Raw genomic sequence first — 72,089 nt, forward strand, 5'->3', positions numbered from 1 at the left:
GCGAACTTGTGCTTGTGGGAACACATCATCAATGTGCCTCATCCAGTACTTCACCACATTCAAAAATATATTGTGTCAAGGTTGTGATAAAAGTTTTATTTTTTTGATACTACATGTAAATTAAAATACAGCCATATACCAGGCAAAATTTTACATCTACATTTTACTCATCCTAGTTTCTTATGCTTAAGCTTTCTGTGTCTTTCTTCAAGTACCAAGTGTACTTCCAGAGAAAAAGATGTTAGATATTATCATTTTTTAAAAGATTTTTACTAGCATTCAGAGTATCTCAGGACCACACAAGGAGGTCTTTGGCAAACGTGAAACACAGTGTTCCACAATGCTGGGTGACTACCTTTTTGAGAATCTTTAGCTTCAGTTATGATCAACTGGTAGCGAAAACGCTTTAATATGTAAGAACTGAAGTGCTGTGCTTTTCTGTCTCAAGTTATTAATTCATTCTTAGCTCAGACTCCACATCTAGATAAGAGCTCCATTCCTAACATGCAGCTACCTCTCCCTGCCTGAATTCTTTCCATCAGAGAACTAGGTATAAATTTACCTTCTTTTTTATCACTGTGGGTGTGACAGCAATCTGCAGATTCAGTAATAGATAGGAAGAAATTATTCCTCTCTGACAGTTTGGTGGCCAAGTGATTTCATCCCTTGTGTAATATTAAAAAAAAAAAAAAAAAGGGTTTAAGAGGCTGATAGCATTTATTTTCTCTTTCTACTTACATGTAATAACAGAGAGATGCAGGCTTTAAATTTATATTTAAATTATATCAGCATTTTGAGCTGATAAGGTTTAATGTTTTAAATATGTGGATTAAATGTGAAATCAGTAGGAATTCTGCAGAAATGAATAGACAAATAGCCTGAATTACTTCAACTCTCTGAAAGTCAGGTGTCTAGTCTAAGCTAAAGAACTACCATCAAGAGAGAGTGAGGAGAGGAACATGTGGGTAGAGTTCAGCCCATTCAGAAATAAATGTCTAAAATAGAATCACCCTCTGAGGGTGCTCACCTCCTGTCATTAATAACAGGCTGAGCTTTGACAATTAGCTTCAGTTTGACAGCTTACTTTTAAATGGCTAAAATAAGGTGATGTGAACCTTATCATGTCATTGTCTATTTCCACCCAAATCAGCAAAGCATTTAATAGCAAGCTTATACTTGTTATTAAGACAAGTATAATAATGTATGACAAGAGCCATAAGTCTTTCTAAGTGTTTTGTTGGAGCATGTTCAGAGTGTTCATCAGTTTGCAGGATCAAACACTGTATCTTTAATGGTGTTTAGCACTTGAAATTCCTATTGATATCATTGCTCTAATGTGCAGTTACAGCTTCAAAATGTGAAGGCCAGACTTGAAAGGATTTCTTTATCACTTGTTCATGCTGCTATTTTTACTAGATGGAAGTGAAGGTGTAAAAAAAGAGCTTGCACATCTCACATCTGGCTGAATACTGAGCATCTGAAAGTTGTTTTCATTAGGGATCTTCTTAAAAAATGCAGGAATGTTTAGAGAACAGACACTGAAGTGGGAATAGATTTCACATACAATTATTAAATTTACTTAATGATCTACTAAGCTTACTTTGGGCATCTACCGTAGGTGCAATTCAGGACATACAAGTTTAGGAACCAGGTTTCCTTTACAGTCCACGGAAAGAGACGCTCAGAGGGCCAGTGGGAACATCAGAGTTAGCTGCCCATAATCTCCAGTGTTACCCATTTTGCTATTTAATTGCAACATTGATGCCTGGTTGTTTCCTGGCAAGGTATAAAGTACACATGGAAAAATAAGATCTTGAAAGAACACAGAGCACCTTTCTGAGTCCATTTAACTTCCCTGTAAATTGGCAAGCAAATCATGCTTTCACTGAAGTCTTGTGTCTAAGCAGCACTAAAGTGTTTTTCACACAGTATTTATGATATTTTACAGTACTATTTCACAGCAATCTAGATAAGTGGCCTGCAAAAACTTTGTTGTAGTTTGAGAGGCTAAACTCTATTTGCGTACAAATCACAAAGATAAAATAAAAGCGACTTAACAATGTTGTGTCTTGACTTTGAACGTGGTGAGTATAGCACGTTATCATCCTGCCAAAATAAACATGTTGAATTTGTGACAAATTTCCAGAAAAAATAGATTTTGACTCATTTGGCCACCCAGTTTAGTTTCCAAAATGACCTGAAAGAGTGAAATACTTCTCTTGCCTACATTACTGTTGTTTTAGGCCAAGGAGAGGATTGGCTTAAGCAGCTCTGCTCTGACTTTCATTATACTGTTTGACTTATTACAAATCTAGTCAAAACAAAGGCAACAAAACATTTCAGGTTTTGAAGACTATTACATACAGACTTATTTACAGATTATACAAAACAGGACTTTGCATGTGCTTCTCTGACTCCAGTTGCCACAATAGGTGTTTGGCATCATCCAAGATGACTCATATTTTTTGTGAGGCTCCACTGCAAATAGCTTCATTCTGAGAAAAGTCTTGTCTAAGATAGTGGCCTAAATCTTTACTCTCCCACCCATGGTGGGAAGTGAAATATCTGCTAAAGTTGGCAGATGTTGCCTGGTCAGTGTGCTAGAGAATTGCACAAGCAAAAAAGAAATTTTATGTGGGATGGACCAGTTTCTACACTTGTATCACTTCCCTACACAAAGAGGAAGGGAAATTATCACCTTGATCTATTTGTTGATGTGAAGCATTGTTTATTAGTTTAAAGAAGAGACCTTATCCTGACATGCTTATTAAAGTAAAATGTCAGTATTTCTGGTAACTCTCAGACTTGCCACTGTTACAGACCACTCCAGTATTGAGAGCTGAGCTCTGAAATCAAACAGATGTCTAACAAAAAGCCACCTCCACTATTCTGAATGAAAGAGTGGGAACAAGGGAGACTTACTGCAGTTATCTGCAGGACCCTTCCAGCATTTCAGATATGGCATTAGTAGCAAAAATACAATAAAGGACATGTCAAAGATGGCCTGTTTGTGATATGCTGTTCTTAATGAGCCCTGTATACAGCTCTGTCCTTGCAGAGGTGCACAGGATGATACGCAAGAGAGTTCTTGCTGTGGTGGGAGGGTTACAGTCCAGTCTCAAAACTGGAATTCAGTTGTTTGGATTTTCACATCCCTTCTGATGCCAGAGCCATCAGACTCCAGCATCACATAAATCTGAGCCCTTGAATCAGAGTAAAACACAGATCTTTAGTTGTTTGCTTCTGTGCCTACATATCAGAACAGATGATATAAAGTATAACATCAGAAATTTGCAGAAAGGTTCAGAGATTTCCTCTTCACTAGCCCATCGTCTGTATCTGATTGTGCTGACATTGGTGAGGGGCTATAAAGTCAATCTAATCTCAGGTCATGTCTAGGCTGATAAATAAAAAAGACCAGAGTCAAAAGTAAAGCACTTGCCTCCTCATCATCCACACTGTTCAACAGTTCTGTCCTTGCTCTGCTTTGGCCAATCTTCTAATACCTCCACCTAAGTCAGCACCTAGTGCAGTCTGGCGGACTAAGAGTTCATTTTGGGGACCCAAAAGTAACATTTTCTAAAGGAAACCACTTTTGATTTCTTCCCAGAACAGTTTTCTACTATTATTCACCAGACTTTGCATCATCATTTATCTCCAATTGGTCTCATGTTACTTTTCCAGTCGTACAGTGCATACAGCCTCAATGTCTAAGTAAGTTGCTGTACAGTCCTGATAGTAAGAGCATCTAGCAAGCTTTGTTTTAACACAAGAGAAACTGTCAGCTGCATGCAGATGTTCTGGACAACGGGATTTTTGGCCTTTTGTCCTTAGTGGAGCAAATTCTTCCCCCATGACATATTCTGATTTAAACCCTGAAGTAAGAAGTCCCTCCTAGACCTGAGAATCGTCAGGCAGCTAAATTGGCTGTAGACTGGTACATGTGTGCAACTGGCCAGGTCTCATTTCTGTGTCTTCCCTTCTAACAGTTGTTCTTGTAGGGCTCATTATTAGCAATAGCAGAGGTGATGGCACTGGCTTGGCATAAAAGAGCAATGGTTGGACTGGATGATGTTCAAGGTCTTTTCCAACCTAGACAATTCTGTGATTCTGTGATATTTCTTGTCCACTTTATGTGAAGTGGAGAATCCTGTGAAAATAATTTGCTAAATTAGATTAATCAGATCTCCTGTTGCTTCATTTATGGATGACAGTCCCACCCCTATGAACATGAAGTGAAGGATATGGGGTAGCTAATGGGGTGGGGCCTTGACATTCCTCAGAGGCTTCTAATTCCTGTCCTGTTGCAGGAGTCTCTAGGGGACCTTTCCTGCAGAGCTCTCTTCTTGTCACCTCCGCTAATGGGACTGAGACCCGTGTACCACAACGTATGATGAATGCTGACAGGCTTCTTTGAGATGGGAGTCTTAAATTCCACATCCTATTCCCTTTGCACAGATTTCTGTCAGTGGGAACCAGTTCTTATTAATTTGAAAGATGAAGAACTTGCAGGTACAATGTTTTCCTGCACTAACGCCATCCCACCCCATAGATGTTCTCTGAATGATTAGCAGTAACAGTGCTGCCATAGCAAACAATACCTAGAATCAGGCATGAGACCATTTTGGATTATTTTGGATTAAAGATGGTTTTGTTTTGTTTTGTTTTTTTAAAAAAATTATTTTATTTTTTATTTATTTAAAATGTTGTCTTATGGTAAGTAAATAAATAGCTGGACATAACTTAGTGTACAAGTTCAATTGGCTGAACTAAGTAGTGAAAGTTACCTGCAGTAACAGACTCAGGGTATATTTCTGAAATACAAGAAATTGCACCTTGAGCCGAGATTCAGAGCATGGGAACTGAGAGGCAGGATACAATGAGAGCTTCAAGGCCCATGTGTAATAACCAGGTAATACTGGCCAACAAAACCTCTAACCTGAGTTTGGTGAAACTGGAATGTGGAGAACACAGGCAATTACCTGGAGTGGAACATTTACCACCTTCCACCTTCACATTATTTTAAGTTATTAGTTGGCTCCAGAAGATTCCAGAAACATTAGTGCTACCATTTTAATTTAAAAAATGAGACCACAGAATTAGAAAAGGTAATGGCTTTCTATAAGTTGTTAGCAGTGAAAGGAAGAAAAGCCAGCCCCAAAATGATACTTCAAGAGTTCTAATTCTAATGAAACTAATTAATTAATGAACTGATTAACTAACACAAGCATGCTTGAAATTCAGAATTTCCTATGCTCTGTAGACTTCACATTTTATATTACAAAATTGCTTTTCTGAAATAATCAAAGCTGGCAAAAAGGTTACTGAATTTGATCCTACAATTTTGTTTTTTCCTCTACATCTTCCACTGTAAGTAGTTTACAGTAAAAAAAATAGTATTTCCTTCAAACTGCTCACAATACAGCTGATATTGCACCTTTTCTTGCTAAGTAGGAACAAATCCTCTGTTTAGGGTATCAAATTTGGGTCAGGTTTGGATGCAGCACAGCCCTGTTCTGCTCTGGAACAGCGTGTGCTTTCCAACTCTGGTCAGATGCACGTTGTACAACTGCGCCTGAAGGCAAGTGGCAGCGGTTTACATTAAGAGCAGAACTGGGCTTGGGACAGTGAGTTCAACAAGCACGAGAATAATGCTTCTTTCTTTAGCCATCTCCAGGCTCCACCCCCTTTCTCAAAATTGCTGAACTATTTACAAATGTTTAAGAGAACTTCTGTGTTATTAGAAGAATGTTTACACTGCCATGTATTTCAGATGCAGGCAGAGCTATGCAGTCAAGGCCCACCCCAAAGACAAGAGCTGTGCTGTATTGTCAAAATATGTACTGGTTCTACCCTCCACTACCATACAAGGCAGTTCTGCATTCCTGCTGGTAACCTTTTATTACCTCCTAAGTTTTCCAGAGCACTGCCAGATTTCTTGAACTTCATGGAATGATTACAGGCTTCATAAATATAAACCTCAGATTCTGTTTGGCAGTTTTGTGTTGGAATGCCAAAGCGAAGAAAAAAAGTGGTTCAGAGAAGACTATTAAGACCACTTGTGTGTGGTAATGGCTGCAGTTATACAATTTACAGTTTCAATAAACTTCACCAGTTAGAGTGAACCAAGCCCCAAAACATCACCATGATGTTGCTATTACACCCATCTTACATAGTATGTTAGCTGAGGAACAGAATGCCCAAGGAATTTAGACAATGTCCTGTTGCGTTCAGCAGAGGACTGGAATTAGATGTCAGATGTTTCTGCTTTGCAGTCAGTCTGCAGTCTACTAAACTATGTTGATTCCTTATGCCTTTAGACACCAAGGAAGTATTACATAAAAAGTATTCCAAACAGCTTATATCGATACTCTCAATGCATTATGATTAAATTAAGAGGGGCCAAGAGTCCATTTGTTTGCTGTAAATAAGAAGTTTGTAGAAGAATATTCAGTTTTAGACATAATCCTCCCAACATATTAAGAAAAAAAGAATAAGAAAAAAGAAAGAAGAAATGGTATAGATGCAAATCCACAAAAGCAGCCTGAAAAGCTGCTGAATGCATATCATATAGACAGTTTTCAAATTGAAGAATGTGCACTGAATCTGTGGAATGAGAGAGATGCTGTTTGTATTCTGCCCACAATGTTCTGGCTTCCTATTCTAGAAGGTCATTAAAATGTTTTCTAAGAACTGATGAACTGTTTACTGATTTTGTTCTTACTGATTATTCCTGATTTCTGTCCTGAATACACTTTCAAAGTTATTTATTAAAAATGCCTCCCAGCTTGTTTCAACTGGAACTTTAAGCTATGTTTTTGGTTTTTTTTCCATATTTTCTTTGAAGATCTGTGTCCAACTGAGACAAGTTAAGCCCCAATAGCTTCCATCGAATCAAATTCCTACACAATTGAATTCTTTTCTTTGAACCTGAACACCATATAAAGAAAGGTGTCAGTACCTAAAACTTAGCTGTCAGAACATGTCATTTTCAGGTCCAGAATTTGAAATGTGGAAAAGGTTAGTGCCAAAGTAACCAGCATGCTGAACAGAGAGTCACTCCACCAAAACACACCAGTAAGAAATGCTGAAAATGCTCAACATGCTTCAGCCTGTTTTCAAGCTTACTAGTGTCACATAGAAATGGGTACAGACCACACCAAAGTGCTAGTAAAGGTACTTTTGGAAAGACCTTTCAGACTGAGTCATGTGCGGATGCATTTTCTGTGTAGGGGGTGCGTACGTGAGAGGGACAGAGGAGTCTCTTCTGTAACCTCAGCCAAACTTGGCAAATGGATGGAGAGCTAACATGCATTAAGTTCTTGCAAGTTTTGGGAAACTTGCAAAACAAGTTTTATCTGTTAATGCTGAGCCTCAGCCTCTGAAAGACCAGAGAAATTTCACATAGGCAAATGAGATTTAATGAATTCCCTAACCATGGGAAATGCTTTAGTCAGAGTTTATGTATTAAACAGCAAAAAAACTTCAGACTGGAGTTCTTGCCTGTATGGAGTCTCTGCTGTCTAGTAAAACATAGCCAAGGATACGAGTCATAAGTACATTTATAATCCCAATTAGATTCTCTGAAGTCTGTAAGGGATAAACTCCTGCTGCAGCTTAATATAATACAATTAGATTGTCAATCACAAAACCTCTGGGGGATAAACAGCTTTGGTTCAAGTACTCAGGAATGCTTGTTCCCTGTCCCAGGATCCAGCTGCATCTCTTTACTGGGGGTTTTAGGCTTAATTAGGGAAGACACCAGGGAGCAGTGATCTCAGCTAGAGGGAGAAATAGCACCAGGTGTGCACCTTTTTGTGATGTGTGATAGTGAAAACCAGAGCAGGCCATGAGATACAAAGAATAAAATTGCACCCATTGTTGGAATAAGCAGGTCAATGACTATAACTTGGCTGGACAAGGCCCTGAGTAACTTGATATACCTACAAAGCTTGCCCTGCTTTCAGCAGGTGGAGTAGATGACACCCAGAGGTTTATTCAGCTTAAATCTTTCTGTGATGTTATGAGCCCTCGAACTCTGAATTCACAGTTAAAAGAAAGGTAATTGTTTTGCTCTTATTTTGCTTAACTGTTACCAGTGCATGAACATTTGGTCTGGATGCCCTTAGCTTTTGGAAAATTTAAGCGGACATTAGTGTCCAACTTGTTTGGGAACATAAGGATCGACTCAGACTTTTCCAAATGTCTTCTCTCACTATGCCTGTGTTTCACTCCTGGTCTGATTCAGATCTGCTTCCTAGGAAGTATCATAAAGTTAATCTCAGACAGCAGACTTCAGCATAGAACATCAGCCCATCATCACACAAAACACATTTTGCCTTTTTTTTATTTAAATGGGGTGCATCTATTAATCAATGTACAGTTGTAACTGATTAGATTTTAGACATATATCATAAGCATGCAGCATTAGGAGTGTGAATTACTGCTGCAGAACATCCTTTTCTCACCACCTGTCCTCTTGATTTCCTCTTCTCCTTATCTCACAACCTTGATTATTGCAGGCTGTTCCCTAAGCTCACGGTCTGTTTTCTACCCATAGCAATTAAACAGCATCATCAACTTTTCTTGTTTAGAGCAATTGCCCTTCACCACCTTAAGTTTTCTACCTTTTCATGGTAAGTCAAAATTATTCCAGAGTGCCTCCATGATTCAGCATTATCTCCTCTGGCTTATTCACTTTTTTGCACACTTTTTCCACTCTACTCATGTTCATCCTAAAATACCTCCCTCCCCTGTGCCTCCTCCTCCTATCCAAATTCATGATCATGCTGTTTTCCACTCCTGCACAGCCTTCTGGACTTACAGCCCTCTCCTCAGCTCATTCCTGTCTTAAAACCTTCAGAACACTTCTTCTATTTCAGTTCTAAACTTATTTTTTTCTGCACAGTATTTCCCAGGGTCTTGCCTTGTGGGTGCAGCACATGTGCTCAGCGTAGCACAGACGGCATCTGCTGGGTAACTGAAGAACATCATGTGGCTGCTCTGAATATTTCAATTACTGCAAAAAAAAAAAAAAAAAAAAATCAAGTCTTAATTCATGTGAACAACTTGTCCAGGGCAACCAATAAATACTCTTGATATTTTATTGTAATGCTCCATTTTTTTAACAAAGTTAACAAATATATGAAGCTTGACTAGTTTCTCATAAACTGGGTGCAAAAGTTTTCTACAACAATGTTAGGCTTGAAGCCAAATCTGAACAATGCTGGGCTTAATCTGTAGCAGAAACATCCTCTTATTTGGGTCATTTTTCACTTGTTTAGGGGGAAGGCAATGGGGGAAACTCTGATCTGTTACATTTTGTTGTGATTGTTCATAACAACCACAAACCAGCATTGCTGCTCTGGTGGTGGCACAGCAAAGCAGATACTGCTTAGGTGCTTGACAGAGTGCAAGGTAAACAATTATCTGTCTCATTTTTTGTGATTTAAGCAGTGAACACAGCATTGCAATCTACAATCTGAGCCTAGTCCTAGTTATTAACTACTCAGTTATTAAGTACCATTCTTAAGCCTTATACTTAATTAATAAACTCAATTCATTTATTTGCTGAAGGATTAAGTAAAGGCAGACTCAGAAGGTCCTGGGCTGTAGACTTTTTTGGCCTTAGCACTTTGAAGCAATAGGGTAGTAGATGTAATACATGAACGTGGATGATCAGTTACAGCCTTTGTAAATGTGGAGAGTCTCCAACTTTATACTGTTAGCAAGCAGCTATTTGCAAGACAAAAATCACCAAATCTACTTCTGTGTGATCCTACTCACTGCTGACTGCTAACGGCACAGGCATATTTCAGCTAACATTCAAAATCAGATATTGGCTGCCTCGTGTAGTTTAGGTTAACTATGACATTCTTAATTGCCATGGCCTACCTCCAACAGCTGGCATAAAGAGTGCCTGCCCAGAGGTGACACTACAGCTTGATGGTTGGGACATTCTCCCAGAAGGTGTGAGGCAGAATTTGTACCTGAAATGCTTGAGGATAACCTTGAATCCAGACTTCCCACTTCTGGAAGCAAATGCTTCACTCATCCAGAGATACAAAGGAAGGTGAACACATGCTCCTTGTGTTCTACACAGAAAACTGTAATGAAAATAATCTTTGTAGTCAATGGAGTATGGGGGGTATATGGGCAGCATGCCTTACACCACCAGTTGGACTGGGTTCCTGTCAGTTCTGGGATAAAATGGGGCACTCTACAGTCCTGACACATGAAGAGGTGTGGAGGCCTAGCAAAAGATTTTCTATTGGCCTGTGACATCCTTTTCCACCATACACAAAAGCATTCATATATACTGATGTTAGTCACACTGGAATCTTCTCTTATTGTGTTTTGCTTGGGCTGGGAAAGGACACCCCATTGGCCCCAGTGGACTGATCTTGAGGAGGTGATTTTTATGACTTTCCACTGAGATGTCACGAGGTATGGGGCTTTGCTGTGCTGGGAAAGCACACCCAGGACCCAAGGATATCATACAGGAATTCTCAAATTTTTGAACTGCTGCATCCTCATACTAGCTCCCTTCATCTGTTCTTACAGGACAGCCATTGTGCCCCTATTCCCTTGGAGAGCCTGCTGCTAGTTGAACTGTTAATCCTTTCCTGGACTGCCAGCCTCCTCTTTGCCACCCATTGCTAGGTCTAGCATCCCAAACCCATGCTAAACTTGGCAGAGGTTGTTAAACCAAGGATTACCATCCTGCTACCCCTATCTCACCAGTTCTGGGAATGTATAGTCTAGAGCTTCCAAGCACCTCAACTTATGTAAATAGTTTTGTGGTAATGGTCATTACTTCAACAAAGGCAGATAATTTTACTTCACATCAACGGTGTTCTTTAACACTCAAAACCTAGGATTCTGCAGGAAAAGGGGAAGTTGCAGTGTTGATTGCTCATTAGCATGTATTTTCAGACACAGACATTAGATTTCCAGAGGTAAAAACAGAAATAAAAAGCTGCTTAAAGTATGTTTTTCTTTTTTTTTTAGGATATGTATAACCATAGTAAATTTGAGATGCAATCCTAATCTCAATAAAAGTTACAGGTTATTCCTACCATGTATAAATACCTGTTACTAATTCAAAGATGCATTTATTTAGCTTCATTCTTCTAAAGTTTTTGCAAAGCCTTTGCCAGTCTGGACTTTACAGACCCGCAGGATAATTCTTCCTTAAATAAAAGGCAATATTGGATATTTTGACTATATAATGGTAGTTAGTAGTGGTCTCATGAAATCTAAAACTAACAGCGTCTGTATGCTAAGGTGTCCTCCAAAATACCATCCTATATAGAACTGAGTTGGCCTTGACTTTATCTCTTCCCAGAGAAAGGAAATATTTTGCCTGGAGTTCACATAAAATGTGTTTTTGTAGCAGTAAGTCATGAATAAATAGTAAATAAATCCTTTTGCTTTGTACCGTAAGAGCTACAATGGCATTACCACTTTTTCTTCATCTAGACTGTAAAGACTCCAATTAATACACTAATATTTGGAATGACATACACAAGTAAGTTTTACTACATGAAGGGATTAAAAAAAAAGATAAAAACATAAGTGTGCTAAAAGCCTCTCATGTGCATAAACATCCATATCTCCTGGAAAGCACTGGGAGATATGCATACTCAGAGTGCCACAGACCTTCTTTGCTTTCGGGTGTGGAAGAGGCTGTGTTGCAATGCTTGTGCAATGGGCCTCCTGGGTGCCTGAGCTATGCGGTCAACCAGCAGGTAACACCTAGATGCTCCAGTTAAGGTTATCAACAAGTTAAGTGAAACAAGATTTATCAATAATCTCAATATTTTCTGTAATTTTGGGGCACTAGGCAAATTTCAGAATTTCAGGGAATGTTAGATCCATGAATGGACAGAAACCTGGTAATTTTAAGGGTTCTTTGAAAAGGCTGACTGCTACTGCCATATGGAAAAGAAAAATCAAGTTCCCAGATGTCCCAATTAGGTCAGTGACAGGATGGTCTCTGGTGCCCTCAGTTGCACCTTTGGTGCTTAAGCTGCATCCCACTTTTGTTTAACCCCTATTGTTAAGTTGTTCTACTGTATAACCCTACTTGTTCTTCACGCCCAGTTGCTAAAAGCACAACTCTGCTCTAAAAACCTTAAACTTTGAGTCACGATACCCTACATTGTCACAGTAGCCATGTAAAATGCAACACAGATCATAGAGGTAACACAGGCAGAAAGCTACATCCCAAAGGTAAATTTGGGCTTTTCCTTCTCACACACGCTAATAGTGACAAGGCCAAACTTGTCTTCTTCTGTTAATCTTTGTCTTCATTTGGTGCTTAACATATGAAGAGTTAAAATCAAGTATGTCACTCTGGCAGTAACACGATAAATACAGCTGGCTAAGTGCCTCTTCAGGCTGTTTCTTACAGCCCATTAACTATTTCTGAAGAGTATGTTGTTATAATGAGTGCTTATAAGGCTTTCTTACCAACAAAATTCTACTCTTAAGCATAGAACTTCAACTTCCATGCTTTTGAGTTCAAAATTTCATCTGCAAAGTTTGTACTTTTATGACTGAAGTATGCAAAAGCTTCCAGCTTCTATTCTTAGCTTACTAAGATAAATAGATCCAAAGGGACCTCCATGGTAAAACAGCAAAAAAATACAAGAGGAAAAAAACCCAACACTTAACTGCCAATATATTTATTAAGGCAGTGACAAAATAGAAGCTCCTTAATACTTGTTTTCAAGCTCCAGTATGTTGACATATCTTTCAGCTAACACAAAATGCGTTATCTTCAGGAACATTAATTCCTTCCTAGATCATTACAAGAACTGTTTAGCAGTCCTAATCATCTCCTGATCTATTGTGTAGTCACACAGCAGTATCTGTGTCTCCTCTGTATCTTCTGCACATTACACTTGACCTTCCTATGACATGATCCTTTCCAGTTACTGCATGGGCATAGATTAAAATTTGGCTGCCCTGTAGCGGAAACACATAGATATATCAGGTTCCAGGGAAGAGAGCCAGAAATGATCAAGCAGGCAAGGGAGGATTCTCAAGAAGGGAGCTAGGTAAAGGACAGCAAGTCAGCATGCTTGAGAATAGGCATGGAAAAAGACAGTCCCAGATGATGATGGACTATTGAGATGTTTGGTGTGATATGAATTTCCTTGGCAACTCTGTCTTGATGGAATAAGTAATGTCCTGAGGTAGTACCTGCTCATCCTTTTAAATGAAGGTTACACAATAATAGTTTAATAAACAAAACTGTACAGAACAAGATTTAAAGTGAAAAGTAAGACTGCCATCAGTACAACTAAGGAGAAATAGAGCTCTTGCATGCGGTGGCAAGGGAGGTGCAGGAGAAGTTGTACAACAACTTTTCAGAAAGAGTTCTTCATAAAGATCAGCTGCATCTTCTAGAACACATGTTAGTGAGTGGGTGAGAACAGGCGCACTCAAGACAAATAAAACTCAGACACTATTAAGCCATCTTACAGTCATTAAATAAGTCCTCATCCCACCCCCCAAATGGCATTCTCACAGCGTGTCCTGCTACAGATGAAAGAGCACTTAAATGGAAAAATCTTATCCTACTGAGGCATCCTGGTTTTCCTTGGTTTAAAACTGCAAATCTGGCAAGAATACAGCCCCATTGGTATGAGCTGAAGGACATACATTATTTTGTATATCCTGAGGATCCCTGAGAAAAGCTGTACAGGCTTCCAGAACATGGACCTATAGTTTGCATCTCGATTCAGACAACATATAAACTATGTATCTCACACCAGTGTCTTATTTTTGCAGTACTCACTTTATTTTCTCAGCACATTAGCTCACCTGTGTGAATTCAAAACTTCCTATGCTATGTCCTAAAATATACTTAAGGCCACAGTTTATGTGAACAAAAAGTAAATTCACACAAAGTTCTGAAGTTGTGTATTTGTTGGAACAGTACTCATTGTTTAAAACCTATAAGCACATCTCAATATTATACAAGACAGTAAGCACTTTACAGTAATACAGGTCCTAAATTTTTCTGGAAATAAAGTCAAAGCTGGAGAGAAGAATGGAAACATTTCCCCTCCTCTCTGCCTCCCCTAAAGGGGATTCATCAAGACCAGAATTAGTACACAACTCAAGTGAACAACACTAATTTTTATTTGTAAGTGTTACAACACAGCCACCATAAAACTTGAAAGAGCTGAACAAAAGAATTGCATAGATTTTTAAAATTCTTTTTTTTAGGCCAAAGACTCTCCATTCACTGTTTGGCACAAAGATAACTAATAAGTTTCACTGTAGATCTGTAATTCTTAAGAAAGAGAACGACACATTTGGTTTATCTAGTAAGCAAAGCTAATACACAGCTGTGATTTTGTTCACTCAAATACTGGAAGTCTTCTGGGAAAGACTTCTTTGTGCTTTGGTTAAGAACTTACAACTCAAAAGCCTAAGTATGATCCTTTTGCAGAATTACATTCTTGGAAATGCATACAGTATTGTGTGCCACATCCCTCTGATAGAAGGCACAATTTATGAAAAGAACATTCATGAAAAAACAGAAGCCAGTTCTGACAGGATAAGAGTGACACCCACTAATGTTGGTGGATTTTTTAATTATTTTTTTTTAAATCTGGGCAAGACCCCCTCTTATAATTTCTCCACTTCCCCCCCCAAAAAAAAATCTGTAAAGTAACTTCAATATTCATAAAATGAAAACTTTTTCAGGCACGAACAGTTGTAAGGAAGAGAAACATGAGCCAATACAGTTTTCTACGGGTGCAGAGTTACTTTACAAATGAATGTGAGAGTAATCACTATCCCTCAAGAACCCGTGTGTCAGCAAGCAGCAAGTGATTACAGGCAACTTTTTTTTTAAGCTTCATTCTCCCTGCATACTTGAGGTCTAGCCAACAAAACTGTATGTGGCAGTAAAGCTGATCATTTTGTCTAAAGTGCTTGATGAAAGCAAGGAAACTATAAAAATGATAAATTAGTGAAACCAAAAGTGAAAGAGTTACATTTATCATACAAAACAAGAAAAATTGGAGCATCTTCACATTTTCTTCTTCCATTAGACAAGATACAGCAAAAAGATCCTTCACAATGAACAGCTCCCTTAAAGTGTATATAGTTCATAACACATTTTCTCTTGCATTTCTGGATACAAAGTAATTTAACATAAGACTCAGGAACAATATTCCAAAAAGGAAAGTATTATTATGGCTAAGAAATGAAGATTACATAGCAAGTTTTAGTTGTTAAAAAAAAATCTTTGGGAAAATGCTATTTAATACTTCCAATAACTTTAAATGCCCCGATACTATATATTTTACAGTAGAAATGCAAGAGCCTTTGGAACGCAGCAATGCTTGGTTCTGTGCATGTCTTCTCTTAAGACATCATCTTTTTCTTACATTCCACTGAGCAAAAGACCATCCCTTCCACTGGCATGAACTTCTGACCAATTAGACACTTGCTGCAACAGGAACACAAGAAGCATTCCTGCGTAGCATGCCAGTTGAAGTTGTTGTATGTCACACGCTGAACTTCTGGATCTATAGCATTATGACAGCCTTGGCAGATCTGTTTAGAAACAAAATGACACTGAAATGAAGCATACACATCCTCTCTACAAGTCCAATAAAAGCTGGAATTCTTAAATGTTTTTGGAAAAGAGAGGCAGGTGTTAAAAGAAGCCTTTGAAATAAGTCTCCAGTTTTTGATTTTCCTTTATTTTAAAGAAGAGTTTCCAATCAGAATGCAGCCGAGGACACAAAACAAAATAATAAAATGCACAGAAGTTAGTTGCTGCTGGGACTAAACTTAGACAGTTATGATGGTTAGGATTTCCCAATGCCCAAATAATGATAAAAACTTGTGTCAAAAGCACGGATCTCCATATATTAACTCATACATTTCAAAAGATTAGTTACAAATCTTCCTGTGCATTGGCAGCTGTAAAGCAATACCAAAGAATTAAAGATTACTACAAAGTCTTGGATGTAATTAATCTTAAAATCTGGTTGCCAAAATTTATCATTTGAATCTCAAGGGAGTTAATGTTTTAAGAGGAAAAAAGGCTCTCCAAAAGATAATTCCTCACATCTACCTCAGAAGATTATTAACTGCCAGCTGGAGATAATAGTTTTTCTCTCCATTAACTATACAAAACAGTCTAGATGCACATTAAACTGAACTCCCAACTAACAGCTAGTTCATTGGCAGATATGAATGGGACCATCATCTCAAATCAGACTTCCTAGGAATCAAGAACTATCATCTTTTCTCAAACTTCTAGCTTTATCCTGTCAGTCACTCTCCTTTATAACTCATGGGGTTAGAAATACAAAGAAACAAAGTACCTAGATTGAAGTTGCAACTACAGGCTTTTAGCAGAACAGCTGAAGCTGAATCCCACTGGTCACAATGAACTATGACTGACACAAAATAAATGTTTAGCAGCATTGCTCATCTTCACCTACCTTCCTCCTCTTGCTACAAAATCCTGCTTCACCACTGGCAAAGTTAAAGGTATTTTCAGAACAGCCTCCCCTCTCTCCAGTGGCATTTGTTCAAGTTTATGAATTGACAAAATACCTGTCTGCTTTTAAGTTTGGTTGTTGCGTTTTTTTTCAAAGGGGAAAAAATGATGATCGACTTGAGCCTAAACTTGCATTCAGTTTATACTCCGATACTCCCACACTGGGAGAAAGTAAGAGTTTCAAGCTCTGTAAGTGTACGTGCCCTTCTTTCACAGCACCAACACGTCTGTAAGGAACTTACTGCAGCATGGTTCTTCACGTAGCAGGGTTTGCAGACTGGCTTGTCATTCACCATTACATAGATTTCCCCAGCCAAAACACAATCACAGTCAAAACAGCAGAAGTGTTTCAGGTGCCAGTTTTGACCTTCTGCTTGAGTATATTCATTGCTGAATATCAGCTATTAGGAAGATAGAAACAAATATTAATATATGCATTTGAATAGTATTTTTTTTAATAAAGCTAGCCTCAGGATGTTTTATAATTTCCAAGGAACTCCTGATGATTCCACAGTCTCAAATTATTTCAACAACAAAATGAATGCATTCACTTGTTTGATTGTTTCCCAAAAGCTTCCATTTCATTTATTAGGAGCCAATAGATGCCAAAGACACCAGGCAGGCTGCTCTCTGTATGCTGCACAAGTGTAATTTAGTAAGGCGCTCCCCCTAGTGACCTTCATGGGGAAACAACTGCGTAACTGGGACTTTGTACAAGAATTTGCACTCATGTATTACATCCTATGTCCCTGTAGACTGCACAAAATCCCCATCAAATCCAAAGCAAACTATGGATCTTACTGAATGTGGAGTGTTCATATCAGTTTCTGTTCCTTGCAACTACGAGCAGCTAAAACTGGTGAAGGCACATCATCTCCCTGCACTTATGTGATTACTAAAAATCTTCTCAGGGGAGCAAACCTGTGTGTCAAAACAAAGGACTAGGATATTTCCTACCTCATCACATCCAGCACAGCGGGGTTTTTCGCTATCACAATAATGTCTTCCACAGTACAGGTTACCATTCTTCCAGAAATAGATCATATCTACTAGAAGTTCACTGCAGGTGCAACAGACAAAACAAGCTGGGTGCCACAATTTGTCATATCCAGCACGTTCTGCATAGACAGCTGGGTCACCTTCTTTCATGTTCAGTTTGCAGCGATAGCAGGACTGAAAAGAGGTTATTACGGAGTTAAATATGTTTTTGAAGAGGTACATTTATAGCAATTACATATTACTGACATTTAATAAATACCACCTTCCCAGACTGAAATGAAAGCATTAGTTTACTCCCATGATCAGATACTAGTGTGACATGATGCCACAGTACAGGTTTAACTAAACAATTCAAGGTGATGCACATTCTACTAACATAGCACTAGGGCTACTTAAATGCATTATTATTTTTTGCCATATTCACATTCTTGCAACTACAGTCCGGTTCTTAAAAAAAAACCAACAGGCAATTAGGATTAATTTACAAGCCTTACATACTCACAAATAAGGAGAGAATAAGGAGCCTCCAAAACTAACTAACTAGACTATGACTAGAACACACTAGAAAATGGCTGTACTTATAGGTCATGACAAGGTCAAGACATATCTTCATCACTGGTAAGAAAAAAAAAATTGTGAATATTTCAAACTCATCCTGTTTAAAGCTGTGTTCTAGGGATGCTAGTCACTAATGGCTGTTGTCCAACAGTCTGTGATTAATCTTAGGATGGGGAGAGTGATTACCGAAACGGAGCTACAAAGTTTATGAACGCAGCTACACTACAAATAGTTCCAGAAAGTTCATAGTCAGTCTTCTGCCCTATACCTGCTTACAGAGGCGGCTTTGTCATCCAGTCAAAAAACACAGGTGGTTTATGTTACTGAAACAAAAATTTTTATCTACAGTTTAATCATCAGTTTGGCATTTCCTGTACTCCAGTTGGTCTGTGGACTGGGCTGAACAGCCTGGGAAGGTTTTCTCTATGATTCACATCACTACAAGCCCAGCCACAAATGGCTTTTTTACTTGTGTATGTGCATATGTATAAAAAACCCCAAACATATAAAGTGTCTCGGCTGTAAAGCACATTGATCAGATCTCCACACTTGTTTCAGACAAGCAATTTCAAAATATACATAGAAAGACATCAAAAGGGGAGAAAGAACAGTTTGGAACAGAATGAAAGAGGAATTAATGAAAGGGAAAGTGTAAATATATATGCATATAAAGCCTTTTGTCTCTTCTTTCTACTTCAGACCTCATATTCCATGAGGAGTCAAACTGGAAGGTTTAGTAGTTGTGTGGACCCAGATGAGGGCAAGACATTTACCTACCATATGCAGCATCCCTAGCCTAGGTGGTTAAAAGGTGCATAAAGAGATTTGCTTCTTTTACAAGATGAAAATACGCTGAATATCCATTTTTCTGTTTTTCAGCTTTCAGTCATGGTGAAATAAATTTTTTTTTTTTAAACATAGAGGCAATTATTATAGGTATATTTACATTAACAGTGAAGACCTCATTGTTTGTGTTTTGTTGTTTTTTAATAAGGTTTAAAAGAATTGCAATCCATTCCTATAATGAAAATCAGTTTTTCAAGAGATTCTGTTTACCACAGCTACAGGAATACATGCTTTCAGACTTAGTCTGAAAGACAACACACATGAAAATTTGGAGAGCAAAGATGCAGAACTAATGGACAGAAAAAAGTGTAGACAAGGATGGCAATTCTTCTGCAAGGTATTTAAGAGCTCTTCTCTGTATTGGTTTATTATGAACTGTTAAAAAAAAAGAAGTTGAGATAATGCTACAGCACGTAGCTGAGTCACACTGCAGAAATCAGGAAAAAAAAATTTAAGATAAATATATATTTAAATCCTGACTATTTAGCCCAGGGTAAACTCAGTACCTACCAATAGATAAGCAACTCAAATGTTCACTTACACTATGAAACACTTCTAAGTCTCTTTCTAAATCACTGCCCACAGTGTTGAGACATGCCTGGCCCAAACTGTAGGAGGTATACTCAGGTGCTTGAGTAAGAAAGTTTGGAAGTGATCAATAGATGTAACGTAAAAACGAAGCACCTTTAGATACAATTATTCAAGATGACAGAGTGCTTCCTGCCCTTGACTGATGTAGTCCAAACCAGTTAACCAGCAGGGTACAATGGAAGGTGTGTATTTCTGTAGGTCTCTCTCAAGGAGACAGGCAAAGAATTGCTCTGGTGAAACTAGAGTAACTCAGCAGAAGAGGCTGAGTTTAGACAAAATGACAGCAACCCAATCAAGCCATGATAAATTAACTTCTTAGTATCTTAGAATCTCCATGACAAGATAATGGCAAAAATAACTGAATAATTAATTTTAGAAAGTAGCTACAGGTAACCAAATGGCACAGCATATGACTGATAAAAGCAAGTGGCCATGTTCAAAGCTAAAATTTAAGTGTTGGTTTTATGTTCCATATGAATTACACCAGAAGTAATACACTGTCAGTTTAAAACACAAACAACAACAAAAACACACAAAAAAGCGCACCGCAACCCCTGATAACACTGAAAGCCATATTCTGCAACCATGTTAACAAACTTTTATCTCCATCTGGAACTTGTATATTCATTTCCTGTAAGTGACCTGGAGACAACTAAATTTTGGTATTCATACATATAATAGCAACATTTCCGGAAAACAAGTTACAGGAGCTTTTGCCACTCTGAAATGAAGGTCTACCTTCACTAAACTAACTTAATGTTACTTCAGTAATCCTACCCCTATTTTGTTTTCATGGTTGGTAGCAGAGACATGCACAGCAGAGATTAGCAAGTCATGTCAGAAATACTTTATTAAGGCCATAGTTTTAGAAATATCAATCAAAACTGGGTAACTTTATACAGCTTACTTTTTATTGTGCTATTACAAGGCAGAAATCAGATGCCAAATTCAAAAATAAATCAAAAAAGTAGATTTGAATAAGAAAAGAAGGCTAGTCAAAACAGCCATTATACAGCTTGGCTTGTTGAACATGGGAGGGAGAGGTGTTACTTTATTATTTCTTAGTTTCATTTAATTTTAAACAGAATTTGCTAAGTGGATAATTTTGGTGCTCTTCCAAGAAAGAGGAGGAGACAGGCTTCTAAAATTAAACTAAACTCTTCAAGAGGAGAAAAGTGTAGCAATTAGTTTGTAAGACTACACAAGTTTCTTGATTATTGTTCTGTGAAAGCCACCCTGCTATACTAGATCTCCAAACTAACATGTTTTTGCAACAAGGATGAAAAGGTCCCCTAGGAAGTTATTTGCTGCAATGCACTAAATACGGTCAGAAACCAGGGTTCTGTGCAGACAATCACAATGTCTTCCAGTTCCCCTTCTTTCTTTCCCTCCCCAGATTTTCCCTATTCCAAGTTAACAAACAAGTTAATTGGGTTAAAACGACCAAAGAGAGCACTCGGATGGTAATATACCTTCTTGTTTTATCTTTCCTTTCTTTTACTTACATACTGAGATGCTTTCCGATCTGGGGACTTGTCCTCCATCGCTCCTACAGCAGCTGAAGTGCCTCTGTCACCATTGTTCAAGTTATTCTTGTCAGTAGCTCTCGTTTCCACCTCACCAGGGAGCTTGACATCTCCTACGCCAAGCGCCTCGTTTTTGTACTTCTTCACAAATTGTTCCATCTGCTTAACCTCATTGGGGGAGAGCTCGTGGCATTTTGAAGGATCCTGATCGTGAGCAGGCAGCTGCTTAGCCAACTGCTTCTTCCTGTACTGCGCGCCTTCCGAGCCAGCGACAGGCTGCTTCTCCTTTGGTAGCATCTGCATATACTGTCTAGCCTGAACCAGGAGGAATTAAGATATCAGATGTCACTTCAAATATAGACCCATCCTTTTAAGCAAACACACAACTAAAATCATCTCTACTGTTGTTAGTGACAGTCAAATTTGTCAAAACCAAGGTTCTTTCCATAAACATTAAGCTCCTGAAACACAGTAGATGGAGATAAAATACAGCAGATGCATTAACTGGCTTCTTCCCAGAGTAAGAGACAGGCTTCCTTTTAAGTCTTTTACAATATGCAGAATAGAGTTACTACTTTTCAGAGTAAATAATAACATTTATAGAGCACTTTGTCTCTTCAAAGCTATCTAAAACTACTGATCATCGGTATAGCTTTAAAAAAGTAGAAACTGAAATAGTCTGCCTGGGGCACAAAGCCCATTGCAGAAATAATTCCAGCTAAATAAAGCAAAAAAGCTCTAGTTTTAATAATGCAAGGACAAGCCTAAAAATCAAAGTAGTAGCTGAATGTTAAGTAACAGTTACTTTAGATGCACAAGGTTTGATAAATTCATTGAAAACGGTATTTTGAAAAGTAGGTCACAGATAATGTAATTCCAGCATGGATCACACAACACTGCAGTACAGTAAATTAGCAACCAGAGTTTGAAAACTGAAGCAAAATCCTCAGAAGGCTATCTACCATCTCATCTACTTCAGCTGAAAACGTACTGGAAGAGAGTTGCTCTTTCAGATGTCGACACCAACCTTGTTCTTACCATATACAGTAAAAGCTATATGCAAGACTGAGTGTTCCCCTTAACTTTAAACCATGACATAAATTCTTGTGGGGTTGTTTTTTCTTTTTCTTTTTTTGCTTTTAAGCCCACACTCTGTGGCAGGTGCACCTGCCCGATGAAAATGGGGCTTCCTGGCTGCTGAAATGTAGCGCCCATTGATTTCCTTTTCCTGTTCTCTTGTTCTCAGGGCTTTACGGTAATTGGAGCCCTCAGGGCTGACCACAGATCAGGTTTGGCTTGGGTATAAATGGAGTCCCCTGCGGGAGCCGTTTTAAGCTAGTCTCCCCCTGGAGCACTGAGGCTGTGGTTGAGGGCTCTCCCCTTGGGTCAGGATATCACCCAAGGAAACTCCTTGAGGTTTCCTCTATGAGTTGGGATGCTACTCTAAAAAATTCTCTGAGGTTGAGAGCCCTCTTTTTTTTAGGGGAGTGACTGAGTGTTTTGGGTTGTTGCTAAACCCTAGGAGTTTGTGCGGTGATAGTTTCATTCTCCTCTCACGGACATCTGAACCTGCCGTCTGTATATTTGCAGAGTGCTGGTCAGTTGTGTTGAAAATAAATTTTATTTCAATTATTATTTGCTTATTTGAGAGCTTCCGCAACATTTCAATTGGTGTAGTTGGCAGGATGTTGATAGAGGAGTTATTACGGAGGCATAGTTATGTATCCTCTTCCCAGAGTAAGAGACAGGCTTCCTTTTAAGTCTTTTACAATATGCAGAATAGAGTTACTACTTCTCAGAGTAAGTAACATTTATGTAGTTACGTATTCTGTGAAATCTTCTCCCCCACATGTACAATGGGTGAAGGAGAAGTGGTTTGATTTGGTAGCAGTTGTGAGAAAGTTAGAACAGAGGCCCAAAAATTTTGGGGATGGGAGAAGTAAAGGAAACACATGCATCTTCTTAGGTACCTGTTTGATTTAGGTGCAAGATTACTTTGCAGTAGTGAAGAAAGATGATTTAGAGAAATGATTGGAAATTGATTGTTTAAGGACAGAATTCTTATGAGAAAGAAAGAAAGAAAGTGGTTATTGGAACAAAAAATTGAAATTATGTTGGTATGAGCAAAAAAATGTGCCAGTATTGTCCAGATTAAAAAGTTAATTACAAGTGTAGACCTTGAGGAGTGGAATGAGGACATCTGGGGAGGGTCTGATGAAAATAGTTTGGATGAAATAGAGAAATTGGAGAAAATAAATGTGCAACCACTCATTAAAACAGAAAGGCATACGGGTCCACAAGGCAGGAACCCCCGAACCACTGTCTGTACGAACTCCTGGACAGGACCTAAGCTTAGCAAACTTCGGGCTAAGTTTTTGTGTAAGCCAGGTGAAACTGAAACAGAGTATTTGTGGAGGGTTTCTTTAAGGGGGGGGTGGGGGGGTGGGGATCAAATTCTATTGAGTAACAATGAGATGGGAGGGTTCTGGAGTGTTTTTAAGTGACAGGCCAACAGGTAACCAGTTGATAACACCTCCAGTGGCTTACTTGGCTGGGGGTATAGACCCTAAGAAGGGGGGAACCTGTTACTATCAAGGTGAAGGGACTATCAGAATTGGCAGAGGGAGCACAAAAGGCTGCTTGTATTTAGACAACGTATGAGAGGGAGCAGTATGGAATACTGATTGCTGCACTGGTGGGCCCCAGCCACCTTAGACCTCTTATTAGAGGGCTCCCAGATGCTTTAAAGATACATGTCCAGTGCCTTAGAGAAAGGGTGCAAAGGGCCACTGAATACAATCAGTGGAACTCTCCAAACCCTTTTCTGCTTGTGTTAACGTGGGTGGAAGTGTTACATGACCTGGTTTCTTGTGGGCTTGAGATGGGGTGGACTGACCCAGGTGGTGGCGTGAACAGAAATCGGAAGGTTCAGCAAGTCAGTCAGAAACTCCAGCCTGAGCAGCCTCCTTGTAGAGAGTTTGAACTGCCTGGGGATAGGTCAAGTTGACCTTATGATCTAGGAAGAAATGATCTCTGGTGGAAGGCTTGGTACTGGGGGCACAACTGCTGGAGGGGAAAACCTGAGAACAAAGGGAAATGCAGGCTCCCTCAGGAAGAGGAATTTAACCCTTCTGTGACATCAAGAGGGGAATCGAGAGAGTCAAAAAACTAGATGCTGTGGTTTAGGGGTTGGGCCACCTACTCTGCATGGTGAATTGCTACCAATGGTCCATTGACAAGGAGCCTTATCCCTGTGAGTCCCAGATGGGTAAGTTTAGAATTTTTAATTGATACAGGGGTCCAAATTAGTGTCTTAGACAACAAGCCACTGAGTTAAGATTTAAACCATGGAGGAAGATAATAAATGTGTGACATGTCCTATAGTGTGAATGCAGTTTTGGTTACCAAGGGAAAAGAGGATGACAGCTGTGGAGGCAGCTTTAAGTCCTTATAAGGGAAATATATTAGCATTTGATGTTTTGACAGGTAAACAGTGGTGTTTACTAGATAGCAGAATGTGGAGTTTTGGAGGTAGAGGGACAAGGGTGACTCATGTAAGGATTTTGTATGTTGCTCCTTTATTACTGCAATCTAAAGTAACCCCTGTCTCTCAGTATCTATTGCCAACTGCTGTCAAACAGGATATTTTACAGATACTTATGATCTCTTTTTTTCTCAAGATCATTTAGTCATATACATTCCCCTTATTCTCCAGTTTGGCCAGTCCATAAACCAGATGGGTGGTGGTGGCTAACAATTGATTATCAGAGACTGAATAGTAACACCCCACTTTTAACAGCGGCTGTCCCAAATATAACATCAATAGTAACAGCAACACAGGCAGCTGCTCATCCATGGATGACTCTTTAGATGTTAAAGATACTTTTTTTTTTTTAATGATTCCCTGAAAGGACAAGGATAAGTCTCAGTTTATCTTTACTTGGGAATAGACACAATATACCTTTGACTCCCACAATATAAACATTCCCCCACTATTGCTCATAATGCTTTCGCCAAACTTCAACACGGTGGAAGTGCTGTCAGGTGTCCATATGTATCAGTATATAGATGATAGTTTGGTTGGTGGAGATCCTAAAGAACAGGTAGGGCAAGCAGTTGAAACCATTTGGGACATGTTAACTAAGAATACGCCCTCTAAATGTCAAGATCCTGGGAAAGAAATTAATTTTTTAGGAGCCTCGTGGGTGGCTTGAGCAGTTGCAGTACCTGATGATACTCTATCAGTTATTGAAAAGGGGCAAATTGTATAAGGCAGATTTACAGCAGCTGCTAGGTATGTCGGGTTACTGGAGAAAGCATGTACCAAGGTTTTTGGTGATTGCTCATCCTTTGTGATCTGCTTTGAAAAAAACCCAGTGAGGTTAGACTTTACAGCCAACAGAGACCCCAAATATTTTAAAGGACAAACTTAAGACCTATTGGAGATTGGGGTCCTTACTCCCACAGGATGCGTTGGGGGAATGGAGATTTGCAGAATATGCCTCCACCTATTGAAGTATGTTTCAGAAGGGACTGTGGGGACCAGCTAGGTCTTTGCTATTCTGCTTCATTTAAGGAAACTGAACAGCAATATTCAGAGTGGGAAAAGGGGCTCCTCTCACTTAGTAGGGCAATTAAGGAAGCAGAGAGGTTATACACCACACAGGATACTGTTGTACAAGGCCCCTTCCTTCTTCTAAATTTGATTCTTAAGGGATCACCTCCCTGTGAAGGGGTAGCCCAGAAGGCCACAGTATATAAGTGGTATGCTTATTTAGAGAGAGTTAGTTACTGCAATTAAGAGAGGGTCCAGTTAAAAATCTCCAAGCTCCCACAGGCTATAAGTCCAGATTTTGTTTTGTTAGGCCACCCCTATAAACCTTCCCCCATCAAGGAGGCACCCAAATTGATTACAGATTCAGATACACAAGGATTGTGGTTTACTGATGCATCTGCCTGCTGAGTGGGATTAAAATTGCAATATAAAGCAGTAGGTTTGGAAATTGGTACCGGTAAAACAATTATAGAGGAGGGAGAAGGTAGTGCACAGGTGGGAGAGTTGCATGCTCTTTTGCTGGCAGCAGAGAATGGTGCCACTGATTTATACTGACTCCCATGCAACTTATAAAGGTGCTACAGACTGGATCTGCCAATGGGAATCTAATCAGTGGGAAGTGGGCTGTACAATTTTTGGAGAGCCAAGGACTGGCAACACTTGCTAGAAATAGGTAGATCACAACCCCTAAAGGTGGGGTGGGTAAAGGACCATGCAAGAAATGGGACCCCTACTACAAGATGAAACCAAAAGGTAGACTGTTTGGCCCAAATTAAGGTAGTTGATAGTGATAAAGAAGATTGGGATCAGTTGGCTAAGTGGCTACAGATTAAGCAAGGTTACTCAGAGAAAAAAAGATCTGTTTTGAATGTTGGTCCTGGGGATGGCCCATGTCAATGAAGATGTGTGAAGCAGTTCTTATTGCTTGTCCACAATGTCAAGTGAGGCTTAAGGCTAATAATCCAAATCAAGCCATGGCCCAGCATATTGAACAAGGTAAGGTGCTCTGGAGCACCTAGCAAATTGATTATATTGATCCTTTGAAGCCATCTCATGGAAGAAGATATATCTTGGTAGGAGTAGAGGTGGCATCAGGATTAACTATGGCTACAGCTGTTGGCACAGCTACCGGACACCAAGCAGTCCAAGTTTTGCAAGGATGGTTTAGTGTCTTGCCCATCCCTGATGGTATTCAAAGTGACAACAGATCACGTTTCACAGCCACAGTGGTGCAAGACTGGGCACGAGGAAAAGTATCAAATGGGTATTTCATACACTATTATCCTCAGGCTAATGGCATAGTTGAGTGGACTGAAGGTTTGATTAAGAGACATGTCAATGTCTCACAACATAACTGGAACAGAATTATCACAAGTGGTTTTTTTTATTGTTAATAACTGCTGTGGAAGTTATGGGAACCCACAGATATGAGCATTTTTCCCCTATGGGGTTATTGGTTGGTGATACTCCTATATTTAACAATCACAAGGGCCAGTTCCCATTGAAAATATATGTAGGCTAACCTGTTATGGTAAAGTTACCTTTGACTGGCATTGTGCCTATGACCTTAGTAAAACCTAGGGGTTTACATGCCTGGGAGGCCTTAGATAAAGTTGGAAGAACTCACCATATCCATTGGGCACTAATAATTCCTGACTTTTACCTTGATGCCCAGGTTTTAATCAGAGGCCTAGTTCTGTTTTCTTTTAGGATCTTGGAAAAACAGATGGTTTTGGCATCCCTACTAGCAAGTGATCCATATGGACAATCAAGACTTGGATAACACAGTGATGAGCAAATTTTGTGAACTTGGCATTTTAGAAAAATGTGATTGAACTTAGTGCTATTAAGGGAAGAAAGTGTATTTATGTCCTAACTGCTAATGTCACTTTAGGTCAACAAATGAAGAAAGCGGCAAGAGACTCAGTGATTGCTGCTGTATTAAGCATTAATTGGTTGACCTGGATATATTTGAATTTTCCTTGTTAGAATGATTAGTTTCCTTCAATTTTGTTTATAATAGATTAGTGTTTAAGTAGTGAAGTCCATGTTAGTACATTTTTTGAGATTTGTTTATGTAACCATCTAGGAATGATGATCCACAAGAAGCACTGAAACTCACTGGGACTGCACTCCCTTTTAACCTTGGAGGGAAGAGGTGACTGTGTTACCACTTCAAGGAAGCCAGCCGAATCATGACTGTGGTCACAGGGTGGACTGCATGCATGCAAATTTTTCAAGTTCACTAAAAACAGGCAGATTAGAGAAATTGGACTCCAGGGATTTAGCAGATAATGCTTAATCCTATCTATTAAAAATCACCTCATCTCCCCACTTCTCAAGAAGTTTTAGACAAGCATCTGTATATGCAAGATGACAGGGGCAAGACTCATTAAACAGACACCATATTTTCAGTTTTGAGGAGAAAGAAGACTACAAGAGGCAAATTTATCCTTCTGGTAAGCTTTACTTTTCAATCTCCCATCAAGCCCTGCCTTGAACATGAAGAAAAAGTGAGTTGGACTTACAAGTGTCTGATTCTGAACAGGAGGAGCCCACTCATAAGTCACAGTATTGATGGATATGTTCTTCTTGGCTGGCACAGGATTAGTCAGTATCATTACATTGCGTTTATACATGGGAATGCCATCATTCTTCAGCTTTGCAATAAGGGTTGTGTATTTTGTATCTTCAAAGAGTTTCCCCACTTTCCGATCTTCCTCATTGCTTGTGAGGACATCATGCTCTTCCTGGCCACATTTGCAGTTGCGGCATATTTTTCTGAAATTTATGGAAACAGCAACCAAGTTAGTCTCAGCTGAAAATTACATATCACACCTGCTGCATGCATTGCAATAACATCACTGGGAACCCAAACCCATGTTTTCAGTGCTTTGATTAGGGAATATATAAGTTATTCTGCAATATGTCAAACACCTCTTAAGGATATTCTTTATTTCTCCTGTTGTCTTATTTACATTCTTTGTTCGTGGAGACTGGGATCAGATAGATATCAGTCAACTACACTAATGCATTTTGAATATGATGCTCTATCATTCCTTCTGGTACTGAGATGTAACTATCACACACACACATGGCTATTATCACCCATCTACCCGATTTATTACGGGTAATCACCCATGAGTTAACTTAAATGCATCAACATGATCCCCCCCAGTAATCATTTACTTGGGCTTTTAGTTTTTCAGGTTCTCTTTACACACTCAAAATTACACACACTATACTATTTTCTTCATATGGATTTCACTGTATCCACGATATTTGGTTATCAGAGGGTTGCTATGAAGTGGAAACAAATATTTCCTAGAAAGGAAAAAAATGCATACAGCCATATATACAGTGTAGTTGCAGCAAGTTCTGTTCAAAGTTCACCATTTAAAAGAGAAGATGAAAGAAAAGTAAAAGGCTTATATGGACAAAGCCTTTCTAACAGCTGTGAACCAAGTCAGAAGTATTCTGGCACATGCTGTTCAGAGAATTTTCACAGATAACATCCTTAAAAGGTAGAAGGCTTTACTTAGATATAAACGGTATTCTTTCACATACAACACATTTGAACTCCTTTGATTAAGGGATATTAGATAGCAGTGTATTACCTTAAGCATAATTAAGCAATTCACATATAATAAACAGAACCGTGGCTTAGACAAGCTAGTTTACTGTTTTATTAATTGCTTCCCCAGAACTTCAGTATACGGAAATCAGTGAAGTTGGATGTTAACTAAAGGTTCTTATTACAGCCTGAGAAAACAGATCAACCTTCTGGATCTCTAGAGTTTGAAGAAGAATGAGTAATATTTTACCCTGTTATTTATTCTTCACATAGCAAATAGCATAAAACTACTCCATATAAAATGCTTCTCAACCCTGCTTGCCAAAACCCATTTAACTCTTGCATTGTTCTGTATCTTGCTTTCTAAAGTCCTGAAGGCAAGATGCATACCTTAAGGCACCTAACAGGTACATAACAAGAACATGCCATGACTACAACAGGCCCTTAGGTGATGGGAAAGGAAGGAAGAAGAAAGACCTGCATATAACTGGTCATGTGAAGTCATGAATAGCCAGCTCCCAAAGATATGCCCTACATATGTACACCAGTTTATGACATGGGGTACTACCATTTCAGTGGGATGGATGCTGCTCTGGGCATGTGATTATATAGCAACCATAAGTTATGGTAAACTAATTTATGAAGTTCACTCCAAATAAAAATAGCTAACTGCAATAGAAATGAGCCACTCCACTCTAAAGTTAATAAGCAAAATAAGGTCATTAAGCAGAACAGACTCTGCTTTGCAACACATAAAAACCTAAAGATATTTGAAGTGTAGGCTGTCTCACAGCTTGCATGACTTCCAACTCATTTCCACAACAGGAAAGATGCACAGAATTTCAAAGCTGATACTTACCTGGATACCTAGTAAACACTGAGAACTTTGCAATCTCAACAGTTTACCAAAACATTCAAGCATGAACTAGCATTGCCCATTAAGCCTAAATGCTGTACTATGCAGCTGAAACACTTGCAACATAAAATTTTGCAAGGTCTTCAGCATCAGTCTACACAAGTCCTTTACCTAGCTAATTACTTAGAAACTATTTATATACTAATAAAGCAGTTTATATTCACTTTGCTCATCTTTTAAAGTGTGAACATGATTATACCTTATTACCAACTCTGTCATGTCTTCTGAGATCCACTATGAGGTGACAGAATCAGACCTTACTTTTTGCAGGTTTAGTTCATTACATCACCATAACCATCATGCAGCTATATGCCTCACAGCACACATGCAACTTGAATTCAAGCAGTTCATCCATTTGAACAATTTTCTTCTCTTTTTCAAATTAAGTCTTTAGCAACATTTAGCAAAAACCCCTAGTCTTGCCTCTTGACAGGATGTGATCTAATAACATTGGTGAATGAACAGACATTCTCAGGTAACCTGCACAGACTCATGCAAGTATAGTCTTACTGTCCAGAACTGCTCTGCTTGTGAAACAGAACTCAGTAAGAACAATTCATATTGTTGTACTGCCTGTGTGGTCACAACAGCAGCATGACAGTTTGTGCAGCTCTCCCCACTCTATACAGCATCCAGCTACAGCAAAGCAGCATCAACAGCCTGCAGAGACCTGACCATCCCCAACAGCTGTGGTGGAAGTCTTCCCCTGAGACTGTCACACTTACTGGAAAAACCACAAGGGCACCTTATTTTTGCTCATGCTACATCATGAAATTGCACATCTATTTTCTAGTAGTATTCTCTCAGAAGGCAGAACAGCTTTGAAATCCCCTTTCTGTTTCCAACTAGAACACCCTGACTCAATTGCTTTTATCCTCCTCAGTCCCACCCTGAGCGCTTAACATGTTTCACAAACCAGTACGTGTGAGAGATTTTCTGTTGTCCTGATAACTAGATGAATAGATAGTTGCAAAGAAGTGAAAGCCTACAACTTGTCCTCAGGTCCTTCCTGGGTCCCACTGTGAAAACCAGCATAGAACTACTGTGCTTTATACTTGCATTGAAAAGAATGGGATACTCACAAATCACCCTCTACCCCAGACTTAAAGAATGTGACTATGTACATTTTCATGCAGTGTTATCTCCTTACTTTTTCAAGATTCAATGAATGACTCTTTGCCTACACAGAGTTTGCAAGAAGGTGTTAGAGGGGCTATGTTACAAAATTACAAGTGTAGTGTGGTCCTGGCACTAGAGCCTGTGGATAATTAAGTCTCCAAATGCAGGAGAAAGCAATCCAGGGAGAATGTGAAGAATGCTGAGTCACAAATGATGTCAGTATTTCTCAGTAAACCGAAGGAAAGTCCCCGAAGCTGTTGCCATTTCCCCTCTGCGCCCTAAGGCTCCCCTGGATCTCAGCCACATGAAGATGTCTGTATGCTGCTAAAAGCCAAAATAAGATTTCCTGTCCTGATTTAAGATCCCTCTCCTTGAATAATTTTCAGTCCTAAGAGATATCCGGGTGACATTACACACATAACTCTTCCTGCATAGTACTGTTTACAATTTAGTCATACCTTCTTCCACTAAGTTGCCACATCAGAGGTCTGTTCATTAGTCACTGTCCCTTCTGCAGGAGGGATATGGCCAATTACTTCTACTTAGAATAGATGGGCTGGTCATTTCTTTGACTACAATACAGCTATCTTACTGAAACTACCCCATCCCATTACCTCAAACTTACACTTCACAAGTCTGATTACTGATACTTGATTTTTATTTTTGGTGTTAAAGCAAACACCTCACATGTGCCACAAAACGCAGCTGCTGATACACACACAGACATATAGATATATAAACACATGTATATGTATAGATTTAACTATCTCCTTTGGCTCTATCAAGACAACAGGCAGTGAGAATTTCTTGTTCTCTCCACCTGCATTGTCAAAGAGATTTTCCCTTCACTTGAGGGCATTCAGCAAGGTCTCTACTGAAGAGAGCATAAAGGACTCCTGATTATGTGTTCATAGCTCTCAGGACTTCAGCAAAGGAGAGGAATGTTCCTCCAGTCAAATCTCAGCAATCTGGAAAGTTTTTCCCATTCAAAACATAGAAGATAGGGAGAAAACTTCAAAATATGCAGAATGAAAAGTTGCATATCACTGTAAAATGTATTAGACTGTGCCTTGATTCCAGGCCTTGGGTGAGTAGAAGGAAGAAGGAAGGTAAACAGATTACACACTCTCCCCCAAGCTAGTGAGTTCCTGTGTCCTGGATGTCTACTAACAGTAAGGATCAAAGTCTTCCAGTTCCTTCTCCAAAACCAAGTGTCAGCCATCCTCCTACTTTGCTGTGTTTTGGTGTATGGAGAAGAAAAGTAAGTTGGATCATTATTCTTCCTATACTGGCTTTGCAGTGGCTCACAGTGACAGGAGGCAGCAGCTGCAAGCACAGAGAAGCTCTCAACAAATACATGGTAAGTCCTGAGGCTTGTCTCCTCCACACAGAAAGACTAATCTCTTCCTGTGATTCCTTCTGTTATGTTTTCTTTCTATTAATGCAGATTTAGTAATTGCAAATATTTTGAACTGTGCCTCAGTACTTGCCTGTCAGCTGTAATATCAGAAAATGTTAAAGCCAACTTAAAGCTCTCCATGCCTTCCAGTGATTGTATCTGTGCAGAGATACAGATGCTGAAAAAGGTAATTTCCAAGCTTAAGATTCTTGTCTCCAGAAGCTTTTTAATAGCTTGGCAAGCTGCACTGGAGACAATTATCACCTTCTGATATATACACGACCAAGATAAATCAGAACTTTCCCTCCTGCTTTTAGCAACTTCTGACTCTTGTCCCACCCCCTTCCCTCTAGTGAGAAACATATTCCCAAAAAGCAAACACTATCTGAGCAGAAGTCTTACTGCCAGCCTGGCCTGCTAATTTTGTGGGGGCCATTTTGCAGTCTGAAAGAAGTCTTAAGACCTGAACTGAGAAGACACTGCCTACTGCTGCTGCTGCTATACTTGGACACACGATTCTGAGGACAATTTTAAAAGCAACACCAAGATAAAGTAGGTAGTTGTTCACTGTTCAGCTACCATTGTAGACCACGGCTCTCACTGTATTTATTTTGTGTTCAGCTCACAACACTGAGGCTTTCAGAACTTCAAAGTTTAGAAACAGATTTTACTAAGGGCTTTGTTTACCATCATTTCTATACTAGCCTAAATTAACAGTTCTGCACCTATATAACCATCCCACACACTGTGCCAAAAATTACAGCACAAAGTACTTTAAGATTACTTTCCACCCCAGAAAAGGTATTTTCCAAATGCTTCCAGTATAAAGAACAGTATAGCAACTCAGTGTAAAACCCTGCTACTAGATAGGTATAACTCGGATTTTTTTTTGGTGCACTTTCCAATCTCACTCCCCAAAGGCAGAATTGAGGCTCTTTTGTACAGAAATACAGAAAGAAATTACATCTTAGCTCTCTGAGGTACACCAGATATTTCACATATCAGACCAAGAGTTACACGATCTGCTGGAGCCCCTCAGCTCCACCCAGGAGAGGGCACTGTCTACCTTACACAGAACACAGCAAGGACTGCTGCCTGCAAACGCAACTGCTGCCTCACTCCCTGTGATGGGACCTGGCTGGCATGGAGGTAACTTTCTTCATAATGCCCATATGGTGCTGCACTTTGGATTTGTGGCTAAAACAGCGTTGATAGCACTTGCAGTTCTGGCACAGTGTCAAGGCTTCCTCTTTTTCAGACTCTGCCTCCACCTCAGCAAGCAAGCTGTGGGTGGGCAAGAAGCTGGGGGTGAGGGTGGGGTGTGTGTGTGTGTGCGTGCACAGCTGACTCAAATTGGCCAGAGGGGTACTCCATACTATATAATGTCATGCTCAGCAATAAGACAGGGGCAGAAAATGAAGGCAGCAGCGGACACTGCTTGAAGACTGGCTGGGCATCGGTCTGCTCGTGGGAGATGGTGAGTGACTGCCTTTGCATCGCTTGCCCTGCCCCCAACTTCCTTCACCTATTAAACGGACTTTACTTCAACCCACAACTTCTCAGTGTTGTTCTTCCTTTTCACTCCCCCACCCTACTGTGAGGGGACAGGGAGTGAGGAACTGTGTGGGTGCTTGGCTGCTGGCTGGGCTCAACACACCACAGCTATTCTTCCACCCAGGGTGTAACAATATCTAACTACAATCTCTACTTCAACACCTACCTGTTACAGATGAGTAATAGTGAAATTAGTGAATGTTCAAGATCAGTTCAAGTTCAATCATGTTATAAAGACAATATTCTGTCCACTTGTGCTACAGTTTGCTTATACGTTTCAGGTTAAGGCTAACATGACAGGTATTTGGAATCCATCCCTTTCTGTTCAAGTGGTAGACCCCCAAAAATCTCTGTACTGTGCAAAGGATAGTATTTTTTTCCTTTGAAAATTCTTTACACAAAATGATTTCAGACTTCAGATTCCTACCCTTACTGTCTCCAGTAGCAGCTCTGCTAGAGAAACAGCTATTTTCTAACCCATTCTTGAATTGCCTTAATGACTAACTTTTCAGCTGTTTCAGACATGTGCCACATTTGTTTGACACCTAGATGATGCTTCTCAGACTTTCAACCACCTTATTTACCTGGTCTATCCTATATAGATTCCATTTCCCAATTAGATCTTAATCTTAACTAAACAGTCCCTGGTTTTATTTGTTTTTCTTATGTGCTCTTTAATCCACTGCTGTCTACAAGCTCTTGCTTTCTAGGAGAGACAGTGCTCTGACAAGCTATGTATTCAGTACCTGGCACAATGAGCCCTAACCACAGGAGCACAGTAAAATGTGTATAAAAAAATGCACACACAGAAGCAGACACATTCTAACTTGGTAATCATGCTATTATGTGACTAAATCACTTTAGATGTTTTATTTCTTTTTATCCCAAACTCTTCCCTGTTAAAGAATAAGCTAGGAATTGCAAGGTCTAATAATGGGAACTAAAAAAAGAGAACAAAAAGGAAGAGTTGAGAAAAAGTTAAGTTTGACTGATTTTTTTTTTCTTCACCCACTTGTGATTTCCCAGTCACACTGACTATGAACAAGGAGCTTTCTCTCAAGTAGAAAGTGACATAGTTTCTCATCTAACCATGGATAAAGAATACTATTTCCTCGTACAATTTATTTTATTGTTTTATTGAATTACCTACACACATTAACTGTGCTCTATTTTATTTTACTAGTATACGAATACCCTCAGTGACTGTGTATTGAAAAAGAGTCTTTCCATAAATTAATAATTTTTTATCTTTAGATGATCACATTTGTGTATTACCACTTCTTGCTCCATGTCATTATTTGTAAGTTGCTTCTATAGCTACATATTACAGATATGTAACCAGGAAGCTGTATCCTCATCAATTTATAGCAAGTTTTTGCTGTGGTCTGTTTCTCTGGTTATTTTCTAAACTGAGTCTCAGCTGCAGTCAAATACTTCAGCCAAGATGTAAAAACTCCAAGGCCTTATCTGCACCTGATGCCACTATGGCTGTAGATGTAAAGACTACCTTAAAAAAAAACCAAAAATAAAACCCCACTGCACATACAGTTATGACTGTAGCTAAATAGCATTGGTGAAATGTAATCATTTTCACTGCTAGCATGTGCTAGTGCTACTAACAATTATTTATTTTTATGTCCTTTTCCAGGCTGTTTGGGTTGAAGTTTTGGGGTTTTTTTTTGTTGTTGTTGTTTGGTTTTTTAAATCAGAATCAGTAAGCTACATCTTAAAGCACACCCAGTATAATCAGTGAAGTGGGCTAGCTAGATATATACATTAATATACATATATACATCTTGTTTCAGTAAAACAAGAAAGGTCTTAATGGAATACAAAGTTTCTGCAGAAGTAGTGGCATAGACTGCAGCATAGACTATCTACTGCTACTATTATCAACTCTCATTGGTTTAAGAACAGTGCATCAAAGGCCAAGTACTATCTAACTTACTTGAATTATGACACCTCTTTTCCCTCTAAGTCATTTGTAGACATATACAAAGTTTCAACATGTTTTCAACATTGATCTGAGATTTTAGGTAAAATTATCTAAACTTACATATTTGCTCAGGAGCTCAGAAAGCATTTTATTACTGAGATAAAGCATACTTCTTCCCTGTCATCTCTCTTACTATAGGGATAGAGATGTTTTTACAAACTTACTTCAAACTTACTTTACTAAGCTAAAGCATATGCTTCAGTAGAAGTACTACTGTTGACTTCAGTGCAGATGAAATATTCATAAGTGATTACATACTTAAACACTCTGTTGTAATGCAGCTGAGGAGCCCTGGCCCTGAACCTAGACATAGTTTCTTTAAAGCATCTGAATAGCTTAATTGAAAGAGAACAAAAGCCGTTACTTACATATTTGCATACATGTGCTGAAATCTGCAGTGCTGAGTCACAGCTTAAGAGACATCTGGTGTCACTTACCTCCAGAAATGAAGCTCAAATCCTTCACACTTATCCTTGCATTTTAAGCAGGGGGCACCAAATCCTTGCTCATGGCCCAAGCCCATCTGTATACAGAGTAAGATGACTACAGTCAGCTTCAAGAAATATGCTGCATGAATGATCTTACTGCTACCTTTATAATCTGCAACCCGTGTCTAAAACAACAGATTAAGTATTTGACAAAGATGACATCAGGACAGTATTTTGGGGCCCACTCACCTTTCTATTGTACCTTCATAAGTGACAGTGTTCTCACAAGCATTCACAGGGTTGAGCTAGCAGACAGAAAGTTAGCCTTAGCCAAACCCAAGCATTTTTCTGATGACTTTTCTCACCAGCCCATTTTGCTCTGGAAGCTTCACACAAGGGAACAAGCAGATTCTTTGCAGCCCTTACTTAGGTCTGTGGCTGTGAAACCACGGCAAGAGGCCATAAAACTTAAAGTCAAAGGACATTTAACCCAGCTGTGAGGACAAAGTGATTTGCAGTATACAACTTGGCAAAATACAGGAGATCGAGAAATAAACAGACCCCACATTTATATGCACTAACCTAGGCATCTGATAGATGTTTCCTTTATTTCTAAGTGCCTAGTCTAATATTCCTGAGTATATTTGAGACTGCTCTGATAGCGATCAAGAGCAGAACACACCCTTCACAATTACGTTTCAGCTGGACTAATACCAGCTTAGTTTCTGAGAAGAAACAGCACAGTTAGCAAAAGCAAAGACCATTATTATATGCAAACTGTTTCACTGAAAAGATTAAAAGGACAGATGACCAATGCAGGGGAAATATGAGAGAATATGAAAAACAGTGTAAAGGCTATGTATTCACACAATATATCAACAGATCAGCAAATTTAAATGAGTAACAGCCACTGGAAGTTCGAGGTGAAAAAACAGATACTAAGCACCATAACTTATACATTCATATAATACAGTAAATTTAAAATGCCTCACTCCAATTCTTTAAACCTTTGGGGAACGTTGCTCTTAAATCAGACAGATGAAGGACCGTGGAACTGTGGCCACAGTTGGGTGTGCACACTTATGGCCAACAAGCAGAGGGGAACCCATCCCCACACTCCCACCCTTCACTCCAGCACCATGAGGAACGCTCAGTTAGCTGTGGGTAGACACAGTGGGAGGGATGGTCATTGCAAAGGAGACATCTCACCTGCAGTTTGGCTTTTACCATGAATGAAAAGTGAGCTAGAGCTGACAAGTCTTGCTACTAATCTTAGTTCTGGCAACAATAATACAATGCCAGGGTTAATTAGATGCTGTGATACAGTTTTATTGCTAATTAGTTTGCATTTTACTCTGAGAAGTCGTACTACTATTGTTGTATGTACCAGGATATAAACAGCTCAACTTTCAACTTGTTTCTGTGCAAAGTGAACAGATTATTCACAAATCACTTGCTGAACACATGAGAAGATGCAGGGAAGACCATGTTTTCAGTTATTTTATAATTTGAAGGACCACTGCCTCCACAGTAATTAGACATCCCACAGGAAATTACAAAACTTCCCTGCAGATTATGGTCTATTTAGAGAGAAGAGATACTTTGGCTGCTATTAAGCTACCACTTGCAACTGCAGGGATGGACAGAAGAACATGGAAATATTTCTTCCTTTCTAATCTGCAAAAAGAAATACAAGCCTGCTGTGAACATGGCAACATCTTTATCAGCCTAAGGACTCAAGAAGTTCACATGCTATAGGCACTAACATGAAGCCAGACCAGTAGACATCAAAAATAAACATAACTTTAAAGATTAAGCTCTCTTTCATCAATTACATTTTTGTTTATGTTGGATATTTAAAGCTAATGGGTTAATAAAAGTTTGTCTCCACTGAAGATGGGTGTTTACAGGGGTCTTCTGATCTGGAATCCAGAGCCCCACCATACACACACACACCATACATCAGAAAACAACTGACCACTCTTGTCAAGTCACACACAAAGAAAACAAAGTGTTGGCCAGGACATTGTTGGCAATGTCTTGTCATTATGGTGACCAGAGGTTTAGCTTGAAACTAAGGGGCACATTGAGAACCAAATTAGACATGATTCCAAATGCATGAACAGTCTCTGCCTTTGCTCTGACAGGGAAACTATGCGGCTCGTTGCCAAAAATAAAGACATAAACCAACAACACAGTGCTTTTGAGTTTGACATCTAAAAGTCAGTGCAAGTCAAATATTCCTCCACAGTCCTGTAACAGGACCTCCTTCAGTGGTAAGGAAGCAGTCACCTCAGAAGTGACTCCTTCAGCAGCCAATTCTGCTATAATTTGGGAAATTTGGAGAGCCTAAAGCTGCAGTATGCTTCTTCATTGCCCCTGCCTATGTCTATTCCCCATGCCTTCTGAAGGACATGGTCAGTCCATGCTGAAGCACCAAGATACAGACCAGGCTGAGCATGCACTGGAGCAGGAACACATGCATGAGAACAGGAGGGAATCCATTTTCCCCATAAATGGAGTTATGGGAGAAATGGCACAGACAGGTCAGCTGAAATACTGCCAGAAGGTTCCTGCCTATTGCCATTAATTTTCATTTTACAGCAAAAGCTATCCAAAGCCATCTGGTATTACTAACATACCCAATACAGATTTAAATAGTCTGAGTACAGAAGAAGATATAAATATGATTGAGATCATCCACTGCATACTGCTTTCAAGATTAAATAGTCCTCAAGGGCAAAGAATTTTAAATGGTTACAGCTAAGTGAAAATCAGTGAAAGACTGCCCTGTTTGTTTAGACTGAAATCCAGTGTCAAAAGTTGGCTGTCTTTACAGGAGCCATGTGTAGAAGCTTACTGTCATCTTAAAAACCCAAGTGATCCTATTCAAGTGCCTAATAGTTTGTTTAGATGTGTAAGAGAAACACAGCAGTTGCTATGAAATAGTTTAAACCTGACTTATCAGAAGGGTTTATTGTTAAGTTTATTGAACATGACCAAGAATGGAAGTTCAACAAATCCTGTTTCTCCCTCCTATTAACTTAAACCTGCCAGCAAATATTGAAGTACTGCTTTGCTGCAATTTCAGAATACTCATTTCAGAATTTGTATTCCTGTAAATACAGCAGATTCCAGAGACCATCAGACAACAACACATCTCCCCACATGGGATGCCATGAAAAAATAAATCATGGACACAAATAGATGTAGAGATAGATGGCCAGTTCAGTCTGCAGGACAATACAAATACAATTATATTTTGTCAGCTACTGTTTCTCTTATGTGGTAAACTTTGGATAAGTTTGTTAACAAGTTTGTTCCTATGTGGAATGAACTGTGCCACAGCTCACAGCACTGAATGTGTTGAATGATTAGCTTTTTAATAGTTAAAAAAGTATAATGTCACAGAATTCAAGATTAATGTTGACAGTTACAGGAAAAACAAAGATAAGCCCTAAGAAACCTTAGATGAATTAAAACATAGACAGAGCAGTAGTTTTTAAAGCTTGCCTATACTTGCTTTTAATAAGCATAGATTATTTTAAGTTGAAAGGGCTCTTTAGAGGTCACCCAATTGTACACAAACAGCAGGTGCAACGAAATCTTATTTGCCCAGGGCATTGTCCAGATGCAGATTCAACAGTCTATTACAACACTAGACCACAAAGGAATGAAAGTCTGTATGTTTAGTCAGAATTTCTCACGTTGCAACTTCTGCCCACTGTCTCTCAATATTATCATTGTACAGTGACTAGAGTCTGATTCTGGTTTTTCTATTTCCTCCCACTAAACAGCTGGACACAAATGATACAAAGAGTGTCCTGACGGAGTTCCACTGGAAGTCTTTAATTATTTTAATAGTTACCATTTAATAGTCATCACACCCAGAACAAATATAGCCCTTAAAGCTGGTTGCTCTGACCTTCCTGCCCCTTTACAAAGAAGCGCCTGGGGTGCTGCGGTAAGAAGGTAAAAGAGGAATCCATAAAAAAATGCAGAAACTCCACTTGGCATTTCTAGGTCTCCCTCCCACAAGATTTTTTATCTCCTCAGTCCCACCAAAAGACCAGAGCTGAGTCAGGTGTTGGCTGATTGTCCTTCCTCTGCCTGAAGGGACTCCTGTACCACCAGACAGGTGAGCTGTATTAATCTTTCACTTTGCCACAGACAGTAAGACACAATACCAGTACTTAGCTGCTGCAGAAGATCAGAAGTCCTTCCACTGTTCAAAACCTCTCCAGAAATTGAAAGGTTGTGGCTATACAGTGAGAAAATTGTCATTAGTGGACTACAATAATTAACAGTGAGCCCCAGAATAGACTTAAATCCTCTTCATGGTCCTTTTCGCAGAGGTTTCTCTTGTGCCCTTGAGTGCTCTAAGGGCAGAAGTGATCTGTGCTAAAGCTATTCTTGGATTTACCATAAAATACCAGGAAACTTCTGGTTTGAAGATTACTTAACTGTTGATCCATTTGGATATTTGAGGGGCCACATCAAGTAATATTGTTTCCCACTTCCAATGTAAGCTTGAGGAAAAACACCTGTATAGCCCAACAGAATGGATTTCTACCATATCCTAATGTACTTTAGGAACTTCCAAAGAAGTGTAGGTAAAGCCAAGCATGCAAAAAAAGAAAAAGACCACGAGAAAAAAACACATTAGAAATCTTATGTGCTGTTCATGCTTTATTGCAGAGACCTGATCTTGTATCACTATATTCTGAACCAGCAGAAGTCTTCTCCAGTAGAGAAACACAACAAACTGGAAATTAAAATATGTTACAGCATTTAAAACTTTAAAAACAGAAGAGCTATGTTATTTCTTATTATTCTGGAGTGAAAAAACTCAAGACATGTTTGTATCTAGACAGTGCTCTTATAAGACTTCTATAGACACTTTATGAGAAGAGAGAAAAAAGTTTCATCTGTAGTAAAGAGCAGTATCCCACAAACCACTCTTATTTAACATAGCTACTGAAATTGATGGCAAGTCTGTCCTAGCTTTTTTTAAATATGCATTTCAATTTAGGGAAAAGTTGACTGGAATTAAGATGTAGAACCTTGGATAAGGAAGTCCATTTGTGTAGAAAGAAGGATGCCAAAAAGCGATTGCACGAAAAAAAATATTTGGAAGATGATCTGGGCAGGCAGAAGAATAAATCAAGGAGCTGCAGCAGCCTATGATAGTACACAAGTACTAAGAATTTATTTTATTGTGATGTCTTCAACTAAATATCAAGCAGCTCAGAATATAAATGTTTAAGACACTGCTACACAGTCAACTGCCAAAAGACTAACAGCTATTAAAGATATCTCAGCTGGATAGAAAACAAGCAGTGTTTATTCAGAGTCCAGTATTATGCTAGCTAAGTTTGAATGCAGCTGACATGCACTATAACACTGTCTATAAAACTCCAATACAGCACTATCCATCACCCAATGCTACAGAGGCATTTTCACAATACTTGGCATATTTTGTTTCGACATCAGTGCTCTTGCTCAGTTGCATCTTCTAATATTAGGTTTTCAGAAGCAGACCTGGAAATCTACATACACACTTATTAGGATCTTTAGTCATGCAGGAAAGCGCGTGCTTTTTTTCAGTGCTTTTAGAAGCTGCAGCTAGACAACCTCAGACTGGAAACAAGGCACAAAGGAAGGGTTAGGCAGACTTTAAAAAACAAAGACCAGAAACACACACAGAGCAGTACCAGGGTACAGTTATATTTGGTGTAATCTGGAATTGTTATGACAGAAGCCTCCTTACTCCCTTAACATTTGACCAAGTCTAAGACTCTAGATAACAGGTGTGACAAGCTTTCATCTGCACAGCCTTACTCTTCCTGCAGGTCTCCAGCACTAGAAGAACCTCACCAACTCTGCATGTTAGCACAAAGTATATGTTAGGGTTGTTTGTTTTTTGGGTTTGGGTTTTTTTTTTTTAACATACACAGCCTATATAAAACATATATACACACATCCTATACACATATATTAGTTATATATAGAAACCAAACATATCTGTTTAAAATAGACTGTAAAATATTTTCAAATACAGCACAGTATATATATTTACATCTACCCCATTACATCTGTAAACTGTATTCCCTTGGGAAGCCATTAATTTGCAAGACATGTTCAGTATACTTTCTTGAGGTAAGAGATGTGTTTTTAAGCAACTTTTACCAATAAAATTCATTCACAATTGCTACTCATCATTATTATTATTTTACTTAGAGGAAAGGAAAAACATTTCTTTTTCCAGGAACACTTGCAGAAACAGATCTTTGTGGCTTTAATGACAGAATACTGTAACTTAAAGTAAGTTAATTTTCCATCTCACTCTTTAATACTTGGCTTGTAATTACACCATATCAAAGGAAGTTTCACCTAATCTTAGAAGTCATACAGTCCTGCATCCAAAGAGTTTCTTGGCTTGCTATTCAGGCCTTTTATGATATTTTATGGTCAAATACCTGGGGAGTACTTTTGCCACAGAAATTAGAAAAAAAAAAGTAAAAAAGTTTAAATTTAGCCTTGCCATCTTTGCCAAGCTGATATCCAGGCATATCGGACAAAAAGCAACTGGGGGTGTGCATTCAGACAGGTGTTCCAGAAAATAATTAACTTTTTTTTTTAAAGTTTGAGAGGGGAAAAAAAACCACCACAACATATGCAGGAAGCAATTGCTCATTTTCCTTGTTAACAAAACTGAAGTAGTTTCTCTCACATCTTCACACTTGTTTTCATACTTCTTGCAGGCAAAACTCACCATGAATAAAACTGCATTTCCTTGATCTTACCATACATAACAAACAGCAAAAAAAACTCTACTATCTTGGGTTTCCATGGCAGTAACACCAAAACAAACAGTGACCTCAACAGGAAGCGTAGCCTAGCAGATATTACTAAATCATGCTTTGCAAAGCCCAAAAAAGTTGACTGTGCTCCTATACATACTATATTCACCACTCATTTATCAAAGAGCATTACTGTTGTTGACTTAATGTCTAAAGCACTCTGTGTTTGGTTTTCCACAGAACAAACCAAGTCCCACGCCACAGAAAAAGAATTGCGCAGACATTCCACACCACCGAAGTTGCACCTCTCCTCCCCAAACTCCTCTGCCCTTTCTCCATCGCAATAAAGTTCCTTTTATAAAGCAAGTTTTATACTGTGAAAGCTTATACAGAATAGACTCGCTGCCAGATTCTTATTTTCTCCAGTGAGGCATGAGACTATGGCTGCCAGCAGGACTGCAAACCAGGACCGTGATCTACTGATTCATTTTACCAAGTTCAGAGGTGACAGACAGGGCAGGAATCCAAACCAGCAGAACTTTGTTCTACCAGAGTCTTTAACAAAGAGCATTAAATCTTTGTTTTCCCTATATTCTCAAAGCAAGGTTTGAGAACACAGTGTATATTGTATTTGGGAGAAATAGTGGTCTGTTTGTTGCACAAGTACTTTTCAAGCTGGAGCTACTGCTTTTAGGCTTAAACTCTGTTGTGCAATCTCTTTTTATACAGAAAGCTATCTTCATGATCCTCAAATGCAAGAGCAAATCCAATTCCTCCTGAGAAACAGGAATAAACTGTACAGTCAGCCTTAAACTCCCCATCCCCTTTTAAAGGGAAATTATAACAGTAAGGTATCACTTAGTATTCACATAGTAGCTAAAAAGACTGCCTTGCAACTGTATTTTCCTACACTATTCACTACCTAGATGTTTGCCAGTCATTTTATGTCTAAGAAGCACGGTGACCAGACTACAAAAAAGTTATACGTAGAATAATGTCCATGTTCTGCATAGATTCTCAGTGCTGAAAATTAGTTCTGAAATCTGTGTTTCCTGCAGACTATGGTTGTCCAGAACCCAGGATTCAGACCACCAGACATCTGGCTACACAGTAGACTTGCTTCCTCCAGACACTTGTGAAGACAGCAAGATGAGTTTTACAGCACATAAAAGAAACTAAACAGAAAAAGTTAAATGAAGAGTCTGAGCTGAAGTAGTTATTTCCTTAGATTTCTCACAGCCAAACACTTAAGAAGGGTACATTAACACAGAACTGCTACTTTTCTCTCACAAGACAGCAAATATGTAAGCTATTCACTGCTAAAAGGATGGTTTAGAAATTGTGGGGCAGTAGTTCTGCTGAAGGACAGGTAGGTTGTTTGAGCCGCAGCGGTCTTGTACTGAGAGGAAGCTATTCTTGTCAGATGAACTGTGCTAGAACTGTTAAATCTGGGGAAAAAACCCAAACCTGGTATCAACAATGAAAACAGACTTTCCTGATACAGTTCAGAAGTGTGTTTGCTCTTCATACAAACCCAGACACAGCTATAAAAGTACTATTCACATATATGTGCATGTTTTTCTGCAGTACAATACCAGCTCCTTGAAAGCCAAGAGCAGCTTTCCAAAGAGACAATGCAGAAGCTCACAACAGACTCAAGGACTACTGATACTTGGAGAAATCTTAGAAATGTCATCTCCTGAGTTTTCTAGAAGCAGAAAATGTCCCATTATATTACCCTGTGCAGTTATACATTAGCAGCTGTGAGCAGGGGAAGAAATTTTTCTGCAGTATCAGCTGAGTGTCTGAGCCTCCACACCACACACTGCTCCATCGGGCATTCATTTGTCTCTGCTCTGCTGAACACCAGGGTTACACAACAGCCAGCTTCTAAATTAAAACTTTAAGCAAGGAAACAGCAACTTATCTGCTGACAGTGTGGCAACTCCTGCTTTCTTCTGCCCAGTGTTCTTGGAACTTCCTACCCAACAGGCAGGTTAACCACTCATTAGTCCCTAACATTTACCTCCATTTGCCAGGCGGTAAATAGGTACAAGTCACTACAAAATAAAAAGTTAAAAGGTAGCAAGCAGGTTTTGTACACGGATTCAAGTTATTCTGGCCCAGTGTACAAGACAGGCAGGGATGAGAACCACAGCATGTAGTTAAGTAACCCACTATGGTTGATGGACTAAAAATCTGACATGGACATCTCCACCACAAGACAAGTTTCTCTGAAAGGCAAAGTAGTTTACCCGCTTTGATAGACCTGACTGGAAGCTTCCTGGAATGTTCTTCCACTTCAAGAAAGAGGGAAGTTGGCAAAAGAGAGAGAAGTAAAAAGATAAGGAAACAAACATGTGGAAAATAGGAATTAAAGGATGGAGATTGAAGATATGCAGCTATTGCAGTGTTGATGTGAACTGTTATTCATTCATTCCAGTGTACAAAGCCTGAAGAAGTTTTGATTAAGTAAATATTGGTAGTCAAAAAAGAAGGAAAGGATTTAGTACTCAACACACTGGTACATAGCAAAGCTTCCCAGTTCTCCCTGCTGACTTCTTACAGATCCTTGTCTGTTCTCTTGGAAAATGAGCTTCAGACAACAGAAAAAAGGTGATGAAATGTTAACAAGGGAGGGGAGACAAAGGAAGAACAGAAGTAGTTTCTGAACATACATATAGTAGAAACAGAGAAAACATGAAGTTCTTCACATCATAAGCATCTCTTAGTAGTATTAATACTAAAGCTGAACTGAATAGAAAATAAAAGTTCCTTTCTATGAACAGAGCTTTACTGGTTGCTCTTGTGGCACTAGTTTCCATGTCTGAGCAAGTTCAGAAAAGGCTTCAAAGATCTTTGAAGTTGAAGAAGAAGGCTAAGTAAAAGATGACCAAAGAAAAATATGACAAAAATAGTCAAATAAACTTACAAGACACACAACTACCCAATAACTACAGTGCAATTTAAAGCAGATGTTCAGCAACTACAAGTTCACTCAGACCAAGACTCCACTATCAGCAGAATTTTATCAGTATTTCACAGCACGTATTTACTTTCTCTTTAGATGGAGAAATTCTGAATGGGAATGCTCTATCTTCCACAAGTATGCATCTCCCTGGTCCTGGAGTTCAAAAAACTTCCAGTGAACAAGCTCTGTGACACTGTCAAGTTTAAATTTTAAATTGTGCTTAGAAAATACAAGCAAAATGCAAGCTTCTAAAGATAGCAATAGTACTTAGCTACACCCAACTATATACACTAATGGCCTAATGTTGACTGGGGAATGAGATATGTAGCTTCCCCGAATCAGGACCCTCATTCAGGTAACAGTATCATGTCATGACATCATTCCGAGAAAGCTGTAACTGAAGGCTAACCTGCTCCACTAGGATTCAGCCTCAACTTAACAGGGAGCCTTCCACACTGCACAACTACTTCTGTATCTGAGTCAGTTTCTAGTCTGCAAGTTGGAAAAGCATACAGCTACACAAAAGTGCACATGCATACTTAAAACCCCTTTAAAATACAACAATTCAGGAATACAAACCACATGTGTCCATACAACATGCATTTCAAAATACTAGTTTTCACATATCAATGTGGGATATATACAGATCTAACCCGTGTTCATATACAAAACTGCCTTTATCAAATAGCATTGTAACAGATACTATAAAGAAGTTCTTACTAAAAGATAGCATTGTTTAAGTGCTGCCTTTAATTTGCAAAAGCACTAGAGGCTGAGATTTAGAGGTGAAGCCAGTTTTACATATGAAGTTTTAAATAGTGAGTTTTGAAAAAAGATCTAGTACAATTGGTTACCTATCACCTTTTGTTACTTATCCTTGGCTTCTTGCCAGTTTGACTCCAAACTAACTAGTCAACATGCCTTTAAAAAAAAGCAAACTAACCTTAAGTTTCTGACTCAGGAGGGTAACCCATGCAAACGCTGACAGCACATTTGTAATGAGCTAGTCACATCAAAGGTCAGACATGAATCTTCTGCATATCCACAACAGCATTTTGGCTGTATGTAATTTAGGTTTCACACATACCTACATACGCAGAGCACACACCTGAACACAACTATTAGATCTCGTTGTTTCGGTTTTTGGTGGTGGGATATAAGTGATTTTACTTGCATGACAGAACAGGGGCACCCACTTGGCTACCTGGGGAACAAACTGCAGCGGCGTCTTAATTAGCGTCGGGAGCGGAGGTGAAGTCTTTTGTTCCGCTTGCTGGCGAGGCAGCGGGAGGTCACTTTGCAGGCAGTTCCGCCTGTCCCTCACCCCCAATCCCCAAAACCTTTGAGCCGGGTCGATGGAGCCTGAGCGGGGGGAGCAGGGCGCCGGGAGGGGTCACCGCTCCGCCGCCGACCCCAGCGCTCGGGAGGCGACTCCAGCGGAGCCCCCGCCGCGGGCGGCAGCGGCGAAGCGAGTCCGCGGCCACCACCCTCCGGGGGGGTGGGGGACGCCGGCCGGTGCGGCAGGTAACTCGCGGGCAGCCCCCACCTTACCTTTTTCACTTTGCTCTCCAGGTCCATGCTGCCGCCGGGCCGGGCTCCGGAGCGGGGCGGGGTGCGAGGCAGCTCCTGACCGGCGATGCCAGGCTGCGGTGCGCGGAGGCGAGGTGACACCCGCCGCCCCTCACACCCGCCGCCGCCCTCAAACTTCCGCTGTCCTGCGGCAGTGGCTGCAGCCGAACAAAGGCAGGGCGGCAGCCAATCCCCGCCCGCCCGCCCGCCCGCCAGCCAATCACCCACCGCCGCCGCGCCCCCTGACCGGCCCTCCCTGCCCCGCCCGTCCCGGACCCGCCTCGCCCACCCGCCTGCTTGCCCGCCCGCCTGCTTGCCCGCCCGCCTGCTTGCCCGCCCGCCCGCCCGCTCGCCCGCCCGCCCGCCCGCCTGCCTGCCTGCCTGCCCGCCTCTTGAGTCATCCCTGGCGGGATGGGAAGGTCATGGGGAAGACATTTGCTGGCTCAGCGGTTTACCTTCGAGTACAGACGCCTGAAACGCGGTGCCTCCCGAAGGAGGGAAAAAAAAAAGTAGTATCTCGGACTCTAATGATTTATTGACATAAGTAGGAGGGGGAGGCGAGAGCGGACGAGTCCTTGCGTCGCCGAGGCTGTTCCCACATCCTCAGCGACTTCCTCGACAGCGTCATGCCCGCAAGGGCTGGGTCCCAGCCTCCACCTCCCTGCTGGCGGCCGAGGAGGCTGCCTGGTGGTCGGGCCGTGCTGGGGACAGGCTGGGCACATCTTTGTGAATACAGTTAAAATGTTGCCCTGCTAGGGCCGAGCTCACATTGAGGCAACGGAGGAGCATGGGTTGTGCCCATTTGCAAAGGGGGTGCGGGGGAGTGGGGCTGCTGGGCAGGTGGTGGCCCAGGCAGAGATGTGGCAGCAGGGGCAGGACCCTGCTGCCGACCTTCTGCCCAGCCCAAATCCTAGTGCTGACCTCCTGCCCAGCCCAAATCCTAGTGCTGACCTCCTGACCAGCCCAGTCCCCTGAGATTGTGATTGCTCTTTGAGGCAAGTTCTGTGGCCTAATTCTGCTCCCTCTCACCCCCACTACATCTGGAAAAAATTACTGGTTTTGCTCAAAGTGGATTTGCTTCCACCTCAATCCACTCAAGAGGTTTTGACACTCCAGAACCTGATCTCGTCATGTGTTACCACATGTTTTACAGTAGTGATTTTTTTCTGTTCACTGAACGGAACAATTTTTTTCTCCTGTTGGCACTGGATGAATACTGTGAAAAAAATTCAGACTTTGATCCCTGTCTTCAAACTTGTATACACGTGATCAGTCCTCACATGTTACTGATAATACAAAATATCTTTTATATATAATGTATATGTAATATAAAATGAAAGAATAATTAATAATTTGTAAGATTGAATACTTCCATAAATGTTTTCATCTTGCATATTTCTTTTGATCTTTGGATAAAGTAAAAGACATTCATACAGACTTTATAACTACCCTAGGCAGTGGTGGTGAATAATTTGGTAGATTATTTTGTCATTCATCTGCAGAATCTAATCTTTTCTCTCCACATGTACCAACTATTCTCAAGTAAGTCTTAGGTCATTTTGTTTCTTCCCCAGAGACCAAATATACTTCTCTTTCAGTGTTTTTTTGTCTGCTTTGTAACAAAGCGAGAATGAACTAGGTCCGTTTGTTGTCTGTTGACAGATAAAAACAAAACTAGGTTTGGCTTTTCTGTTGGGACAGGCATCATGGTATATGGCATGGGCCAACCGCTCCTACCAATGAATCTATGCAGCAACTTTGGCCAAGAAGTTCAATACAAAACTAAGAGGGGATGGTCTCAAGCCATAACATTAGAAAAAATGAGAGAATATAGACCATCAGGTAATGCTGCTGTGCTCAGTCGAAGTGAGGTGAATAATAAGGGCTGTTGCATGAATTTTGTTTGGTTGGCTTTGAGATTTTGTTTTTCATTTCTTGTTCTCATTTGTTTTGTTTGGTTTAGTGGTTCCTTCCTGCTGGTGTTGGGGGTGAAAGACAAGGGGAAGTTAGAGTGTCTGAAATGTTGGTATGCCTGGGACCATATAGTTTGAATACCATCCGTGCTCATAACTTCCTCAGACTAAGATCAAAGGACAAACCAGGTGATTATTCCTGTTCAGTGAATGTGCTCTTGAATGATAAAATGTAATAGTGAAAAATGCAGCAATTACAAAGACATGCTAGGTACCTTTGTCTGTGCTAAGCAGAGAAATTAAAGTATTATAGTCCTCATATGCTTTTCATATGGGAATGGATGTAGAAGCATATTTCCATTTTAGGAAGCTAAAAAAAGTGAAACAAAATCTTCTATGATTTAAGTGTATGTTGCTTATTCTTATCTACCTGAGAATAATAACATAATATAATAATAGTTTTGATCATGACATTTTACTTCCCCCCCCCCCCCCCCCCCCCAAGTTATGACACTGCTGGGTTAATAATAATTTCTTTTGCTTATATTTTTCTTGAACCCCTTGAGTTGGAGACACTCTGGTTGTGATTTGTGCATCTTTCAATTGTGTAATTTAGTGCCAAAACATAGTAAACTTTAACAGCCTTCCTATCAATGAAATTGTATATGTAGTCTACAAATTCATATATGTAATGGAAAATGCAGACAGTAATATAAGACTTCTATTTTGCAAACCATCAGATAGCTGTTGGAACACACTTCCTCTGAGACCTGGATCAATAAAGAATGCATTTTAAGATTCTACTTATTCTGTGTTTTCTATGACTTTAATTAGTCTTGCAGAAATAACGTCCTATTCTGTGGATGTGATCCTGTATAGCTCTTCCCCTTAAGGATTCTGAAGTTGTCAGGGTGGAGCACTGAGATGTGCCAGGGCACAGAGCTGGGTTTTCTCATAACTGTCTAGGAAATATTGAATACCTGTTTAAAATATTAGTATTTTTTGAAGAAAGAGCAAGGTGCATCCCAGCATTAACTTTTCCACAATAATGTTCATGGAAACAACAGTCTGAAGTTGGGAAAAAGCTAATACTTCTACCATACACACTTCTGGGAACATAGAAAACAGAGAGTAGATGATCTGTCAGATTGTCTTCCTGGTTTTATGACTTTCTTTGCACTCAGATACCATAACGATGAATGTATTTGGAGTAACTATGTATCTCCAAACGTTAGATATGTAGATTATATAGGTGATTTGTAAGTCCATCCTTGAATGAGAGATAGTGTCATAATGACTTAGCAATGCTGAAAATTTGTTTCTAATAAAGCTGTTATTTAACAGTTCTTTTGTTTAAACTTTGAAGCAAAAACTTCAGAGCAGCTTCCAGCTAAATTCTTCTGGTTGCACTGTTAACTCAGTGCTTCATATGTTATAACTAATGACACTCTGTGCTTTTAAGATTTTTTTTTTGTAAATATAAGCATGAGTGTAATATAAATATAGGAGTCTGTCTTGCCTCGAAGTGCATTAGTACACTAAATTAGTTTTCAAAAAACATTTCAGTTTGAGAAAGGAATAACATTTCCCTTTTTGTATCCATTTGGATAAAACAAGGGAATGTTACATGGAATGTCTTGGGATAGGTCCAATAAAAAACCCAGAAGGGAACTTGGGTGCCTAAATTAAAAGTTGCAAAACTTACTGCATTACTGATTATCTGCTTCCCAGCTAAGCATATACTTAGTTCTCCATTGTATGTTAATTGATTTACTTTTTACTTACTTAGATTTGAGGTTTTGTGAATATTAGTATTGACAGAGTAATTTGATATGTTTCATGCTTGGTCCATTCAAGATCTAGACAGTAAACTTCATTGTATTTAAGTCTTTGGAGAGGCTTAATGTTTTAGGAAGTTTCAGACCATGCATGAAATAGAAGCTGCTTTAAGATCCTTACAAAATTCAGTAACAGCTATTGCTTTTTAAAAAAGAGTATAGTGAGAAGAGGCTCTGCACCATTTTTTCTGTAATGCCTGAAGTAGATAGTGAACTTGCCCCCAGGTTGGAATACAAAGTTGTAAGATTTCCTCAGCCTGATGGAGATTCAAACTACAGTTTCCATCTGTTAGGACTGTGACCTAGGTACCAGACTTTGGCTACATAGTTAAATGAGATGTTTTAACTGTGCTTTTGAAGCAGTGCCACTGTACAGAAGAGAAAAAGAGGTCAATGGAAATAGGGTAGTATGTCTATTGTAAGTTATGCAGTCCCAAGACCCACATTAACCAGACTTTGGGTAAACCTACAGTTTTATAAGTGAGAAGGATTTGTTATTCAAAGAACCCTTAACATGGGCTACAGTCATGCTCTTTCTTGTTCTCCCTGCCTGTCCCTGTGTGTCTTCAGTTCCTGAAACAGTGGCAAAGCACAATGGTGGAAGAATGTGCTGTATCTTCATGATTATGGCACTTGCTGGGAAAATCCAAGCGTCCTTCACTCAGAAGAGGAACTTGAACCTGTATCTTCCACCTTGTAGACAGTATTAGAGGCAGAGGAGGAGGGGAGAAAACAATAAAAGAAAAACCTTTTCTAAAAGAAAAGAATGAGCTATGCTTTGTTCTGTGAAAGAACTGGGATAGGAAGAGGCTATGTTTCCTAACAGAGATGTTTTCTATCAAGTATGGGTGATTCAGATAAGTTGGGAGGCAGCTGCTTGCTGACTGTGGTTCCTTTCTTGCTCAGTGTGCTTCATGCTTGGAGTCTGCTCTGGATTATGGAACTGCTCCATGAACTCTATGTGCTTTAGGTGCCTTAGCATAGAAACCAAACATTATAGTGCGTAACATTTAGGCTTTTAAGTCTTTTACTGGATACAACTCAGAAATTATGTAGTGGAGAATGGAGCTAATTCTTTAATGCATCTTAACTTTTTAGTCCCAGTCACAAAATCAGTAGTTACAAAGATGCCAACCTGAAGAAGGTTCATGCATTATTGGATCTCTAATTGAGGTAAATTTACTTAGACCAAAAAAACCCCAACACTTACTCAAAATGTATCACAAATTATATTATAAAAATATTATAAATATGGTATCAGAAAAATACTAGGTAAATCTGGAGATACACTTCTTGTTCTTTGAAAAGCTTATTGTATAGTAAATTTCCATAAATATTTCATTCTTGGATGAACAAGGAGCTCCTAGCAAAATTCAAACCTAAAAGGGAGTATACAGAAGGTGAAGACAGGGACAGGTAACCTGGGAGGAATATGGAGGCACTGTCCAAGCATGCAAAGACATGTTTTTGAAAGCCAAAGCCCACCTGGAGTTGAACCTGACAAGTGATGTCAAAAGCAACAAGAAGGGGTTCTTAAGTACACAAGTAGCAAAAGGAAGAGTGGGGGAAATGTGGACCTGCTGCTGAACGGGGAAGGGGCCCTGGTGACACAGGACATGAAAAAGGCTGAGGTACTGAAAGCCATCTTCACCTCAGTCTTTACTAGCCTTCAGAAATCCCAGAGAACAGGGGGAAAGACTGGAGCAAGGAAAGCATACCTTTGTTGGAAGAGGATCAGGTCAGGGCATACACAAGCAAACTGGACATACATAAATCTATGGGCCCTGATGGGAGGTACCCATGATTGCCCAGGAAGTTGGATGATGCCATTGTGAGGCCAACTGATAATTTTTGATCAATCATAGTGACTGAGAGAAGTGTCTGAAGACTGGAGGACAGCAGATGACATTCCTATCTTCAGAAAAATCAAGGAGGAGGATGGAGGGAACTACTGGTCAGTCAGCCTCACCTTGGTCCTTGTGAAGGTGATGGAGCAGCTAATCCTGGAAACCACTTCCAGGCACATAAAGGACAAAAGATAGTCAGCATGGATTCACCAAGGGGAATTCATGCTTGACTACCATGAAAACCTTTTGTGATGAGATGACTGGCTTGGTAAGTGAGAACAGCATCTTAATTAATGGATGATGGGGCAGAGTGTATCCACAGCAAGCTTGCCAGTGACACAAAACTGGTAAGTGTGACTGATACACCAGAGGATCATGCTGGCATCCAGAGGGATTTTGAGAGGTTGGAGAAATGGGCTGACAGGAAGCTCATGCTCAGCAGGGGAATTGCAAAGTTCTGCAAATGGGGAAGAACAACCCCAGGCACCAGTACATGCTGGGGCCTGATGAGCTGAAAAGCAGCTTTGCAGAAAAGAACCTGGGGGTCTTGATGGACACCAAGTTGACCATGAGCCAGCAATGTGCCCTTGCCGCAGAGAAGGCGAATGGTATCCTCAGCTGCACTAGGAGGATTGTTGCCAGCAGGTTGAGGGAGGTGATCCTTCCCCTCTACTCAGTGCTGGTGAGGCCACATCTGGAGTGCTGTGTCCAGTTCTGGGCTCCCTGGTACAAGAGAGACACAGATATACTGGAGAGAGTCCAGTGAAGGCCAGCATGTATCATTAAGGGACTGGAGCGTCTCACATGTGAGGAAAGGCTGAGAGAGCTGGGGCTGTTTAGCCTGGAGAAGTAGTTAAGTAAAGGCCAAAGAGTGTTTCTGTCAGGTTTCTCACTTTTAACATTCTTGGTTTCATTCCAATGCAATGCAAGACAATTTTTGATCTCTCAAAAAACTATGGGATGGGAAATAATTTCCTATACAGCTCTGCTAATGGTAAAACATTATGAGCACTTGTTTGGCTTCTTTCCCATGCAAGAGAGCTCCAGCAAATGTTCTGTGGTTCTCAGATTTTCCTTTAGTAATAATTTACATAAAGATTGTATATAATATCTAAAAAGGGATAATATAAGTACCAGCTGGATAGAAACATAGCGACTCTTTTGCTATAATGTATATTTAATAACTTCATCCTAGGCTTGCAGAGATGGTTAACACTATTGAAAGAAAGTAGTTACAGTATATGAGATCATGCTTCTATAACTACAGATGCCAAGGAACATTAATAGGTAATTGAATTCTTTACGCGTCCGTTCATAATTGCAGGCTGTTACAATACTTGCCACCCACATCTGAGAAACGCAAGCCTGTTAAGTATTAGGAAACAGGCACTGATCATCAGCTTTCCTGCATACCAGGCTCCATTTATAGCCATTGAAAAATCTCCTGGCTTGGCTCTGCAAGCAGAAATTTTTCTCTCAAGTGGATTGAGGTTGTGATTAGGGTCATACATCTCCAAGGTGCCACTTTGATAGATCAGATGCTCTTGCTTTTTCTGATCAAACCCACTCTTAGCCCAACCAGAAGGGTACCCCTTTGAGATCTTACCCAGTAACTTACAGCTTGTCAAAGGACTAGTCTCAGTGGGAAGGATTTATAGTTTCTGGTGTTATGTATGGTACACAGTAAGAAAAATTAAAACTAGGACAATTATCTAAACTACAGTAGGGAAACTCCCTGATTGGGCTTTCTACTTCTCTTTGGTTCAGTCCTGGAAAATTTTCTACTGCACTCTAATCCTTTTTTCAGACTTAAGTGGTGTCATATAATAATACAACTTTGCTATGAGTCTAGCACTTGCTGTCTTGATTTAAATGCAAGTTTAGGCCCTAATCCAGCAGATGGGAATGCTAGTTGGGATTTGTTAAGTCATCCATGGAGAAAATTTCCCTATATTTGTGCCTTCATTTAAATTGAAAAGGTGTCATTTATATCTGTAGCAGCTGTGGAGTTTATGAGATGCAATTCACTTTGGCTGTTGTATTCTGATGTTTGACTTGCAAGGCTTTGGTGTAGAGGTTTTTTAGCTTTGAAACAGGTGAAAAGCATGGCTCAAGAGGACTGATCTGCAGGAGTGGTATTCATCACAAAAAAAGGTGACATTGTCTCAAGAACAGATCAAGAATCAGAAAACTGCATTTTCAGCAAATGAAAAGAAATTTTCAAAAGCTTTCAGGAAACTTGATTTCTTTTCCTGTGACAGAGAGCCTACGAAGGCATGAGGTCAGCCACAGGTTGATGCTTACACTTTCTGCATTTGTTCTTTGTTAGGCCTTGTCCTACATATAGTTTGCCTATGTGTTTAGCTTTACACAGTCGCATAGTGCCAGTGCTTTCAGATGGTTTATTGGCTTGCGTACAGTTAACAAGTGTGTTTTGGGGAGAAATAAGAAGATTTTCATCTGCTTAAAACAATAATTCAGTTAAGATACCTATGTAGCTGGGGAACAATTAGAGAAGACAACTGATCATATCTAACCGCCACTTCTGACTAAAGTAGCAGTTCTGTTTCTTCCTCCTTCCCTCCCTGCTGCCCTTTGTGCAGTCTCATGACCTTTCTTGTGCCATGTCTGGTGCTCCTCTGATTCATTGAGTAGCCAGTTCAACTCAGTAGACCAGAATAAATGTATTCATCTTTTGATCAATTAGTTTCCCATCAGTTTAGTGAGCTGAACTGGTTATGGAGGAAATCAAACACCAGAGAGGGGAGAAGGAGAGGGACAGGATGGTGTAGCTGGGAGCAGAGAAGATCTCATGGAACTCCACAATGAGGGGACCAGATAAAAGGACAAGTAATTTCAGATGCAGAAGTAGTAGGACTATTAAATACAGCCATGAGACAGCTTTACTACAAAATGATATCCAGAGGGGAATATGGATTGGGTCTTGAAGGCAGGACAGGCAGAGGCAAGCATGGGTGGCTGGTTATTCAGGAGACACTCTAGAATTCATGTCTTCTCTGCTGTATCACTGGGAGATTGGCTGTTGTACATACCACAGAACAAGAAACAATGCGAGTCCCAAAGATTATCAGAATGTTTGTATGCCTTGAATTACAATACTGTCTAGATTCTGGCTTGTTCAATGGGCAATAGTAAAATAATTATGCTATATAAGCTAAGGACTGAAAAACAAATCATTCAGTGGTCAAGCATCTAGTTCTAATGAACAATGGGTGTATTGCTGTCTCAAAGCTGTTGAATGGAATGTGATGCAAGAATGCTGAAGAAAACAAGCTATTGAAATTATATCTCATTTTGTGTTTTCATTTCATTGCTCATGTGATGTATTTCTTTTCTGTATGTGTTAGGCACGAAAAATTACAGCAGAATTTCTGACAGCTATTTTATATATGCATCAGCTGTACTCCTTTACTGGTAAAGACTAAAGGACTCACAAGACATTAATAAAAAGAAACAGTATGAACAATATGGTTCATCAGATTAGAGCTTTTCATATATTTTCCTTGGTTTTTTTTCTCTGTATGCATTCTCTTACCCTTTGCTGCTCTGTTATTTGGTTTCCATCTTCTTTCCAGTCCCTTATATGGAGTGACTGAAGTCTTAGTTTACTTTTCTCATCAATGTTTTGCCTTCCTTTCTCAAAAAAGGTATTTTAATATAGCTTGATATCATCTTGTATTTATCTGTTTCTACAGGAATATATACAAAAAGGTACACAAGAAAAGAAAGTCAGCAGTCAGTGTGCCCACCTACATGTCTACCTCTCAGTGATTTTTTTAAAAAAATTTCTTTCTTTACTCATTTTTCCACAAATGACAAAATACAGTACCAATAACCAAGGCTGTCCAACACTTCCTGGTACAGGGTCTATTTTCAGTTTGTTATAACTTTATCAAACATCAACCATTTGAGATGAAAGCTTTGCTGCCTCACATCCTACCCAGTATAACTCTGTTTTGAAAATTTGTTTATTGGTGTTTCTTTTTTGTTTTATTGGCTTGTGGAGATGGAACAATACAGGAAAGAAAGAAGTTGATTTTTTTGTTAATGCCAGATAACTAAAGTGTTTCCTAGAACATGAATTGTGGAGAATATTTTGCCTTCTTTTGTCAGAGTTAAAGATTCTTGTGCCAGTTTCACTGGAAATTTTACTGACAGCTAGAGGCTCATTTTGGAGGCATTTTGACTAGAAGTTAATGGCTACATCAAACAAACAAGCTAAGTGCATGTACTGATCTCCTTTTGGATAGTCTTGTGGTTAGGACCTTCAACTGTAGAAGTATGAGAGATCCTCATCTAATACTTTGTCTTTTTGTACTGAATCTCCCACACAAATCCTGTAACCTGTAAGGAAGGAAACATTCTCTCTCACCAGGTACGTACTTAAACAGCTTTGACAAGAAATGTTCTTTTTCTGTTACGTTGCTTTTTGTGCAGAATCCCTGCTGTGAAGGAGCAACCTCTGCTTCTGGGTAATTATCCATTCCATTTAATGTGGGATAGTTGCAAATGTAGTCACACTTAGAATATATAAACTAGGCAATTTCTATAATCCCTAGCAACTTTATTATGAAGTAGCAGATAAGGTTTGGGAAGAAAATATACCCTTCTTTCCTGGTTTTGTAAATGTCCCCTGCAAATGGCCCCCTTATTTTTTTTAATACAACCTATTTGTCAAGTTCAGACCAGCTTCACAAATGCCATCAGATGAAGTAAAACTGCCTTTTTGTTAAATCAATTATTCCCTCCAAAAGTACATCCAACTGTATGTCTAATATTTCTAATCTGTGCAATGAATACTCAAATTTTTGCAGAAAGAAAGTCTGGGTTTTCTCTTTTCATATTCTGTAAAGAATGGGTGAATTTGGCTCTAACTTTGCCATATTATAAACTTCTGAAAAATTGTGTTCACAAAAACTTGTCACAATTTGGTAGCTGAGTTTGAAACCTGACAATAACATGTAGCTCAGCAGTCATTCACCCTAGGCTCAGTAACCTAAAATGGTTACACAACTCCAAATAATGTATTGGAGATAAAAATTTCAGAAAAAAAGTCAGCTAACATTCTTTAAATCTTACTGATTTATCTTTTGAAAAATTTGATGTTTCTGTATCTCAGTGTTCATATATAAAATATAAATAACAATTCTTCCTTAGACCTATATGACATTTGAAAAAAAAAAAAGATATTCAAGAATCCAAGAGCTTCATATGCAGTAAGGGAGCAAATTCATAAATACCTAAAATAGATACATTGCTCTGGAGCAATCAAATAGACACTCAGTTTCAACATTTCACAATTTTCTGATGTTAGTTAAGTCAAATAACATATATCTATTTCTTTCTTCTGGACTAGCTTATCTTTCCTGTTGAGAGGATGCCTTGTTTAAACCAGATAATTCATTTAAGATTTTGATCCACTCAGATTATTAAGAGAAGTTTTTCTGTCATCAGCGTGCTTTGCATCAGATGGCCAACTACATCAAATAACAACAAATTTCAAGTGCTGCTATGCTTTTAAAGGTCTGCTCAGCACTGCAAATAAAGATTCTGTTCCCTCTGGCTGAAGAATGCTGCATTTTTCAAAACGGGATTATCAAACATCAAGTCTATGCAGGATTCCTAAAACATCTTGATGCAAGTTGGCAGTCACTTATCACACATTATTAAACAGTTTTCACAAATCACAATGTTGTCACTGTAATTAGAAGGCTCTTTATATTGTACTACATAAGTGGCTTGTTAATCTGAAAAGAAAGTTATTAATAGAACGGCCTTAATCGCTATAATTACATTAAAAGCAGCCTTGTTGTGAAGTCTGAGAATGCTCTAGTTGCTTTACAGACTTTCACATCTTTGGATGATCATAAAATGCCAGTGGTTTTGAATTAGCTTTCAGAGATAGTTATGATTTAAATTGTAAAGCCCATTTTAGTATAGTATAGCACGAGTATACCTTCTGCTTTGAAATTCTAATATAACTAATATAACTAAGGATGAAATTCTGCCATGGCTGCCATCATGATTTTGGTATCAATTTTTCTTGTGGGAAAAATAATTCATTATTTTATTTTCTCTTTTGAAGGGAAGGTGAATCTGAAAGATCTTAAAATACCAGATTGTAATCTTGGTGTACTGGGTTCAGTGAAGGGAAGGGGATACTGTTCTTAAAAATACTATTTTTTGTAGTATTTTTAAGGTTCCCACCTATAAATAAAAGTAAGAATTGAATTTGGAAAGCCAGATGGGATTTCCAGATTTGCTGTTGCATGAATGGGAGTGGGAGACCTGCCATTCTTAATTATGTCCACTCTCATTTACAGAGTTACCCATGATTTGTCACTGCATACAAACGATGGAGGGGAAAAAGAATATTTCACAAAATCATTCACGTTGAAAGGGTGCTCATCTACTCCAACCTCCTGGTCAGAGCAGGATTAACACTCAGACTGTATTGCTCAGGGCTTTGTCCTCTTGGGTCTTGAAAACCTCAAAGGATAGAGTTTGTGCAACCTCACTGGGCAACCTACTCCAGTGCCTAATTATACTCAGAGTGAAAATGTTTTCCTTGTATGAGGTCAGGACATCCAATCTTTCAACTTACAGCACTGTTTCTCATTTTCCCACCGTACCTTAGTAAAGAGCCTGGCTCTGTCCTCTTGGTGGTCAATAAGTTCCCCTGGAGCCACCTCTTCTGAACAAGCTCAGCTCCCTTAGCCTCTTCTCACAAGGCAAACACTCCCATCACTGATGATCTTGGTGGCTCTTTGATGAACTCTCTCCACTTGGTCAATGTCTTTAATGTACTGAGGGGTCCCAAACTGAATGTGGGGCCCCACACAGTGGGGAGCCCCACTGGAAGTGGTTTCATGAGTGCTAAACTGAGGGGATTAATCACATCCCTTGACTTAGTGGCTGCAGGTTTTTTTTTGGTTTTTTTTTTGTTTGTTTGTTTTTTTTTTTTTTTTTACAGCCCAATACACAGTTAACCTGAAGAACTAGACATTTTTTTACCCATTGTTGTATTTTAACCCCATGTGGCCACCACACAGCTGCTCGCTCACTCACTCCTCATCAGTGCTATGGAGAGAACAATCAGAAGGGTAAAAGTGAGGAAAACTCATGGTTAAGATAAAGACAATTTAATAACTAACAAGAAATTTGAAAAAAATTGTAAGAAAAAAACCAACACCCCAAAGACAAAGGAAAATAAACTCCAAGAAAAACAGATGATGCAAAAGAAAACAGTTGCTCAGCACCAACTGACCGATGCCCAGCCAGACCCCGCTGATCTCCCTGCCCCAGTTTTATTGCTGAGCATGACACCATATAGTATGGAGTATTCCTTTGGTCAGTTGGGGTCAGCTGTCCCAGCTGTGTCCCCTCCAGGCATCCTGTGCACCCCCAGCCTACGTACAGGTGGGGCAGTGTGAGGAATAGAAGAGGCCTTTATGCTGTGTAAGCACTGCTCAGCAGTAACTAAAACATCAGTGTGTTATCAAGATTATTTTCAGCACAAATCCAAAACATAGCCCTGTGCAAGCTACTATGAAGAAATTTAATTCTATCCCAGCTAAAACCAGTACAACCATCTAGTAGTTCATCTACTTAGACTCTAACATCTCAACATAGATACAAGAATGTTGTGGGAGATCTTCTCAAGGCCTTGCTAAAATCATCTACTGTCCTCCCCACATCCACAGTTGTTGTCTTTTAGTTGTAAAAGGCATCTGGCATTGGAATTGTTAACCATGATATACTCTTGGTATAACTGTGCTGGCTATTCCCAATCACCTTTGCCTTCTTGTGTCCAGAAATAACTTCCAAGAGGACATGTTCTGTGGTTTTCCCGGGAACTAAATTGTAGCTGGCCAGATTGCTGTTCCTCAGATCAACATGATCTTAAGAAGAATGCAATGTTCGCCTTTCTCCAGTCATCAGGACGTCTCCTGAATTCTACAGTCTTTCAGATATGGTGTGAAACAGCCTCATAGTGATGATGTCAAGCAATCAGATACATACCATCTGATCCCATGGACTTGTATGGTTCAATATTTCTTAAAAATCCTTTATTCCATTCCACTGCTGATAGTTCTTTTCTTGAATTCTGTCTCTAAGCACAAAGGCCAGGGACACCTGTCCAGGTGAAAACTGAGGCAAAGAAGGCATTAAATATCTCACCATCCCTTCATGTCCAGGCAATGTTTCTATACTCTTGGTAGCCTGCCCTTGCTTCTACCTCCTATATACTGCCTTTTTACACTGGAGCTTAGCCGTGTTCCCTGTTTAGGCAAACAGGGAAATGTACTGTCTGAATAGTTATCTGCTATTAATAATGACAGCTTAATTAATAAATGTTCTAATGAATATTGACTGTGACCTGCATTTCCCTCTCACTTGATCTCCTATCAGGGAAAAAGGAATTTACAATATGGTCATAAAAGCCAAAGTACTGCTTGAGACACCAGCCATGCAGCCAACTGGTAATTCAGAGGATGTTCAATCCTACCAGGCCTTTCCCATTCACCTGTAGGACTGAGGAAAATTCCCCTGGGATTCCCATGTCCTTCACCTTTGACTCTTGAGCTCTGTAGACCCTCTAGATTTTCTCCAGGTCTCCCTTGGTGTCTGTGTGGATGAGCAATGACAAATAATATTCTGAGGGCATCATGACCTTCAGCAGTTTCTCCACAATGTCCTGGGTCAGGTCCATAGCAAACAGCAAACCTTCCATGACAGCAGCTCTATCCCCTACATAAGGGGGTCACCAACCATTATCAGCCACCAATTCATCTTGATGCTAATGCACATTTCAGGCTCCAGAGTGCCCCCTTTTTGGCTCTCAGGGCACTGTAATTTCAGATTTGAAGGCAGAGGAGGACTTACTCTTTTGTTGCCAGAAATCATAAGTTTCCAGTTCCCCCATTGTGGAAGTCTTCATCCACCATGAGTTCAAGCATAGACTCATGCCATGCTTCCTCACTTCATTGTGTGGCTCAGGCTCTTGACTCTGTAAGGTGTCTGAGAAGACCCAGTGGTCTCCTCTTCCTCCTCCATGATGGTGTCCAGTCAGTCACCTCGCCCCACCACCCCTTTACCTGTCAGTCTCAACAGAACACACCTCCCACAGATGAGGCCACCATTAACCCCGGCCCAGAGGCTCCCTGAACCCTGTCACCTGGCCACAACATGGCCACCTGCCCTCCAGACTGCCATCAGGGTCGAGGTCTTTTATGTGCCAGGGTGTTTTCACCAGCTGGTGACGAAGACTGCACCACATGGCATATCACCACCATTGCTGCACAGTCCCAAACCACCTGGAGTAGTTTTATTTGAGCCTTCTCTAAACAAGCTGCTCTACTAACTACCAAATTCTATTTTCTGCATTCCTGTTTAGCAGCTAAACAGGTGTCCTCACCGTGGATGAACAGCAGATTGCTCCCTAATCAGTAGGAAGCTGTTTTGCTGATTAGGGATACAATTAAACTCAGACACCAGGGTGAAAAGAGCAGGCATATTTTACTAGAAATGACTAAATAATATAACAGAATAATACAGAAAACATACAGTAAGAAAAGACAGAATAGTGCACTTAAACAAATAGGAAAATACAGGGTAATGCATCAAATCATTACTACATGAGAGAGAGAATAATGATTAAGAAAGACACATCACCACTTGCATATGTTACCATCATCCAGATCTGCAGTCGCTGGGGAGCCCCGGTTACAGCGAGGATTTGGAGAGCCTGTGCCAGCAAGTGGGAAATCCTACATGGTGTGTCCAGCCATAGGTGAGGCATCCAAAGTTGCTGTAAGTGGGTCCAGCCTTATATACCAAAAATCAGCAAGCCAGAATAACTGGCACCTTTGTTTTCAGTGGAACATCTGGTTTCAATCTCACGTTAGATTCCCCCCCAGAGCCTGGCCAGGGCTCAAGGGAGAAGCTAAGGGAGTTTCCCTGCTTATCTAATTTATTTATGTTCTTTTTAGAACAAGGCCACACGCCTGGTCCCAAGGCTGGACAGCTGGCTTCATGGCCTTGTTAACTTGCCCCTACACAAAGAAGAAGAAAGATACATTCAGGATAGACATGTTTTCGTTACATTCATCATCAGTAATGAGTATATGGTATCTAAGCTACATCTTTCATCAATGAGCATACATATTTTGCTAACGACTACATACTAAGTTAACAGCTTTGGCTCGGGCCTGTTGTTCAGGCTTCAATACTTCAACATTTTAGCACTTTTTACATCAGTATAGGTGGTTTGTTATAACCTAGTACAATACCTACTAGCACAATGGTTATCAGTTATAAAATATACAAGATTCATCTATAGGTCAACTCTGGCTTGGGCCTATTGTCCAGCCCTAACACTTCAGAAGCTAATGGCTAAAGTGGCAGGCTACTTTTAATAATGAACCAGCCTAAAGAAACCTTAGTCAGCCAGATGCAGTTATCTGTTCCTACAAGCTACAAGAAGCAGCAATCTGAAGAAAAATAATAAACACAACAAACTCCAAACAAGAATAACTAAATAAAAAGAACAAACCCCAGCTACTGGGGAGAAAAGAGCTACCAAAGGGAGGTGTGTGTCATGTAACAGCAGTGCTGCTGCTAACAACACCTACTTTTACTATAGATCATTGCTCAGTAGAAATCTGTCCAGTCAGCATTACTGCTCAGGCCTAAATGTAGATTGTAGGGTGGTCTACAACTTCTTGTATTCCTTCTGAAGACAGATACAGTTGTCTCTTGTTACTAAGCGAGAGCTTTTCATCATTCAATTTTAGATGTGTAGGAGTTAAATGTATGAGCCACAGCTAGTCACTCTGAGCTCCCTGTATAGTCTATGGAAAGAAGTAAGTACTGTGAGTGGGTGATTCATCTGGCTTACTTAGACACCAGTCTTAGGGTGATGTGATTCATCATTTAGAGACAGCAATTTCTTTTTACCTTTGATGTTTAGTTAATCACACTCTTTCTTGTCAGATCACCCCTAGCTGTGGTATTTGCAGCCTTGAGGCCAGGGTAGTTTAACTCATTTTAACAGAATCAGAGAATCACAGAACCACAGAATCACAGAGCAGCCGAGCTTGGAAGGGCCTCTGGACATCCGTTAGAGCAAGCAAAGGTGGCAGGAGAACTGTATGAATTAACGACTTCACTGGGAGTAACCATTGAATAAGTTTCCAAGAAATATTGCTTAGTTTGGCTATCTCAGATATTAGGCATACAACTTTCTCTTAGTTTTTAATCAAAAGCAAGACTATTTGTAGAAACTCAGAAGAGAGTAACCTTGAAAGCTCCTTTGACTTGTAGAAACCCAACGAAATAGTTCAATCAAATTACTCATAGGACCCAAAGGTAATCTGGGTGCTGAGTCAGCAGTATTTTAATTTATCTAGCTGTGGGCATAATGTAAAAGAGTTTAGCTAGCGGGTTTCATCTTACACAGATGACTTTGGTTTCTTTGCCTCTTCTTCTTCCAATCCATCCTGCTTAACTCCATCCCCCGGCCAAAGTTTAATCAGTGCTTGAATCAGTTATTGATGGGAATACTACTGTCTTTTGCCCTTTTGTAATACTAAGGGATTGAAGTTTCATTTGATTTTGACAAAAGTAATGGAGTGAAATTAAAATTTAATTACATTTATGTGAAGCAGAAACTCAAACAAATAACATCATAGGCATTAGTTAGTCATTTACAATTAATCGTTGGTCTCCAAATATTCCCAGCTCATCAGTCTAAGTTTTGTAAGTTGTCAACTTATGGTTTGCCTCACTCCCAGCCGCCTTCTTCCTTTTGAAAGCTGCAGGCTTGTTTCCAGTGAAATGTCACCCCTTTGCACCTCCCTTTCCACATGAGCTCAAGCTGATCAAACTTGGTGGTAGCAGGAGGCTGCCCCACACATTCTGGCTCCTCCCCTGTTTCAGGGTTTTACCACTTCTTTTCTGCTGGTCTGATCCTGCAGTGAACTTTCCTGTCTTCCTAAGCCAGCAGGAGACCTAGACAAGGGTAGTATTCTGCCAGTTTACCCGTTTGAATTAGTTCACTCTGCCAGCATTAGCATCAAATGATGGGAGGAAGCAAGTGACCAGAGGGAACCATGACACCTTTGATTTAGATATGCTGGAGCTGTTAACACAACATCCTCAGGTTATAGTTTGAGATACATCTAAATCACCACTGACTCCACCAAAGCAGTCCCCTTCCTTCTTAACTGTGCCCATGCGCACATTTCTGTGCCCACATTGGCATGGGTGGATCACAGCATTTATTATGTGACTATGAAAACAATTTAATTGGCACAACTCAGCAGGCATCTCAGAAAGCAAAATTGAATGAAAGGGTGAGGCTGATAACTTCTTACAGTGGTAAGAAATCTAGCTCTGACAGTGCTGTTCTCTATTCTAAAAGCATACCAACCATTCCAGTTGAAATGACATACAAATATAAGTTCCAAGGTGTGTCTTGCTTAAAAAGCTCAATTTTCCTAAGGGTTCACTTTACATAAATAAACGGGGTTGTTACAGCTCACATGGAGAAAAGGGAGAGGGAAGGAACCGCTGATACAAGAAGTAGCAGTTTGAGTTGGCCCATGTGTTCCATTGCCCAAGAAGGCAATCCTAAGAGCTGTTTCTAGCTTCGAGGGAACCAAATAACTATGACATCAGAGAATTTATTCCTGACATTGATTCATAATCTCTAAGTAAGCGCTGAATGAAGATGTCTTTCCCATGCCATGATTTTGTTCCGTGCATAAATATTTGTGTATTCAATATATAAAACTTCAGAATTAGACCACTGTATTTTTTATGGTTTCATTAAACCATTCCCAAAATATGTATGTGTTAAAGCAGGAACATCTTCCAGCTGCCCAAAGAATTATGCTTTGTTACATAGAGAAGACATTTTATTGCTTATTTTGTTTTGCCCCGAGAGTCAGAGTTAGTTTAGCTTTTGAACAACGTCCAAAGAAGAAAGTATAGTGCTAACTAAAGGTCACAGTTCTTCCATGTAAAAGCCCCATTGATAAATCTTCTTGAGTAAACCAGCTCAATTTTCTGACAAGTTTAGCTCACAGCTGATATCATACTAATTTAGTGAGCAGATGTGGGACTTGTTTAATTCCTTTTTTCCCCCCTTCTTTTGATTTAAAGTGATGTATAGTCATTAATATTGGTGCCTTAGTTATGACAAAGTAATATATGATCTTATGGAATCAGGAAAGCATAAAAACAGATGGCTCAGAGTAATGCATGAAATGCAGATAAAAAAGGATGTAATTTTTGAAGGTCAGAGGAATATCCTGACACTGGATATTTCTATAAAAGCACAGTACACACTGACTTCTTTTGTCTCAGCTGACAAAGTGATACGTTCAGTAATTGTTTATGGAAGCAGAAAAAGGGAAAACAGTGTCTACTGAACTATACAAGAACCAAGTTAGGAGAGGTCTAAGCATAGGAAACACCTGTGAGAAAGTCAGGAAACAGCAAATTCAATACTCCTCACTCCTTCACAGGCCAGGAAAAGGTGACAGTTGTTAAAATTGTGGCTGAAATCCTGCAGCCTATGAGGCACACTGTGATCTAGTTCAAGTCTAGTTCCACAGGCTTCTGTGTCTTATTGTTATGGAGCTCCACAAGTTGCTCATTCATTAGTTTGTTGATGAAGCCAAGGACATGCAGAAATGCAAGTCCTCATTCTTGATATGTTTTACAAGCTGAACAGCTTTTAACATAGCTTGATTTGCAAAACTCCAGGCTGAGATTTCCAGGGTAGCAGGCATAAAAATCATCTTTATTTGGAAACTGAAGAAACAAGCTCTTGCTGGTAAATATAGACTCCAGTAATGTGGTTAGGCTTGTGTATATTATGACCAAAATTAAAATGTCTGCTATGTACACTTAACTGATTTTTTTTGTGTGTGTTTGTTAGTGTGGCCTATGTACAGTGGGTGCTATAGACCAGCATTTGTACAGAATTAGAAAGTGTGATGAAATTATGGGACTATTTGTGCCATATAGATTCAGTGAATCAAACGCTTTGCAGGAGTACCAGGCTAACTATATGTGTACTGAGATTAGGAATGTCTGTGCAGAGTATCCGTATCTGGGATTTCTGCATGGTCAGGAGTCTAGCCTTGCAGTCTTTGACAGATGTAGAGTACCACTCACTCTGCCTGGACACATTTCAGTGCAAAAAGATTAAATGTATCTGGGGAAACCCAAACATATGGTAACTTGTTTGCAGCATAAAGTAGATTTGAGAAACAGGACAGGAGTTGTAGACGAGACTCTTACAGACTTGTCAACACCACAGATACTATATTGCAGCCGTAGAGCTGTAGAAGCAATGAGAATATTTCATATACAATACAGCTTGTTCATTTCTGACAGTGAGCCTCTCCAGAGCACAGATGGAGAGATTTCTTAGCTGTAAACATGACTGTGAAAAGTAACATATTTTCCATGCTGCTTGCAAATATATGCTTTCTGGAGATACTGAATATTAAAATGCATGGGGCTCAGTAATGTGAAAACTTGAAGAAGGGGATTTTATCACAGTGAACTGTTGCATAAGCCATGTTGTTAGTTATGTTCATTCAATAGCCAGAGCACTGAGATCAGCTGATTTGCCATGAAAAGAAGTTACCAGTCAGTTCACAGTGGGGCATGTTCTGTCCTTTCATTGTGGGAGGCTTGGTTGGGGGTTTTTTTTGTATGTTTTTTTTTTTTTTTTTTTTTTTTTTTTTCCCCTGAGGATCTAAATGGCATTTGGTTTTACTTTATGAAAGCATGTGATGTTCCTGGTGAGAAATAATACTTTTTAAATTAGAGGAATACATATGTTACTGGTGTACTAATTTATTTTGGTGTTAATTGGACGATGGGGGGGCGGTGTTGAAGCACATCAAAACCAACTTTGCGAGAGGAAGGTTACCGCTCTCAGCTGAAAAGGGGTTTGCTGCCACCTTATGGATTTGTGAAATATTTTTCTCCTAAAAGTGATGCAACACTATCATGAATAGTTCTTAAAAATCTTTTCCTTAATGTATAGATGATCTTGTGAGAGCCTAGCCTGTCCCTAGTCTAAATTGTTTATTTTAATTTCATTTTAATAATAATAAAAGAACCCTGCCATATTTTTCCCTTATTTAACTGCCTCATTTGGTGCTTTAAAGGTCAATCTTCTCAGTGGATATTAACACCTCACTCCAAATATACATTTTTATATTTTATTAATTGCAGCTTATGTATATTTTTTTGTCTATTATGTTGTCTACTAATTATTTTGTGGAAATTCTTTTAAGACCTTAAATTACTACTTTTAAAACCCTATTAACAGTATGTATGACAGACATTTAACTCGTTACATGCTATACTGCTTTACATTGGTAGGCTTGCCTGTTGATGGATGAAGGAGTTTCCTTCTATATCTACTGAAGATATACTGGTCTTGCCAGGTACTCTGGAGTGCCATACATAGCGAAGGCCCTTCTCTCTGGCCAGGGGTCAAGACTGGGTAAAACTTTTTGCATCTTAAAAGCAAATACACATATTAAATAACAATGGTTTTCCATACCTTTTAACATATAAGTAATTGGTCCAGAGGAAACCATAAATCAGACAAGCTCAGACTTAAAATTGCAGACTTTTAAGTATAAGGGAAGAAAGATCTACTACAAGCAGAATTTGAATGAATTATTGTATTTCTTTAAGTGTGCTTCCCATCAAAGAAAAAAAATATGGTATTGTTTGGGATAGCTATGAGGAAGTGTGGATCCGAATGGGGCAAAGATTTTCTGCTATACAGAAGTTCCTGACCTTAAAAAGTCCTGGGTTATCTTAGAATAAGCCAGAAACTTTACAAATTTCTTGGAGAAAGAAATTCCAGAATAGTAAATATGCCTCTAGTTAGTACATTCAACCTACAAGAAAAGGAAAGAAAACCTGCTTCAATAAGTTTTCTCATTTGTTTATGCAAATAAACAGCCTCTAAAAAATAGACCAAATCAGTGTTATCCAAGAGCTTATTGGTTGTGTCTTTCACCTGGCATGCAAGAAATCCAGAAAGGATGGCAGAACTGCTTCTTAGGTATTGCAATTTACACTTCTGTTCTGCCCAGAAATTTTATGGAAGTTTAAACTGGGAACTTACTCAATTTAAATATTGTTTTCATTTCTGCATAAAAGGATTCTTTAGTGAGTCAGCATTTTCTGTTAGGTTATTTTCCTTGAAAAGTTCTCACTCAGATTTACTCACAAATAGCTCAGTGATACTGATGGGCTTTTCTGCAAATCTGAAAGGAAATGGGGCAGATTGGGTTGCAAAAAGTTGAATTGCAGGTAGTAATTTTTCACTTCAAAAATTTTAACTTTCACTTAAACCTTAATACTGTAGTCACTTTCTCTGACTTGAAACGGCTCAGTAGACCACATTTGAGAAACATTAGCTAAGGGACAAATTTGATAAAAGAGTTTGAAAGGAATATAAACAATTAAGAAAATGCAAACATCTGGTTTTCCTATGTTAATAATTCTAGCATGTACGTGTTCCCTCTAGTGGCTGACTGAGGGTTAGGGTTGGCTACTGATGGTGCTTGAACCAATGCACAGTACAGCAGCGATTTCTTCTGAAATATCTTTCGGTACCTAACACCTTGCTCTCTGCGTGGACTCCCCACTGAAGCCAGAACGCTAAGCCTTTTCACTCAGAATTTTTACTGTCGTCTTCGTTGCATCAGGTTGTGCCTGCTGAGGACAGTGGTGTTAGGGAGCAGTGGAGGTTGCTCTCTCTGGGGCAAAGCTGCCAAACTCTCACTAAGGTCCACTTGAAATACACCAGAGATATGAAAGGATCATGGACCTCATGCTAGTTATAGGAATATATTCGTCTATCTAATGCTCTTCCATGTCTTTACCTGGCTACTCATTTAAAAGAAGGTGCATTAGGGTAGGTGGTTTGTATGAAGCTATATTTAAGTTTTATGAATTACAGGAATCAGTTTTGGGTTTTTTTTTCAGGGAATTTAAAAGTGTGTGTGTCATATGATAAGCCTCATAAATAAAATTGCAAGCGAGAATAAGGACGTGTATGTCACTGTATAGCTCTCACTCCAACAATCTCTTTGTTTGACTTTACAGAAATAATTATTGTTCCTGTTCTTGCATGACATGCAGTTATTTACCATAAAGAAAAACTTTTTATTTGTGACTTATTATTTGTCATTAAACATTTCCACGTTAATACCTGACCAAAGATAGAATTGCCTGAGTACAAAATGGCTAATTCTTCCCTTATATCTTGGTTCCTTCTTCTCCTAGACTTGGATAATTTGTTCATTTAGATAGCAGACAATCAGTGGAGAGTACATAGCTATCTTTTTAAAGAAGAGGTACATATGGGGCATATATTAGTCAAGAGAACCTACATAGGACATCAAACTTAGAATTTCATTGCTGAAATTAGGTTTTCATCTTTGAGGGAAAAAGTGGGACAACTAGTTTGCCTAAGGCAAGCATATAATCAGTGTGGACTGGTGGCTGCTACTGGCAATGCCCAGCTGTTGCAGGTTATATTCTTGCCTCTCTTTATTCCCTAGCTAGAGTATCACTAGGAAGTGCTGGGGAAGTGCCCCTCTGCCCGGGTTCCTCTCTGCATGAGGACACAGCTTGTGCCAGTACCAAGTCTGTCTGTATTGAGTTTCTGTTTTCTTACAGATATTTTGGGAGAGGCAGAGGTGATTAACACCTTGGTCATTTCCTTGTCTTGGTAATCATATTCTTTTTCTTCTATTTATTTCCATCTTCCTATTTGCTGTCATTAACATGCATTTGATTTAGCTTTTAAAAATAAACTAATCTCTCTCTCCATAGATTGCTAATGAAATCAATGTTAAAAAATGTTACATCACCTATGTTGGTTATCTACATTGAGGACTGTCAATTGAGGCTATACGTCTAGAGTTTTCTTTCTTAAGTTTAAGAAACACTATAGCATAAGGACTTTTCCAGGGTAACAGGGACATGCAGTCCCACTGAGCTGTGGATAGGAAGCTCAGACACTCCATCCTACTGAACATGCCACTCCACTGTAAAGGTCTGCAGTAAATTTTAGTCCTGAGTGCTTTACAGTAGTTATCTACAAATATAGATCCAGAACAAAGAATTATACTAGCATCTAGTAATTTTGATTTAATTCTGATATAAACCTGTAAATTTAGAAGTCATTTTGGGTATGATCAGATGACACAATGACTCAGCAGTTAAACTCCAGCATCTGCCACAACATCACCTCCTGGGAGTTTCTAACAAGAACTAGGTTGTTATCAGTTTATAAATTAGTCATACTGAATAAAGAGGAAGTAACCAGTAAGAAGAGTAGGGAAGCATAGAAAAACTTCCTATAACAAAATAGAGAGTAATTAAAATGCCAGTAATATTTCCTTTTTCCTACTTCAGCATGACTGTTGAGACAATCAAAAATTCTGGAGAAAGAGACAAAGTGGTTAGA

At 39.5% G+C, this 72,089-nt stretch overlaps 1 protein-coding gene across 1 annotated transcript; it reads right to left on the reverse strand.

The window, feature by feature from the left end:
* Positions 1-14,131: 14,131 nt before the first annotated feature.
* On the reverse strand, positions 14,132-48,097 carry TES (testin LIM domain protein). The gene is made up of 7 exons (XM_074870220.1): positions 47,927-48,097; positions 36,611-36,696; positions 28,144-28,396; positions 21,040-21,375; positions 17,498-17,713; positions 16,783-16,941; positions 14,132-15,582 (listed from the first exon to the last, which is right to left on the reverse strand). The coding sequence occupies exons 1-7, from the start codon at positions 47,951-47,953 to the stop codon at positions 15,391-15,393; spliced, it is 1,269 nt and encodes a 422-aa protein (XP_074726321.1). The 5' UTR covers positions 47,954-48,097; the 3' UTR covers positions 14,132-15,390.
* Between the last annotated feature and the right edge of the window lie 23,992 nt (positions 48,098-72,089).

Source organism: Strix uralensis, chromosome 5 (assembly GCF_047716275.1).
Source record: "Strix uralensis isolate ZFMK-TIS-50842 chromosome 5, bStrUra1, whole genome shotgun sequence".
Classification (NCBI taxonomy): Eukaryota; Metazoa; Chordata; class Aves; order Strigiformes; family Strigidae; genus Strix; species Strix uralensis.

What these genes read in the sequence shown, in the direction of transcription:
- TES (XM_074870220.1), bottom strand. Translation starts at nt 47,953, where the DNA reads ATGGACCTGGAGAGCAAAGTGAAAAAG. An exon ending in TGGAGAGCAAAGTGAAAAAG is followed by an intron (nt 36,697 to 47,926) that starts GTAAGGTGGGGG and finishes CTCTGTATACAG; the next exon opens with ATGGGCTTGGGCCATGAGCA. An exon ending in ATCGGAAAGCATCTCAGTAT is followed by an intron (nt 17,714 to 21,039) that starts GTAAGTAAAAGA and finishes ACCTCTTTTCAG; the next exon opens with TCCTGCTATCGCTGCAAACT.